Below are 72089 nucleotides of genomic sequence, written 5' to 3'. Positions count from 1 at the left end.
TTCCTTTTTTCTTTTCCCCCATATTTCCATACTTCATTTACCATACCCTCCTGCTGCTTTTCCCTCCTTCAGTTTACTTACCGCCCTTGCTATTTCTTCCCTACTGATATCATCTTCCTCCACTTCTTCTCTTTCCCTCACCTCCCCTCTCACCCTCCACTCTACTCCTCCCAACACTTTTCTAAAGTGTCCCTCCCATTCCCTCATTTCGATCCTTTCCGTGACTCTCTTTCTCTTTCTCCTCCTCCTGTTTACTACCCTCCATACATCGCTTTCCGTTCTTACACCTTCCAATTCTTTCTCCCATCTTTTTCTTTCCCTACTTTTCCTTTCCTTACAATATTCTCTGTGTCCCTTCCTCATCTCCTTATATTTCTCCCTATTCCCTCCTCTTTTCTTCCACTTTTTAAACTCTTCCCTTACTTCTCTTTTCATACTCCTACATTCTATATCCCACCATCCTCTTCGCACCTTTTTCTCTTCTCTCTCTACTCTTTTCAATGCTCCTTCCACTCTCTTTTTCAATTTCTTCCAAACCTCCTCAACCACCTCCGAAACACTATCCCTCTTGCCCATGTATTCCTCAAATTTCTTCTTTCCCTCTTTCGTCCACACCCATCTTCTTTCTCTTCCTTTTCTTTTCCCAATCTTTTCTTCCCCACTTCCTCCCCCTTTCACGTACACAGTTAATGGCTAATAATCCGAATCCACCCAGTCCTCCACCTTCATCTTTACCACTTTCCCTCTCGTATCCTCATTTCCGATTACATAGTCAATTACAGTCCCCCCTTCCCTCCAGTATACGTCCATTCTCCCTCCTCATCACCTTGTATGCATCCGTTCAGAATTGACCATCCTAATTCTTTTAAAAAACTCACACACAATTTCTTTCCCTCTCCATTCATCTTTCCATCTTTTGAATTTCTCTCTCTTTCCCCTACCCCTCCCTCTTCCTCCTCTCCTATATCTTCTCCCTCTCTACCCGTTCTCGCATTAAAATCCCCCCCCCCCCTATTAATATACTTAGTCCCTCCTCTCTCTCCTCCATCCACTCTCTTAATTGTCTCGTTCTTTCCTCTAGATCCCCATTCACATATACACCCACTAGTTTCCACCATTCTCCCCCTAAGTTGAGGGGGGAATACTCACCTGTAATCCCACCTCTCTCCTTTCCCTATTCTCTTTTCCCCTTTCTATCCCATCCCTAATCCCCACAAACATCCCCCACATTGCCCTCCCTTTTTTGCTCTTTCTTCCCGCTTCTTGCACCTCCCAAATGTATCCCTTCGGTAACCATCTTTTCACCCTCTCCCATCCTTTCTTCTGTAACCATGTCTCACTCAAAAACATCACATCCCATTCCTTCAATTTCTCCCTAAAGTCCTCTTTATTTTCCATGCCTGCCACATTCCAAAAACCTATTTTGTATTCTTTGCTGTCCTTCCTTTTTCTATTCCTCCTTCTATCATATTTTCCATTTTCCTTATTCCCATCCTTCTCCCTCTCTCCTACCTCCCCCCTACTAAAAAACCTCTTTCCTTTTCTCCTCCTTTCCCCCCTCTCCTCCTCTCTTACATCTCTTCCCCTCCATTCCCTTAATTGATCTTTGATCTCATCCTATATCCACAATATATCCTCGATCCACATTTTCATATATCCTACTCTTACCTTCTTTCCTTTTCTTCTATTCCTTTCTGCTTCCCTCTTTATCCACCACGCTACCTTTCTCTCTTTTTCCGTCAAGTCATACACGATCCACTCCTTCCTATCCCTCAGCTTCATCTTTCCCTTTATTACATCAATTTTCTCCCTCACACTCGCTAATCTCACCAATACCTTGACCCCTCTCCCCTTATCTTTATCTTTATTCCCTATCCTCCTCACCCCTTCCACTCTCGCTACCGCCCCCGTTGCCTCCACTATCTTTTCAATCTCTCTTTTTAATTCCTCTTTTCTCTCCTCCTTTACTCTTACTCTCTTTATAAATATATTCCTTTTCCTCTCCTCCCTTTCCCTATTTTCCCTTTCTAATTCTAGTTTCCTTATCCTTTCTTCTAGTTCCTTTATTTCACTCTTTCCTCTTATCTGCATCTGCTCTATCTCTTCCCCTTTATCCTTCTCCCTTCCTCCCGTCACCTTTTCCGCCCTTCCCCTACTTTTCTCTATATCCTCCACTCTTCTCTCCAAATTGTCTACTTTTTTCCTCATTTCTTCCATCCATTCTCTCATCTTTTCTCTACCGTCCCTCAATTTTCTCAATTCACTTTTCATTTCTTTAAAACCTCACCTCCCTTAATATCTCCCGTAGCCCTCCTTCTTCTTGTTTTACCGGCGATCTCTTTACCTTATTGCTCCTCTTAAAGATTTCTCCCTCCTCTACTCTAGTCTCCTCCCCCTGTTCACCCTTCCATTTCTCTCCTCTCTTCAACAATTCTAGCAGCGGCGCACTGTTTGATCTTTCCCTCATTAGACTTTCTGCCTTGCTCGACCTTCCTACTCTTCTCTTTTCCTCTCCATTCCCCTCTACTTCCTTTTCCCTCTCTTTCCCTCCCTCCTTTCCTTCCTCCATCTCGTCTTTCTTCTAACCTGCCAACTTTTCCTATTTAAAAATTTTATTCACTTGCAGTCAGGTTAATTTTTTTTTTTTTTTTTTTTTTTTGAAATATTTGTATTAATAAAATGTAAATAAGAAATTTTTTTTTTTAAATAAAGTAATGTATTTTTTGCAGTTCTAAAAGGTATTTACTAGAAAAAATGACTTTTTCATATTTAAGATGATCAGACTTTTAATCTAAGAAAACAATTCAATTAGGTTTAGAAAATGTAAAAATACAAAATTATATACTAAAATATTATATTGGTTACTCAGGAGTTACTCCAATTCAAAATTTCCCGCGACTGCACTTACTCTCTCCTGCTATGCTTCTCACTTCTACCGCCCGATGTCGCTACCCTCCCTCTTTTCTGCTTCCTCTCTATACCTGCTCTCCCGTCTAACCTCCAAATCCCGTCCCAACCCTACTATCACTTCTGTCTCACTATTCCCTTACCCCTGCCCTATCCCTTATTCTCCCAACTCCAACTGCTACTTCTCCGTCCCCTCACACCCTCACACTCCAATCCTGCCCTTCTTCTTCTCAAAAACAATCTCACTAAACACACCTTACAAGCACACGACTATCACTCTCGCTACCGGAAACGGAAGTCAACTAATATTTTCTAATTTTTAAGCTTAGAATTAATTAAATAACACATTGATGAATGTTATTGTTAAGTTTTTAATAGAAAATATTAATTAATAACATAGTTGTACAAAATGTAAACGGAAGCTTTAATATTGCTTTTTTTCCAATACTTGTTATAATTAAATTTGTAGACAAATGTTACGCACAGACTGAATTGAATAGCAAGTTGAATATATTGCATAGTTTTGACTAATACAATTAGATTAAGGTTAGGTTGGGTTAGGAATTCGTAGGGAGGGGGGGGAGGCAAAGCCCCTCCTCCTTCCGAGCATTTACTTTTTCAAGTCGCTACATTACGTGAATTACGTCGATATGACAGGTATCCTAACCTCAATAGTCGTCAACTTTAGTGCTTAATATTTCGGCGGGGCAGTCTGACACTTTTTTCTGCCAGATTTGTTCGTTTTGTGCGAAAACGCGAATGAATCTAATTTCATCAAAATCGGAAGCATTTAACTTGCTGTGTCCGATTTATTCTGTGCGCAACTGGGACTCCTTTATTCAGTATCCTTATAATCATTTATCATTCTGATACTTTAATAAACCTTATACACACATTTTATAACTTACAGATTATTTTACTGGCTTATTTATAAATATTATTTGTCAATTTTTTAGACGGCGTGTATTCCGCCCATGAAAAGTTATACAGGGTGATTCAGAATAACCCGTTGTCTTTCAAGGGACGTAATCCTGATCGAATTCTAAGACGATTTTTCCTTTGCCACAAATTTGTCAGACGCTTAGATTTTGAAATATCACCCGATTAAGTTAGCGTATCACGGGTCGAATACAGATGATACGCAGGGGCGGCGCATTCACCGTTACGCGCGGGTGTGGTGCCTGCTGCGCTCAGCTAATACAACACACAAGTCTTTCTCCTCTCTCACTCTCTCTTTCTCTCTCTCTCTCTCTCTCTCTCTCTCTCTCTTTCTCTCTCTGTCACATCACAATGCTAGCTTTAACTTAAAAATGTAATTAATATTCTACTTAATTTTAATGATTTTAATAAGAGAAGTACCAGGAAATTCTTTATACAGTCAAAGAATCGAACAAAGAATTGCACGAAATCTAGATATTTAATTACATTTAACAAATTATGTCATTGCAAGTATTCAAACAAATATTTATTAAAATTTAATAACTTTTTTTCTCAGTGTAGAATCTCTTGATATAAAAAAATAATTTTAATAAAATAAATAGAAAAATATTTTTCAATAAATTTTATTATTAAAAACAATATTAATCACTACTTTACTTTTAAATTGCTGCGTTTTAACTTCTGTTCGACCAATCACGCATTCATATTCGATCATAACGTATCCCATAAAATCAGTCGGCTCTTTCCTGTTGTTGAGTAAACACGTGTTGTCTGTTCGTCGCGCGTAAACACGGGTTTTATCGAGCTACATATTTTCGCACGCCGAATGACTAATAATTATTTACAGTGATCGTTACTCGAAGTGATCGTTAATTAGTTACTCAAGTTTTATTGATCAAGTGAATAAATTATGTATTATGATATTAAAGTGATAATTTACGAGAGGATCAAGGAAACATTGGTCTGTCTTATTGTGGAGACAACTAATTGATCGCTGTACAGAATAATACGTAAGTAAATGCATGTCCAAACTTGTTCACGCAAGCACGCGCGCACGTGCGCGCGTGCGTTTGCTTTCTCTCTCTCTCTCCCTCCCCCCCCTTTCTCTCTCTGTAACAAAAAAAGTACTACTGTTTCTAAAAACTCGAGATGTAAATACTTTTGTAGATTTCGTGCAATTCTTTGTTCAATTCTTTGACTGTACAAAGAATTTCCTGGCACTTCTCTTATTAAAATCATTAAAATTAAGATAAAAATTAATTACATTTTTAAGTTAAAGCTAGCATTGTGATGTGATAGAGAGAGAGAGAGAGAGAGGGAGAGAAAGAGAGAAAGTGAGAAAGAAGAAATACTTGTGTTGTATCAGTTGAGTGCAGCAGGCACCTCACGACACACTCGCACGTAACGGTGAATGTGCCGCCCCTGCGTACCATCTGTATTCGACCCTTGATACGCTAACTTAATCGGCTGATATTTTAAAATCTAAGCGTCTGACAAATTTTTGGCAAAGGAAAAATCGTTTTAGAATTCGACCAGGAATACGTCCCTTAAAAGACAACGGGTTATTCTGAATCACCCTGTATAACCCACCCCATTGGGATATAAGGCAAAAATGCAAGGGTATATAAAAGTTTCTTTTTCAAATATAAGAAAAGAAATATTTTGTATTTCAAATTTTTTTTATAGTAGTAGACAATATGAAGTATTTATTGCTATAATTTATTTTTCTTAAATATAATAAATAATACTTAAAAAATTAAATTTTCCTTAGCTGCGGCGTATATACCGCAGTTACCCTATACAAAGTGTAATAATTACATAATAATAGAAAAATAATATTAAACACATTAATATATTTTTTTTCTTTGTTTTTTATACAATAAATGATGTATTCGATTTTGTCAAAATTTAGCTGGGTATTTAGATAGGTAGTATTATAAATACAAAACCCTAATAAAATATCTAAGCATGTAAAAATGACGGCTTTTTGTAATTTTGATATTATTAAAATTGTTATTTTATGTTTTTATTTTTAATAAAAAATAATAATGAGATATAGGATATTTTCTTGAAATTAACTATACTATTTTATGATAAATTCACTCCTGATAAAATATTAAAACATGTCTTTTCATTTTATTGTTCTTATATTAAGAAAAGAGTTGCTTGTGTCCATTTAAAAATAGTGCAACAGGGCCTTTCTGTTGCTCACTACGTCTCGTCGCAAGCGTTCGACTTGCGACGAGCGGCACACGAAAATGTAAGTGAAAATCGCGAGTAGCGACTCGCTCCTCGCGATTTTTATTTGCCTTTTTGCTTTAGTCTTTGACAAATATTCGAAGTGTCAACGTCTCGAGCGTAACAAAAGACGAATAATGACCCCAAAAAGAAAAAAGGATAATATGAGATGTGATGATGAAAGTGACTCGTCAGAAAATTGTATTGATAATTGTATTGACCGTATGGATAATGAATAAGAAAAATTCCCTCGTAAAAAAATTAAAGATTTTTATGAAATAACAGCAACAGATAAAAAACAAGACAAAATAGAATCATGCAAATTATGTGGAGAGAAAGGGAAAAATACAGTAATAAAAATGAGCAACGGTGGTACTTTTGGCCTTATATGGCATTTATCAACTAAGCATAAGAAACAATTTAAAAGTTATTTTCTCGAGAAAAAATCAAGAAAAAATGATGCACAAAGAAATCAAACAATAATTTATTTATTCAACAAAGGAAACAAAGATAATGTAAGTATGTATGCCCGTATAAGTAGAAAATCGTAAATACGATGCCTAATAAAGCTAATGGACGAACTTTGACGTAAAATTGTAAGAATAGAATTTAGAATAATAATAACAATTATTATCATATTGTTCGATACACGCATCGTCGCGATCGCTCCATTTTCATCGCCTACTCTGTTTTCGCGAATCTTCTCTTGTTAACAGACTTCCGCTCGCATATATTCCCATATAGCGTTGCGCGTTGGACAAGTGAATACGCGCGTTTCCGATCGTCGATTGACCGTCGATTTCCATCGTGCTCCCGCGCTCCGTAGCCGTAATTAATTGTTAGGGCGCAGATATACGTGCACGATCCCGTGTCGCGCGCGAAGAACCGCTGCGTGCGAGTGAATCGAGTGCTCGCTGCATTTCACGAGAAGACCCGATGCCTTGAAACATAATATCGATAATTATTATTATTATTATTATCAATTATTAATTAATATCAAATATAATAATAATTATTAATTTTTTCAGTGTTAATTCGAGATTAAGTAAGAATACATTTCTCCAAAATGCCAAAATTATTGCACGAAAAATTGGCTTCAATGTCAATTAAAATAGATAAAAAAGTTTACGATGTGTTCATAGAAATAAAATGAAATGCTATCTCAGCGAGCACTCACTCGCACGCAGCGATTCTTCGCGCGCGACACAGAATTATGCACGAACATCCGCGCCCTATTAAGAGGATGCTAAAGTAACAAGAGAACTTGTTTCGCGTCGGTACTGCAGATTTATAGTAAAAATCTGCGAAATCTGCGAAAGCCGAACTCCGATCGCCGTAACAGCGCCAACTATACGCAAAAAATGTTACTCAATGGTAAATTACCGACATTTTTAATTTTGTCTTATATTACCATTGATTCAGGACATAAAGGCAGGAATGGTGTCCTTCAACGCGCGGCGCATATTTGCTACACATATACGCGAGCACGTACATACATACATGTATTGAAAACATATGTATACGATGTAGTAATTTTTTGCTACATCTATATTAGAATGTAAATATCTGTATCCTTACGAGGATATTATCACCATGTGGCCAAATGTCTGATTTTCGGCCGGAAAATGATAACGCTTTTGATATAAATTTCCGATCGCTTTTGTTCTCTCCAAAATCGCCATTCAAAAACCAAACAGATAATCGTGATTATGTACATAAAAATATAAGCATGTTTTCGGTTTTATTTTCATAAAACATTGATTTTTGCAGAGAGCTTTCAGAAAGGTTTCAACCTTTTACATTTCATGTGCAATACTTCTGAAAAGATTCTGCAACATATCATGAAATGTATTATAAGAACCAACATTTTTGTCATTTCCGATTATAGTTTACAAATGATACTATCAGAATGAATTCTTTTGATTAAAATAAGTATCATCCGCTACATAGATGGTTCTGACCGTTTCTTATTTTGCCAGTACCATCGAAACGGATACTTTTGTTATCAATACCATTCAAAAGAAAGCTTTCGATTTTTTTTAAATGCACCTATATTATGTTATACTGTTTATATCTTTGTCATTTCAATCGACAAATTTATTTTCAGTATATTTTCTGTTTCCAGAGTGCTAAAAGTACATAATAAAAAAATGTTTTATTATATTGACAATATAGAATGGGACCCTTCAACGCCCATTCCCGTGGGAACGCAACCAATATTTTTCTCGTCTCTCCGATTATAATTTACATATAATTATTTTTGTAATACTGTCAAAATTAATTTTTCTTATTTTTATTAAAATCAATATCGTCCGGTATAGATGCTTCTGCCATTTATTTTGCCAGTACCGTCGGATAGGACATTTTCATTGTTATCAATACCATACGAAAAGATGCTTTTGATTCTTATTAAAATATACTTATATTATGTACTAGCTAATATCTTTGTCATTTCAATGGACAAATTAATTTTTAGTACATTTTTTATTTCAAGAGTAATAAAATTACATAATAAAAAATACGTTTAATATTGACAATATAGAATGGGCCCCTCCAACGCCCATTCTCGTGAGAACGCAATCAATATTTTTCTCGTCTCTCCGATTATAATTTACAAATAATTATTTTTGTAATAGAAATTCTGCTGATTTTTGTTACAATCGGAATCGTCCGTTATAGATGCTTCTGGTATTTACTTTGCCAGTACCATCAAAACGGACGCTTCGATTTTTATTACAATCAATACTTTCAGAACACACGCTATGTTATATCCGAATAAAAGCTTTTATCTGCTTGGAAAAGATAGAAAATTACTATCTTTCATAATTTTTATAAAATGTTTTCTTATGATAAGGCTGCTGAGACAAATTTCCGAACCGTTTTTGTTCTTTGCAGAATCGCCATTCTAAAATCAAACAGATAACCGTGATTATGTATGTACATATTTTACAAATAAGACTATCAGAATGTATTCTTCCGATTAAAATAAGTATCGTCCGCCATTGATGCTTCTGACATTTATTTTGTCAGTACCATCGAAGCGGATATTTTTGTTATCAATACCATTCGAAAGAACGCTTTTGATTCTTTATACCTATATTATGTTCTACTGTTTATATCTTTGTCATTTCAATCGACATATTTATTTTCAGTACATTTTCTGTGTCAAGAGTACTAATACTACAGAATAAAAAATTATATATTACTGACAATATAGAGTAGGCCCCTCTAATGCCCATTTCCGTGAGACCGCAATCAATATTTGTCTCGTTACTCCGATAATAATTTAAAAATAATTACTTTGTAATCTTGTCAGAATGGATTCTTCTGATTTTTATTAAAATCAGTATCGTTCGGTATAGATGCTTCTGGTATTTACTTTGTCAGTACCATCGGAACGGACGCTTCGATTTTTACTACAATCAGTACCTTCGCAGAACACACGCTATGCTATATCCCAATAAAAATTTTTATCTGCTTGGAAAAGGTAGCAGCTTATTGTCTTCTATAATTTTTATAAAGTGTTTTCTCATGCACCTTAAGTTTATGGAATATCTTTCATTGCAAGCATTACCTTCTAAAGCTACAGTTGTGGCAAATGCTGCGGCATAAATTCCACAACTGTAGGCATCAGGTTGTGCGTCCACTTGTTCATAAATTATATCACTTTGACTTATTGTCAGATATCGATGCTCTATGTAATATTTTTCATTGGCTACTAACTTATCATACGTACAATCAGATAAACTATCATATACGTGAAGTTTACTGCCATCAAAAAATAAACATCGCCAGTGACCACTACAATTCCCTTCTATTATTCGGAGGTTTTTGTCGCTACGACTAGCTTCAATCATAGCAGGAAACGCTATATATAGCACATTTTGGGTTCCAAAAGGAGAAGTTTCTCTCACGATGCGTAAAAATCGATCTAAACTATTCGTCGTTTAATTCGCTGTTTGTAGGCAAGACATTGTCTTTTACTTGTGAGATATCAGGAATATTTTTGTCTAAAAAGACTTTCCATCGTGCCGTATTATCTCTATTTATGCGCTACTGCTTGTGTAGCTCATAATGACACAATCATGGTCTTCATCAGTATCTACAGCAGTCACCATGGCAGAAATAATTGTGTCTCTTGGCGAAAAGTCTAATTTTATTCTTTTTTTCTCTTCACTTTCATTTTCGCTCTCTTTTGCTTTTTGCCGACTATTTTTTGAGACACTTATTTTTTTAACTGCCTCTTCCTTTGCTTCTATAATATATTTTGGATTCCTGATTGGCATATGTCTGTTATAACGACTATCTACAATTTCAGGAAGCATGCATTCGTATTAGAAGCGTATGAGGAAAGGCAGCATTTTAATTTTCCAAAAAGCATTGTCTACAACTATATGAACTATTTTCATGCTTTTTGGTGTCCATATGGCAAATTTGCAATATTGCCGTTGTGTTATATTTAATTAGTCTTGAATTTGATAAAAGAATTTATGGTTTTGATTTATATTATTTGGATTGTGTTTATTAAAGATGCTCTTGAGGCCGGGCAATTTCTCTATGGAATCTTCTGCTGTTAAATGTTCAGCTGATAGAGGACATTTTATCTTCACTAGACTTCGTCTATAAGTCCATCTGGAGAAGTACCGAGGTACGAGTTTTCTTTATCAATAAATAATCCGCAAGATTTTATATTTTTATTCAATTTTGCAGCTAACTTTTTCCTTGCTACTTCCTCTTGATCGCGACCATATTTCATAGCTGCGGTATCAATTATCGGAGGATACAAAATACTTTTTATTATTGTTGCAGAGAGACAAGACGTTGTCGGTCTCATACGACATACGTCTCCAAAATGGGACGATGTCAGCATTTCTTGTCTATGTGCCAACCATAGTCTGTATTCACTTTGCCTTCTCGTATCAATTTGCTTCCAGTTTTTTCCATTATCCAACAATTTGTCTAGCTGATTTTTACGAAGTTGTTCGAACACATGATCTGGAAGATTTGGCTTTTGTGATTGAGGACCGTAATGACGATCTGTTCCTGATTCACGATTGAATTTCTTTTGTCTACCGTTTATTCTACGAGATTCTCTGGTTCTCTCGACTTTTATTTGCCCTCGCTTTTCTAATTTATCGACAACAGGAGGAACAGTTTTATTCATGCCTTTATACATTTCTGTAAGCACTTGTTGCGTATTAGTTGCAAAACTGCTCCTGCAACTCTAGCATTGTAAGAGCCACGTTTGCTAAAATCTATTTGCTTTCCGGACACTTCTTTGCAGACTATTGAATTAAACGCTTCTGCAGCATCATTTGATACATCGAGCAGCAAGCTTTCAAAGTAAGCGGCTAAGTACGTAACAGCAACTATTTTTTGATAGAAACCATGTACTTTTAGAAAAGGTACGTGATTTTTTTCAGTCTCATCATTTTCGCATTTACGACCGCGTTCCTCACATTGTTTGTGCTGACCAAAAACATGGCTGGGAATGTTTAATATGTCTTTTCGTAGCTCCGCAGCCTTATAATGTTGAGGATGCATTTCTTCTCTTAGTACAGAAGCTACGATTTTTATCTCTTTCAAAATTTTCAAAACTTTTTTTTTACAACATTTTGTGTTTCAATAAATCCACGCTTTCTCTGCCCTTTATGCTGAGTCGTTTGAGCCACAATTGTTAGCTTACAACGCAGATGATTACTGCATTTTATTTTTTCTACCGGTACCTTCTGTTCGCGATATGGATTATTGTTTTTGATCGCTTGATACACATTGCTATCACCATCTGCGATAAGTGTTTTATATATTAATCCATGCATTTCGACGCTACAATTAAAACCTTCTGCAATGGCATCGCTTTCCATTCTTGTGGAGCTTACTTTGCGATCAAAATTTTTATAGCACTTATGAGCTTTTGGTTCACAACTTTTTCGTTCCGCTAATTTACATATAGCGCAATATTTGTTACGGACACCAATATAGATAACTTTTTTTGTGCGGTAACCTATAATGGCACCAACACCGGAAAGTGAATTGTAACCTGTGCCGTACGATCTTTTTATCCAGCTGCCATGCGCTACAACAGTTATGTACGGGATACCGTTAATCATTTCATTATTTTCTATAGCGAGTTGTCTTTCTAACTCGCCTGTCTCTTTCATATTTTCCATAGCAATTTTCGCAAACTCTTTAACTAATTTTCGCGTCTTTCAATATAGGTCACCTCGGACATGCATTGTACATTCATGCCCGCGCACACCTCTTCCAGTTGAATAACCAATTCCAACTGTAATTGATGAAGTTGCAGCAGCTGTGTTTATTTTTAATTTATCAGATTCTGGGGGTTCTGACCAAATGATTGTTTCATACTTACACATACGACACTTGAAATGCAATTGCGTCCGTAATCCATGGAAACGGTAATGTACGAGTACCCAATCATTAAATTGGCAATCTATACCTCGCTTATGATTTATATATGTCCTGTATAACTCGCGTATAATAAGACAGATTGACAATAAATCTACCTTTCGGTAAATTTTCTTGAATATAATTCATATCCAATTCATCTGTTTTTTCTATCAAAACCGTATCTTCGACAGTATTGTCAGTTTCACTTTTGTCTACATTTTTGCAAGTACTTTCTTTTATTATACTTACGCACTGTGTTGTTACCAAATCAGTGACATCGGTCACTGATTCTGACGACGTTGGACAATCGACATATTCGTCATTTATAATTTGTTTACTGGCTTCTTGCGCCTGCAACAACCGTTGCCTGTAAAAAAGAAAAAAATTTATCAATGTACAAAATACTATTATTGTGTCATTAGTACCGTCTAAATAGACGCTTCTAATATTATTTTACTATTCCTGTCAATAAAGACGCTACAAATTATTTATCTATTTCCATTTAGGTAGACGTTTACTAGTTCCGTCTGCATAGATGCTACGTTTTTCGTTTTTAGTTTCAATTTTTTTTACTATTTCCGTCAATAAAGACGCTACAAATTATTTTTCTATTTCCATCTAAGTAGACGCTTATTTGTTCCATCTAAATAGATGCTACGTTTTTCGTTTTTAGTTTCAATCTTTTTTTATAATTTCCGTCAAAAAAGATGCTGCAAATTATTTTTCTATTTCCATCTAAGTAGACGCTTACTTGTTCCATCTAAATAGATGCTACGTTTTTAGTTTTTACACTAATTATGATAAAATTGTGCAATTACTAATGATACAATCTAACTGTCGGTCTGTCTGTCAGCCTGTCTGCCTATGTTTGTGTTTGTTTGGCTGTTATGACCGTCCCAATAATGTTTCCGTGAAAAATCATGATTAAATGGAAAGTAATGTAGTGATATACCGGGTGTCCCAGACCACCCGTCCCACCCGATTTTTTCGTAAACGCGACATTTTAAAGAAAAATGTTTCAGACAAAAGTTGTAGGGTTTTAAAAGATCTATTTACTGATTTTATCAGTTTGACCTTGGATGGCGTCGCCAAGGTCAGATCAAAATAACATTAACTTTTTTAAATAGGACACCTCATTTTTGGTTCCAGAATCTAATAGCTGGTGTCAAGACCTTTCCAAAACACTATAAGAAAGTTTATTTTTGTTGAGTACTTTCCGAGTTGTGAGGCTTGAAAGTTACGGTGTACTGTTACCTTCAAGCGTCATAACTCGGAAAGTCCTTAACCAAAATAAACTTATTTATAGTGTTTTGGAAAGCTGTCGAAATCGACTACAAGAAAATGCAATGAAAAATATAAGCAGAGGACACCGACTTCGCCCATGGTATCACGTCGAATAATGCTTTCTCTCTCGACCCAGCGTCGAGCGAGGAGGATGCACTATCGTAAAGCCCCCCACCACTTTCCGCCCGCACCCCGATCGTCGCCGCGCAGCCTAGACACACGTACGAGCGCGGCTCCGCGTGTGTGCGGCAGCCGAGCGCTAGCGTCGAGAGACACCATTTCTGCCGGTGCGTGTACCTATAGTCCTACGCGTAGAGTTTTGAAGATACCTAATTACCGAGATCTCTAACATTCGGTACAGCTCTATGATGCCGTTTATTCTTGATTTATTAATATTAATCTTCATTTAATGTTGATTATTGTAGCAATAAAGTAATTTTCACGAAAAAGCACCCTTACATACCACTCCTAAAAGTCATTGCTTAGAATTCATAATATTACGCAACTCGTCACCAATTCACGTTTTCTAATAAGCAACCCGGTCGTAAGCGTAATTTGTAGTTATGCCTTACCCGAACGAAGAAGCTGCGTTAATGATGTCAGTTTTGGGTAGAGCTGGAAGTTTTCGAGCAGCTGAAATAATGTGGCGAAATGAATATCCCGATCATACACCACATTCGCGCAAAGTTTTCAGTCGCTTACAACGTCGAATAATTGTAAAAGGTATTGTTCAGCCGGATCATAATAAGGGAAGGCAAATTCATCGATCAGTTCGTTCAGTAAGAGCACCTGATGTAATTGCATCTGCCTTTGTAACCCCGAATGATTCTTTAAAGCGACGAGCAAGAGATAGTGGAATAAGTCGAAGCACGATCAGTCGAATTTTTCGTGAAAATTCATTCCATCCATATCGAATGTCACTTCACCAGGCCATGACATTGAACGATCATAGACAAAGACTGATATTCTGTAATTGGATTACTCAACAATTACCTAATTTCCATAGAAGTATTTTATTTTCTGATGAGTGCACCTTTAAAAGTGACGGCGAAATAAACAAACATAATTTTCGTTATTGGGCACAAGAGAATCCACATTGGTATCGAGAAATGGATCATCAACGTATCTGGAAAGTCAATGTTTGGTGCGGAATTGTTGATACGCATATCGTGGGACCATTTTTCTTTCAAGAGAATTTAAACCGTTTTTTATACGCCGATTTACTCGAAAACGAACTTCCACGTTTACTTGAAGATATTCCACTCCAATTACGTCTAAATATGTGGTTTCAACAGGATGGATGTCCCGCCCACACGTCTGTCATTGCTCGTCATCAACTGAACCGCATATTTCGCGGCCGATGGATAGGTAAACATGGTCCACATAATTGGCCACCACGATCACCGGACCTTACAATTTTAGATTATTATTTGTGGGGACGAATAAAAGACCTTGTATACCGCGAACGACCTACGACTGCAGAAGATATGAAAAATAGAATTCGACAAGTCATTCAGTCTCTAGATACTGACGAAATTCGTCGGGCGACGGATGATTTCCAAAGTAGGGTAACAGCCTGTATAAATGCACGTGGTGGACATTTTGAACATCGAGACTGAACAACATGCGTATGCACAAAGGTGACGGCAAGGGGAACCACCTTATGAAAGCACCCCGACAAAGGTGACGGCGAGGGGAACCACCTTAAAAAAGCACCCCGACAAAGGTGACGGCAAGGGGAACCACCTTATGAAAGCACCCCGACAAAGGTGACGGCAAGGGGAACCACCTTATGAAAGCACCCCGACAAAGGTGACGGCGAGGGGAACCACCTTAAAAAAGCATCCCGACAAAGGTGACGGCAAGGGGAACCACGTTATGAAAGCACCCCGACAAAGGTGACGGCAAGGGGAACCACCTTATGAAAGCACCCCGACAAAGGTGACGGCGAGGGGAACCACCTTATGAAAGCACCCCGACAAAGGTGACGGCGAGGGGAACCACCTTAAAAAAGCACCCCGATAAGGTGTAAGTACGATCTTGTTACCTACACGTGGTACACCTTAGGTAACGCTAATACCTACAGGCGGCACCGATTATTTCGTTTTTACATTTTAAAAATGTTACTTTGACTTATACCTTTATGCCCAAGATCGATCTCAAGGTCGAATTCAAGATCATCATCAGGTTGATCCCTCGAAATCATGCAAATTTTGTCTGAGCCATTTTTTTGTACAAGCACATCCCTACGTTTTAAAAGGGTGGGACGGGTGGTCTGAAACAGGTATATTTTTCATTGCATTTTCTTGTAGTCGATTTCGAGAGCTTTCCAAACACTATAAATAAGTTTATTTTGGTTAAGGACTTTCCGAGTTATGACGCTTGAAGGTAACAGTACACCGTAACTTTCAAGCCTCACAACTCGGAAAGTACTCAACAAAAATAAACTTTCTTATAGTGTTTTGGAAAGGTCTTGACACCAGCTATTAGATTCTGGAACCAAAAATGAGGTGTCCTATTTAAAAAAGTTAATGTTATTTTGATCTGACCTTGGCGACGCCATCCAAGGTCAAACTGATAAAATCAGTAAATAGATCTTTTAAAACCCTACAACTTTTGTCTGAAACATTTTTCTTTAAAATGTCGCGTTTACGAAAAAATCGGGTGGGACGGGTGGTCTGGGACACCCGGTATACATACCTTTTCAACCAACATTTCTTCTTCGAAAGTCTTGCCGTATATGAAAGTAATTTCTTTGAAACTATATTTCACTACCATATTTGACACATTATTTAACAGATACACACACAAATCGAACAATTAGGCAGTGTGTTTATATCACGGCCACGTCTTGCCCAAGACTTGCAATGTTTTGGCACGAGGCGCGATGACTCGATAGCCTATCCTTCTCGCTCTATTCGTCGTCCGTTCGAAGTCTCTCCGTCGCGCTGCCCGTTACGAGCGCGTTTCAGCTTGTCGCCGGGACAGTGCTGTATCACTACCAAGGAGAGTCCGCGACAATAATCTCACCGATTTTAATAAAATTGTAGAAGAACGAGTGTCAAGTTGGCGACGTTGCGTGGGCCGTAACGACGTTGACTAGTACGCATGAGATCCCAAGTTCTATCCTCGCGGATGAGATTTTTCTTCATATAAAATATTATAATTTTTAATTGTTATATATAATTTTTAAACTGTTATAAATTATTTAATATAAAATATTATATTTAAAAAATCAAGGAATTTAAAAATGCTCTTCTATTAATAACAAATTAAAATTTCTCATAAATATAACAAATATATTTGCAATAAAAATTTATAATGACTGTTAGAACTGTAAGCAAGGAGTTTCGTATACAAGCCAACAAGATATAAGCAAAAAAAAATAATAACATAACCATTTTATTCGGAGACCGTTGTAGGTATGGCGATTTATAGAAACATTTATTTTGACGTTCTTGGAACAGTCATTATAACTTTTTATTGCAAATATATTTTTTATATTTATGAGATAATTTAAATTTATTTAATAATAGAAGAGCATTTTTAAATTCCTTGATATAATTTTTTTATATCGTCACATAAATATATTTCCATGGGCATGCATTTCGTTCTATTATAAATTGCTAGCATAATAAGCGTAAGTCTCTTAAAAAAATGTATATTTAATTACATAATTATTTCTGTTTCCATAATAGTTTTTTTACAATACTTTTTAAAATAATATATTTTTTTCGGTATTAATGTTATGATTTCAGTTTATTTAAATATTTTCTATACAAATATATGAAATGTTTATTTAAAAAATGCCGTTCTCCAACGGATTACATAAAATCGAAGTAAAAATATACACCGCTTTGTGAGTCAGTTTTGTGAAACGTTACCCGTGTGTTATCAAATATATTTCTATTTATTTTTATTATACTTTAATTTCTTTTTTTGTCAAATATAAATAGATAGACAACTTTACGTGTTTTCGGGAACGTTTCGGACAAAATAGTAATCATTCTAGAAAATAATTTTTTGCGCATGGTACAGTGCGTTGCATTGATGCCTGGGGTACCGATTTTAAAGACCACGTTTCTTTTTTAGTTATTTTTACGTTCATGACCAAATGCTGCCGTCAACGATCACCGCCCCATGCGCGGAAAAGTCAGGTCGTTACACATTTACAATGGATGAGTGGACAGCAATATCGGACAAATCATTTTACGGAATTACTGCTCATTACATTGATTGCAATTGGAAAATCCAGTCCTTCGTATTAGATTTTATTCCCGCAAAAGGTCGACAGTCTAGTAATGCGTTTTCGAATTTTACATTTATGGATCATCTGAACATTTTATTAAAAGATTTTAATAGCAAAAATAAACACTTCGTGTGTTTTGCTCATGTTTTGAACTTATCAGTACAAGACTTTCTGAAATTACTCAAAGTAAAAGATGATTCTTCTGAAATTGAAAGCGAACTGGAAGAGAAAGAATATATTGATAGTGATGAAATGGAGACTAATGACTCACCAGTTACAAAAATAAGAATGATAGCAAAAAAAAATAAAAAGGTCAGAGCAACTACAGGAAAAATTTCGTAATTGCTGTGAAACAGCAAATGTTAAAATGTTAATACCAGTTATAGACGTTTTCACAAGATGGAACTCAACCTTCCAAATGATTATCTGGTCTTTAAAAATGAAAACTCCGCTGAATACACTGTGTGATAACAATGAAAGTTTGAATAAGTACAGACTTACAAATGAAGAATGAGCCCTAAACATCTCGGTAATAAACTACTTGCGTCCATTTCAATGTTTATCGACCTTACTTTCAGGAGAAAAATATTGCACGCTCTCAATGGTTGTCTATTATTAGACAAACTGGAATCATGGGTTTAGGAACTGGATAATAAAAACAATAGATGTGCAGTAGATGAACAGTTGATTTTTGCCTTACAATCGGCAAGAGATAAAATTTTAAAGCACTAAAAGAAATCCAACTGGATGTACTGTGTTTCACTGATACTAGATTCTCGGCATAAAATTGAAGCTTTCGACAAAACAGCATGGGGAAGAGAATTAAAAGATCTATCTGTGACAAAATTTGAGGAAATATTTAAAGAACAATATTATGTTGACCCTAATAGCACCAATGATATTAATAATGAATGTACCGAATCAAACTGTACGAACAGATGAATTTGATTTGGACGTCAATTTTTTATTTTCAAAAGAAACGGACAATGACCGAAGTAATTATTGGAAAAAAGAGCTTATGCAGTATTATGTACTTCCTCGAATTGACGAAAACGTTGACATTTTGAATTGGTGGTCAATTGATAAAAAATCTTTTCCGAATCTCTCAAGGATGGCTAAAGATTTTTTAGCCACAATGGCAACATCGATTCCAGCGGAAAGACTGAATTCGAAGGCTTCTCTGATAATAAGAAAACATAGGAACAAACCCACATAGAACTAAAACCTCCAATGGACGTCTAATGGACGTCTGCCGTGGAAATTCGGACCTTCCAGTGGACGTCCCATGGACATCCAATGGACGGCCACTAGGCATCCATAGTTCCGCATTGCGCACGTCCATTGCACGTTCATTAGACGTTAACAACGGATGTCCATTAGACGTTACGTGGATCATTAATAAAGGGTTCATAGAGCCTTAGTGGATGACAAACCGACGTCACGTGGATTATTAGTAGAGGCTTTATGGAGTCTCAGCAGATGTTACTTAGATTATTAATGGACGTGTACCGTGGAGGTTCGGACCTTCAGTGGACATCTAATGGACGGTAAAATAAATTTTTTTTAAAACAAATTTTATTATTTTTATAACTTAATCTGTATTCACTGTTTCACATATAACATTTTAATTTACTAATTACAATTACGTATTATTTTATAAATTTTTGAATCGCATCGGCGCTGGCGGGATTCGAACCTAAGATCTTCGGAACGATAACCTAGTTAACCTAGTATCTTAACACTGAGCTAAACGTACACTTGTGAGATTGTTAATAAAAAGTTATATTTGAAGTAAAGCTGATTTGAACAAGAAAAAACTGGCGTCTTGGGTATCGCGCGAACCTAACACTCTTATTAACCTTTTGTTTATTTAGCCTTAGATATTTTTAATATAAATTATATAAATAATTAAAACTTGTTTCTGCCCATGGCCAAATCAGTCAAAAAACAACAATTAGAAATAGTATCAAAGCATGAAAAAACATTAATGACGTAAAAAGCCCGTTGCCAAAGTTAATTTTGCAATTAGTTGTTATAAACAAATTGTCAAAACTGACTGTAGAGGAGAACTGATTGCGCCAATCGATTCACCGAAAAAAATTACTAAAAAAACATATATGACGCTTTTTTAATTTTCATAGTTGTTATAATTGTTATAAGCAAATTAGTTGCATAATTGTTTTGATAAAGAGATAATGATCAAATTCCGTAAAGAGAGCGCATGATATACGTAATATAACATTTTATCCTTGTTTAACTTCTAGTGATCAACAAGGATAACGTCATGCGCATTATACGCTTTACGGAATCTATCTGACTTCTATGATAAAAGTAAAATTTCATGAAGCTATAAAAATTTTATGGACTTCTAATGGACGTCCATCTGACTTCCATGATGGAAGTAAAATCCTATGAAGCTATAGAGTTTTAATGGACTTCTAATGGACGTCCATCTGACTTCTATGATGGAAATAAAATCCCATGGAGCTATGGAGGTTGGATGGAAGTCTAATGGAGATCTATCTGACTTCCATGATAGAAGTAAAATCCCATGGAGCTATGAAGATTGGATGGATGTCTAATGGAGATCTATCTGACTTCCATGATGGAAGTAAAATCCCATGGAGCTATGGAGGTTTTATAGACTTCTAATGGACGTCTATCTAACTTCCATGATGGAAGTAAAATCCCATGGAGCTATGGAGGTTTTATAGACTTTTAATGGATGTCCATCTGACTGCTATGATGAAAATAAAATCCCATGGAGCTATGGAGGTTGGATGGATGTCTAATGGAGATCTATTTGACTTCCATGATGGAAGTAAAATTCTATGGAGGTTTCATGGATTTCTAATGGACGTCCTTCTAACTTCCATGATGGAAGTAAAATCCCATGGAGCTATGGAGGTTTCATGGACTTCTAATAGACGTCCATCTGACTTCCACCATGGAGATAGACGTCCCATGGAGGTATGGAAGGGCGATGGACATCCACTGGAGGTCAATTTCTATGTGGGAATTAAACGCTGAGTCTTTTCGTAGTTTACTATGTTTAAATTCGTGGTTTAGCAAATCTATAATGTCTATTATGCACAAAATTAATGTTCAATAAAGATTAAAAATATTTCTTAAATCATTTATCATATTTTATTTCATGAGATTACTGCCGAATATAGCTACTTTAGATTATTAAATTCCTGACATAAATCATTTCTTGTGACATTTAATGATAATTAATATAATAATTATAATAATTATAATATTATTATAATAAATATAACTGGAAATGTTGAAACCCATTCAAAATTTTTTCAAGTATTAAAAAATGAACAATCGTCAAAAATTCAAGAAATTCAAGAAATTTCTTGATTTCTTGTAAAGAAAATCTTGGTCTTGATAACAATTTCTTGTCTTGTCTTGAAATCAATTTCCAATTTCTTGATCTTGATGAAACACTAATAACAACAGAATACAAAAGGTTTGAATATTTAAAAAAAATGAAATTTGTTATCCCCCCGCAATCATTCATTATAGGTGATTTGTATGATGATAAAAAAAAGAGACAAAAGACAATTCAAACTATCAAAAAATGCGAACGACAGATTAGAGACCCTCTAATAAGAGTCACGACACGAGGGGACCACTTTTGATTAGCCCACCGTATTTGATCGAATACTTATGGTATATTCGTGTTCTTTTTAAGTGTTGGCTGCTTTTATTTTAAAGAACACAGTTGACACTTTTAACACAAAGCGACACACTTCTTTTTTTTTTTTGACTATACTACTACCTTTCCTACAAAAGTCGGCTCGTGTCGCGACTTTTATTAGAGGGTTTCTAGGACAAATTGTTTCAATGCGCGAAATATTAAAATGTCAATTAGAAATTTCTGGATTTTATGAAAAAGTAATAAATTGTATTAATATTGACATTTTATCTTTATATAGTAATAAAATGTATACTAGTCTTTGCGATGGGATTATTTGAAAATCAATACAAAAATTCACAATGGAGATAGAGAGAGAAGAAAAAATCAGTTTTCTTGATGTGTTATTGATAAAAAGGTGGGTTTGTGATTATTTTTAATCAGTATCGTAAACCCACCTTTTCGGGAAGATATCGTAATTTCCTTTCGCATTACCCATTGTGTCATAAAAAAGGTGTTGTTTTTTGGTATGGTGGACAGAATAATTTCATTATCACATCCAGTTTCATCAAAAAAATTTCACTTTTATGATTAATATCTTACTTGACAATAACTATCCTTTAAATTTTATTTTTGCTATGATTCATTTTAGATTAAAACACCTCTTTTATAAAAATGACACCGACATGGCGGACGGAAGTGCAAAAAGGAATTTCACGATCCCTTATATCAAGTCGGTATCAGATAAATTTTTGTCTTTCCCTAATAAGTATGACTGCAATGTAGCGTTTACAATCCCCTTCAAACTTAATAAATTTATAACCGCGGAAAAAGACCACATTAACCGATTATCATACAATGATGTTGTTTACAAAATTAATTGTAGAAATTATGAGTCGTTTTATGTGGGGCAGACAAAACGTCAGCTTAAAACAAAAGTCAGTGAACATAAATCGGTTATCAGAAAATCTAGTTCTCCTTCCGTTATTACGAAACATCGCATCGAGAACAATCATGATTTTGATTGAGATAATGTAGAAATTTTAGATAAAGAACCATCCTTTAAAAAAAGATCGATATCTAAAATGTTACACATAAAGAGACAACAAAAAGGACTCAACAAACAAAGTGATACCGAACTGCTTTTTGACGCGTATCTTCCTATTCTCGATCGTATTTCTCCTCCTTAGGCTGTGTTCGCGTAGCATGCTATTAGCGCTATCGTATCGTTTTATCCTTATTCTACGTCTAATGATCGATAAAGGTAGAATGACGGAATAGCGCCGATAGCACGCTTCCCGAACGCAGCCTTAACGTCCGATTTTCCCCCCTTCCCTTCCCTTTTCCTACTCATACTGTTCTGTTTCGACAATTCTCTCACCTTTATTATTGGACTTGTACAGCTCTTTATTTATTATTTTTTTTTATATTTTGACTTTACGATAGTTTTTTCCTTCTCACAATTTTATTATTTTGACTTGTACAGCTCTTTATCTATTATATTTATTATTATTTTTATCGTTATTTATTTATTTATTTTACATTCTGACATTGAATATTGTTGTCTTTTTTTCTCCTTTTTTTTGTACGGGCTTACTTAGACTCATGTTCCGAAAACGATGTCCCTTCGCTCGTTCCTCGAGACTACATCTCGATATTAAGACGCTTTTCGACACTTTTGTTAAGCACGTTTCAATGTGGTACATACGTTTGCGTAAGCTGATATCACAGATATATCCGGTAAGATCTTAATTTATTGATTTATGTTGCGTTAAGTGTGTGATCTGCTATTTAATTGTTTCGATTTTATAGATTCAAACATTGTATTGAAAATGACTAGTTATTAAACAGTCGAAACGTTTACTTTATTTACATTGGTATTTATTTTGTATTGACGCACAACACCCTGCACGGCTCTGAAGCTCTTCGTGTTTTATTTGAATTGTTATTCCTTAGGAGTCTTTAACCTTGTATTTATTTTCTAATTTTTCAATACAAAAATGTTATGTCGATCGAATAGTAATTCCATTATTCTTATATTACAACAATTTTGAGGTTGGAAATCTTTTAGGAATTCATAAAGTGCGTTGTACGGCTCTATAGCGGTTTTATCTCATGAATGTGCCGCTTTAGAAAACATTTTTTTAATATAATTTTTATTTATTAATTTGATAGAACGCGTTTTGGAATTAGTAAATATTTTGATAAGATTATTGAAGAAATAAGATTTCTAAGTAACACAGGAATCGTTATCTGCGATACAAAGAGTTATGAAACTAAAGTATATTTGTTGTAGTACCTTTATTAGGAGATAATTAAGTCTAAATAATCTTTTAGGTTTTAATGAAAGCTTTGCTAGTGAATATTTTTGTCGTATTTGTAGAACTCCAAAGTCTACAACCTGTTGTGCAATTTTCGAAGATGAAAATCTTTTGCGTACGCCCGAGAATTATGCTAAAGATATCACAAATTTTTCACATGGCATAAAAAAAGATTGTATTTTTAATAAAATACCTCATTTCGATTGCACGATAAATTATACATGTGATATTATGTATGATCTATTTGAAGGCGTATGTAGATACAATCTCGCGAGGATCATACGTCATTGCGTGAGCGAAAATTATATGACATTGGAACATTTCAATCAATGAATTAAATGTTTTAATCATCAACCGGATTTTAATCGAGGAAATAAAATTCCTTTTATTAGAAGCAAACACATTAATAAGTTATTTAATAATGACCGCGGCAGAAATGTCAACATTGGTGTGCTATCTTTCTGTGATCATCGTAGATTTTTTACCCGATTATGACGAAGTTTGGGATTTCTATTCCACATTGTGCGAAATTATCAAAATATCCATAGAAAGTATAATATCTGAAGATCAAGTTAATTATTTGAAATATTTAATTCGTTCACATTATGAAATGTTCATAAGACTATTTAAGAAAAAATTAAAATTTTATTTCATGGTTCACTAGCCTGGATTTATTCGAAAAATGGGACCATTAAGAAATTTGTCTTCAATAAAGCATTCCACAAATTATCAAAAACTAATGTATCTATTGTAACTTCTCGTAGAAATATTATTTTATTTGTAACGATAACATCGTTACGCAGGTAAATTATATCTCTTTCTCGTTCGCACGCCGGATTATAACATATCGTTCCGTCTCTTTTACTCGCACGCCCGATCATGTGACGTCAGTACTCTTCGTCTCGCTCACTCGCACACGCGGCCACGTGACGTCGGTTCCGTTCTCCATCTCGCTCGCTCTTGCGCCCTGTCGCGTGATGTCACGCGTAGCACCGCGCGGGCACGTGCACGTAGGTGCACGCCGAAAAGTGGGGTAAACACGTGGTTCCGACTGCGTGGGCGGCCAGAAGGTATAAATACGGAGCCACACCAGGAAGGAGCAACCAGTCAGTTCCAAATCACCGGTACCGACACTCCGGGAGTACTCGGAGCTCCTTGGCTGGGTGTTCTCGGCTTCCTTATACCGGGTGTACTCGGTTTCCTGAAAGCCCCTGACACCGGGCGTTCTCGGTTATCCGCACTCCTGTGCCGGGCGTTCTCGGCTTCCTGATACCGGACGTACTCGGTTACCCGTTTCTTTACCTGTTACCTATCCTGTAATTTCGATTCTTAATTTTTGTTTTATTTTCAGAGCAAATTTAAAATAATTTCACTCGGTCGGCGACGACGCGTTTACCCGGAGTTCCAACTTCCTCGCTGGACTTTCCTCGGATATTCTCCGTCCCGAGCGTTCCGTCCGAACAAGCGCCCTCCTACACTGAGAGAAAATAATAGTTGAAATAACTATAAACTCACTATATTTTATAGTTAATTTTGGCATCAACTATATATTTATAGTTTAGTTAAACATACAAAATATAGTAAAATGGACACAGATTTATAGTCAGCCTTACTATGACATGAATTAGTCTAACCATATGAAATGGTTATTATGAACTAAAATTAGATTTTCGTGTAGTTAACCATACTATAAAATATAGTTACATGAAACACAGTTGATAGTACAATGAAACATCCTATATAGTAATAAACTGTATTAATAGTTATAGTAAGATCTTATTTTTGTATATATGATTTCGTTCACTATATATATATATATATATATATATATATATATATATATATATATATATGACTACGTTTACACATAGTCGGCTTAAAATCTGGTTTAGTAACTGTATATATTATCCAATCTAAAAATTTTTCCTTTCATTATAATGATTATTTCATTATGAGCCTATTTTGATATTTTTAACATTTGAATTAGTCTCTTTTAATAGATGTATATATATGTACTAGAAACTGTAGTTTAAATATCAAAAAGGCTTATATTTAAATGATCATTATAATCAAAAGGAAACAAATTTTGAATTAGATAGTATACAGTAGTTATTAAACCGGATGATTATAAACGCTGTGTAAACGTACTTTATATATGATTCCGTCAGTTTCTGTAAAACGGTTAATTATAAGATAAGAAAAAGGTCGGATGTACATATTTATACAATAAATAATCAACATTGCACTTTTTTAATAGTTTATTTAAAAATCTGTGTGTGTGTTCCAGCATGTATGTGTACGCATGTGTGTGTATATATATTATTACGTATATATATATATATATATATATATATATATATATATATATATACGTAATATATATATACATATGTATATATATATATATATATATATATATATATATAAACATAAGTTAAAGTTACACTACAAGTGATTCTGTGCCAATTAATGGAAACAAGAAAATACAATTTAAGAATTCCATGCCGAGGAAATACAAAAGCCTTATAACTAAAGCCTTAATAACTAAAATACAATCGCTTGAAAATAAAAATAGTTATAACTTTGTATGCATATTACACAAACAGCAGTGATATAAACGGCAACGAATTATATATATATTTATATATTTATAATTAAAATATAATTCGTTGCTTACATATGTGTGTGTGTGTGTGTGTGTGTGTGTGTGTGTGCGCACGCGCGCGCATACACATATGCACACACATGCTATGATATAGTATAGTGGAATAGAAGCAGTATGTAATTTTGTTATTTTCGTTAAAATTCTTATTTCAAGTCTCCATAACGTAACGTAAATGTACATTCCAAAGATGAGATAAAAAGTTCACTCTTTAACAACTTATGTAAAAATTGCCATCTGTTTTCTGAATTAACGTAAATATTTTATAGTATACCAAAGAACTGAAATTTACGACATTGTATTTATTTGAAATATTTATAGCATAAGCTTGGTAATGAACATCAAAGTAGTTTGTAAATAAATATTGCACATGAGCAACAAAATCAGATACAGATAATGTGTTAGATACAGTACTGTTACTTTTAAAAATGTCAATAATTTTTGCAAATGTCGGATAGTTGTCGTTATTAATACTTAATATGACAATTGATCCTTTCTTAAATGATATATTTCCAAAAGAAAGACTCTTCAATGTGATATAATTTGTATAGTCATTTAATAAATTTTTGTTTTCAAAAATTATTGAAGTACTTTTTTTATATGTAATAAATGATAAAAAACCAGACTGCATTTTTGCAAATAAGTCACACAACATTAATTGTTCTTTCACTGCAATGCTGTAACATAGGTTTACTCTACTAGTAATTGTACGTGCATATTGTTTTAAAGGGCGATGTTTTGCTTCGAACCTTATTGCCCACAGAGAACGGAGCGGCCCAACAATTTTTATAATCCGAGGATAATGCAACATTAGATGATGTTTCGGTTTCAAAGTTTCGCCGAACAAGTCGATATATAGCATATGATGTTCATAAATTAAGTTTTCTAACAGATCTGCTGTTGATTCTGTAACACTGTCTTGGAGTGTTATAAGAAGGATTTTTCGCAACAATATGAAAAGTTCCCAATATCTATCATTGAGATCAGTAATGAGATCACCAAAAATTAAGCCAGTGTGTAACACAAAACTTAGCATTTCAGAAGCTGACATTTTAATAAGTAAACGCTTTTTTTAAGTAAACGCGATTGTGATATTGTAGGAGGTCGGTTCGCCACGGAACCAAAATCAAAAAATTTTAAACGCCAGTTTAAAGTTTCTAAAGTGAAATATTGCTTTTCCACAATACAGTAATGCAAAATGTTATTCATTTCGTATACACACACGCCTTCTAGATCATGCATTATGTCAACACTGTAATTTTCAATAGCATGAAAACTGTCTAAGACATTAAATGTGCACTGTTGTTTAATACCTGTGGAACTGAAATTATTTGTTGCTATATCTTCTGCGTAATTTTCTTTATTGCGTAATATACTAACGTCTTCACAACACAATTTACGAGACATGTCCTTTGATACTTTACAAAATCGACAGCACATATTGGTAGAGAAACTTTTTACAAATCCCAAAATACCATGTAATCCCAAATTGTCACCGATGATTAATGTGAGTTTAAAATATACTTTAATAACTGCAGATCCTACATTCAATGTAATGCCTTCTTTTTCTAGAAACATTAATTCGTGAATTAAATAAGAATAAATTTGTTCTTTTGAAAATATTTTGGAATCATCTGCATGATACAATTGTGCAAGAAAAATACTATCTAACTTAGAATACAATTCCGGTGGCAAACATGGTATTGAAATATACATTCCGGATAACTTGTATATACCAGCATGTGATCCAAGTGGATTTATTGTTTCGAAAGCATCTTCGTATAGAAACAAAGGAAAAATATAAGATTTTTCCTTTGAGACATTTAAGATTTTTGATTTCCAAAAATCGGTTTGTATAATATTGGAAATATCATTATTTTCACCTAATGTTGCAATATACTCGCAAGTTTTTTGAAATATGTCATTTATGTCGAAAAATGCTTTTAAAATATTTCTTAATGGCATTAATTGCCCATACACGTTTTGAATTTTTAATCCAGTTTTATTTCTAATTTCCATTGTCCCAAATAATATTTTTACAGGTTTAATATTATATCCATTATTTACTAAAATTTTATTTCTTTTATATTCACTGTCAATATCGTTGAAAACATTTTGTAATATTTCAAACTGTTCAACTATATAATCCGATTCTGATGATTTAACGAGTGATATCTTCTTTTTATATTGTCCATGTACTTAGAATTAAGAAAAGTATGAAATATACGCGTAATACGAGTAATGTGTAATCGAGATAATGTTGCATCAGAATGTAGAGAAGATATTAGTTGTAATGCAAATGTACGAAGTTCATGATGTATTTCTTCAGTGTTCCAATTTTTATTAACATTAATATCATTAATATCACAATCAGACTCGATTTTTTTATTACAAAAATTTTGTTTTAAAGTCATATCATCGATATTTACATTTGTGGAAATGTCAGATTCAAATATTGCTGTTTCAAAATGTTTGCAACGCTTTTTATGTAGATGAAGAGTTTTATAATTAGAATAACAACGATTACAATCTTTGAAATTACAAGTATATTTTACACTAGCAATACTTTTACGGTGTTCAAAACGTGTATGTAGCTTGAGATACCTTTTCGGAAAGGTTTTTCGACAATATTCACATTTCATCATCTTTGGAATGTACATATGTGCTTATATTTCCATAAACGAGTTAGCGATGCTATAATTATTATTGAAGTGATTTACTTACGAGTAAGCATAAGTTGTTCTACATCATGCCAAGTGGTCTCAACAGAAATAAAATTACGGTGATATTTTTTGTTAGTAATGCCATAAATATATTGTTGTAAAAAATACCACACAATTTCAGAATCTGCTGGATATGTTGCATCTAGCGCAAAGAATATTTTAAAGCATAAATCGATTGCATTCATTAAACTTGTTGATGTATATTTAATATCGTTAATAATAACGTAAAAAGATGTCAAGTTTAAAATGGAACCCACTGCTACCACCATTGGCTGAAGTGTCAATCCATAAGCTTCAAGTTTTTCTTTTCGTTTATGGAGTTTAGGTTCCAAATCTGCTATATTCTGAAAAAAGATATGATATATATATACAATAAAATAAACCAATTATAATTATATTTTGCGAATAATTTTTTAAAGATATGTAAAAAATTGCTTACAGAAACTCGAAAAATAAAACTTTCAGCAGTTTCTATTTTGGATGGTTTCCACCTCTTCTTATTGCCTGTTTTCACATTACTCGGTTTTAATAAATAAGGTAACATGAGAAGGCTTAATGTTTCAACAGGTACATCTGCAAGTAATATACAAATCATATATGCCAATCTTCTACTTTCTGCAGTACCCCTTATATTTAGACATGACTTTGGAAATATTGTATTAAAATAGAATGTTTTGTGCAAAAATTAATTATAGCATTCAAAATTTATTTATGTATAATATTTACCATTTGTCACCTCACATAATGTTGGGCATACTTCTGTTTTCTCAGCGAGAAGTCTTATATACGGAGCGATGTCAGGCCATTTCTGTTGGAAAGTGAGCGTATCTGTTTTTGTTTCCAGTTGAAAATCAATCTGCAACTATGACCATTGACATTACATTACAACGCATTTCTAACTTGAGTTATCGAACGTTAAAATTTCAATGTATATTCTTACAAGTGTAGCACCAATCGCAGTTTTTAAAATAGGATATTCTTCAAAATAATTTCTAATCGAAGTTCCTCTGTTTCTTCTTGTAAATGTTTCTTTCCACAATTTTTCAATATTTATATCTTCCGGTTGAATTGCACGTAATGCAATTAGTGCCTCTTCACAGTCATTATTATTCTCAGGAGTTATTTCAACATTGTCTTCTTTACACGCTTTTTTGTGTTTTATAATTAACTTTTTAACATTATTATACTTGTCCCAAAGTTTTCCATGAGCAAAACGTTTCAATTTAGCGTTACTTGGAACGAAATATGTAGAAATCTTTTCGTATTTAAAAAGGTTAACAATTTCTGTAGCCCAATCTTGAAATTCTTCAGTCTTTATTCTACAATAAGAAAATAAAGTAAAATAAATAAGTTCAACAAAAACTCTATAGATTCTGAAGCTTAAATACATTTATACGTACTTTATAGATTTACTAAGAAGCTTCTCAATAATTATCTTACATAAATTATTGCGATCCGATGGAGTTAATCGTGTTTGTGTCAATAATTGTTTACCGGTGCCTGATTCTGAGAGTAAATTTCTGAGATTCTAAAAAATATTAAATAAAACTGTAAACTGTGCTTAGTACTTTCATATTTAATGGTACAGGTTCGTATTATGTAATCAAATGATTACAATTTCAATAAAAGAAGTACATTGATTTATTCCTTACTTTTCTACGAAAGAGGAAAGATTCTAATAAATCCAACAGATTATGAAAAAGAAATAGTTCTGAGACTAACATTAACTTAATCAAGGAAGCAAACATAAAAAGATATATATATACAATGCCTTTATACAATAAAAATAATATAAGATAATGCATACCTTTTTACGATAAAAACATGTGTCCATCGACGAGCTACTAGCTATACTAATATCGTCAAGTTCACTTGTACGTGATAACACTGTGCTAACATTGTCCTCGGATTCACTTTGTTGTGTTAGCACATTATTAATTATCTCATTTTCTGATTCTTCTATATTCGTATCCTAAAACAATAATATTCATATAAAATAATCTTCACAATAACTGAAATAGAAAAAAAAGTTAAGAATAATATTTTTATATTGTATGTGCTATTACGTAAACAAAAAAAGGTGTTATTGTGTGAAAGTTATAGTTATATATATTACTTTACTTTTAATTATTAAATATACTTAAATTTGTTAAAATAAAATATTGTAATAATTTTATTATAGACTTAAAACATACACTTCTATAATTTCTTAATTTTGATTACACACAAAACACATAATAATTAAAACAAATAAATTTATAAATCACATCACACCTTACCACTATTGAGTTGTTAGCAACCGATGATGTCTCATTAATACTTTCAAGGAATATTTTTCGATTTGTAAGAAAAGAAAAACGATGTCCAACAGAAGGTATCAATTCTTTTATCATCGAATCAGGCATGTGTAGAATTGCTCGTCAACTTGCTCATCTAAATAAATAAGACTAAAATGTAATTATACATTTATTTTACATTAATATTTCACAATAATAATAATAATTACCTTTAAATTTTTCAATATATTGGGAAAAGCCCCACTTTCTTAACAAGTCTTCGATCAAATCAGACATTGTGACTTCTAATTGTAAGTATAAACTTAAGACTCGTTCGACCTGCAAAAGTATGGTAGACAGAAAAATTAAAATATAAATTCTTATTAAAGAAATACATAAAAGTTAAAAAAATAAATAAATCATACAAAACAAAGTTACATTCTAATGAAAAAAGTTATTCAGTTAAAATACTTTAATTGTCAATGAATATTTTAGAGTTATTTTGAATCTGTTTGCGCCATGTGTTTTAGAATCTTTTGTAATTGTTTGCAGTAAAATTATTTTTATTCATATTATTATTTATTTAAAAAACAGTTCTAAAAAATTACTTGCCCGGACGTCCGGGCCCCAGTAATTATACAGAATATTTTATAATATACAAATATTATTATAATACAAATAACTTACTTCTTCGTAAACAGCAACTGTTTTCGACGATACTTTTTGTCACACACTGCTTCTACGTCGGTAGCTGCAGCCCAAAACAGAATCGTTGTCCAAACGCACAAACGTATCGAGACACATGCGACGATACTTTTTGTCACACACTGCTTCTACGTCGGTAGCTGCAGCCCAAAACAGAATCGTTGTCCAAACGCACAAACGTATCGAGACACATGCGACGATACTTTTTTTCACACACTGCTTCTTATACTTCGGTAGCTGCCGCCCGAAAGACACGTTGTTTACGTCCAAACTGCGCGTGCACGCACGAACTTGCACGTATCGAGAGACACTTGACAATCGTCATCTGCAGACCAGCGCGATTTCTTCGCGCGCGATGCGCAATGTCCAATGAGCATGTCACCATTCCGCTCTGTACGCTCATTGGATATCGCGCACTACACGATAATAATAAAATAATAATAAAAATATAGTTATCTGAACCAATATTTGTAAAATATTCTAATTGTATTGACTATTAAAAATGGTTACTTTCTCTTATCATTTTATATTTGCAATCCTACTATATTTTTACTTAAAATGATTATAATTTATGGTAAAAATTTTACATGGGTCAGTTATACTATGTCTATATTGTTATTATAACCAACATTATGGTAACATTTACTATAAATATGATAATTCTAACTATAATTATTTTACTATGTCATTATGGTTCTAAATACCATATATTTTTCTCTCAGTGTAGCGAAGCGAGCGTATCTTGACCCTTTCCTCAGGCGAGCGTTAGTTATTAAGTTGCGTTAGCATTAAGTCCGCGTTTCTTGTAATATTTTCCGAGCGTTAGTTTGTAAGATCTGCGTTTCGTATTTAGACTTAAGATTTCAATCGACACCGCGAGCGCTATAATTTAGTTTAAGTTTTCTACGTGTTTTCTATGCGTGTACGTTATAAGTAGTTTTAAGTTCTTTCCGCGTGTGAACAAACGTTCCGGGGAACACGAGTTCCGAAGGTGTCAACTTCCTTCCTTCATAATAAATTTTCATTTTTTGTATCACGGAGTGTGAGGAGATACTGATTTAAAATAAATACTTTTGTTAATTTCTTTTTCAAATCAGAGTTCCTTTTCTCGACCCTGGCACCGGTGAGCTAATCCGCGACCGCGAGAAAAGTCGTACTGTTACATATTACTTGCGACAAAATTACAATTACATTTTTGTTATAGATTGTTAATTTAAAAATGTCTTGATGATTCATTAAAAATAGAAAAAGAGATAGAAAAGCCGTCCATTGAATTTATTTCTCAAATAAATAGTAAATGCTTGATCGAAATTATCTGGGTACGATTCAATAATATTTTATTTAAATCAAATTTTCTAATCATCACAGAGCCAAATGAAACCAATTGCCATTTGGAATAATGACTCCTATTTTATTAGATGAAAACCAACATATACACTACTCAAAAGAAAATAGGGAACACTTTCCAGACACCAAAAATTAGGCTATTTTCAAATGACTGTAACTCGGTGAAAAATCAGCGTAGATAAAAAATAAAAAAAGCATTTTGAAGCTTGAAGATCCAACTTTAACGCTCTATCAGCAGATTTTCAAAATTCTTTTAACTTCCTTGTCTTATGCAGTAAAAAAGCCACCCTGTTTTGTTCCTTAAAATTTCGTATCTTTGACACTTTGCAGCTCGACCAACAAATTTTTTTCGAACAATTCAAGTAAAGCTTCATAAACTACAACATTTTGCCTACAAAATGCTTTTTTTAAAATTTCTCTACGATTTTTTTTGACCGAGTTACGCTACTTTGAAGCTAAACCTGCATTTTTTACAAATGATATCCGTACTCCGTGAAAAATCATCGTAGACAAAAAATCAAAAAACCATTTTAAAGCTCGAAGTTCCAGCTTTAACATGCTGTTAATGGTTTTCAAAAATTTTCTCAATTTCTTAGTACTATGCCCCAAAAAAGATACACTGTTTTTTCCTTAAAATAACGTATTTTTAACAGCCTGTAGCTCAATAAAAAAATTTTTCTCGACAAATCCAATGCAAGTGCCATAAAGTATGACATTTTCTCTACAAAATGCTTTTTTTAAAGTTTTCTCTACGATTTTTTTTGACCGAGTTACAAGACTTTGAAGATATACATTTTTTACAGTACATTTTTCCGAAAAATGACGTCTACCGCCGACATTAGCATTACCCAATGTGCACCACGTGGAGGTTGTCGGTCGGATTTTTGCACATCGTGTGTGTGTGTGTGTGAGTGTGTGTGTGTGTGTGTGTGTGTGTGTGTGTGTGTGTGTGTGTGTGTGTGTGTGTGTGTGTGTGTGTGTGTGTGTGTGTGTGTGTGTGTGTGTGTGTGTGTGTGTGTGTGTGTGTGTGTGTGAATATCAGTAACCATTTTTCTTGTTACATTCACTAAACATTTCATTGGTACTATGTCACTTTACCACTTAGTAACCATCATTTAGCTTGGATAATTATAACTAGGCTTTTTTCTCAGTGTGCGTGTTCACCGAATGTTAAACAAAGATATAATAAAATGATACACGGTGCCACTCGGGTGATGTAAAAAATTAAAATTTAAAAAATTTTAAATTTAAAATTAAATTTTTTTTAAATTAATAATAATTTATAATAATTGATAACTTAATAATTGAAAAATTGTTTTAAATTATTGTTATAAAGTACTCTTCGAGCCATTCAACTTTCATTCTGAATATTTTTTTCTATTATAGTTTTAGATATTCGCTTGGAAAGAAAAAAACTGATTTTTTTCAAAAGAATATTTTACTCCCTAAATAAAACGGGTACTAACAAAAAATATTTTTCTTCATACCTCGGTCGAAAGTACGCACTTTCGTCCCTAATAGCAGGGACAAAAGTTTAACATTTACTCCCTGTGAGAAGTACACGCGCGCCCTCTATAACGCCGGGAGAAAAAGAATTTCTCATGCGCATTTATACTCGTAACTAGGAACTATTTCTTCTGTCCCTACAACAAATTGTTAACCGCTGTCATTACTGTTGCTACCTCTAACCTTAAAAATCATTATCAATATTGTGCTGTCGTCAGTTAATTTAATATTCAAGTATTATTAAAGTCAATTCAACAACCCAGCAAAAATGAACAATACGTCATCTGATGAATCCGTAGACGAGGAAGATGTTATACGAAATTTCGATGCAGAAGCGCGATTGATAATAAATACAGATACGTTACCAAAGAAATCTGTCGATCGATACAATCTTGTTTACGACACGTATAAAAAGTGGCAGATAGAACACAAAACTTTACTGTCAAACTCTGCAGAAAATAATTTGATTGTGTATTTTAAGGAACTATCTAAAAAATTAAAGCCGTCAACTATATGGAGTGTTTGGTCAATTTTAAAAAGTACATTAAATACAAGAGACAATGTTAACATAAATAATTTTCTTAACTTGAAAGCTTTAGTCAAAAATAACTCTAAAGGATACAAACCGAAAAAGTCCTCGGTCTTGAAATGGGATGAAATTTTAAAATTTATTAATAATGCACCAGACTATGTTCACTTAGCTTCAAAGGTTAGTATTTATATTAATTTTTATTTATTGCTTAATGTTTCATTTTTTTAATGCATACTTTAATTAATAATAATTAATTAATTCATCATGACATGTAAATCGATTTACTATAATAATTACAGGTTATTTTAATCTTTGGCATATGTGGAGCTCTTAGATGTGATGAACTTACGAAACTTAAAATTCAAGATGTAGAAAACAACGGTAATAAGTATCTTGTTTCTATTCATGAATCAAAAAATGACATGCCTCGACAATTTATTATTGGAGACCTTTTTTATAAGAAAGTTACTCAGTACATGTCACTGAGGCCTAAAGATCAATTTACTGATAGATTTTTTATCCAGTATCATAAAGAGAAGTGTCAACGTCAGGTTATTGGCAAGAATAAAATTGGGGAGACACCTCAAATTATAGCTGCATACCTTAATTTAGAAAATCCAAAACAGTACACCGGTCATTGCTTTCGTAGAACGGGTGCTACGCTTTTATCCAACTCAGGAGCAAGCACTACCATGCTTAAACAACTAGGTGGATGGAAGTCACTTACAATAGCACAAGGTTACTTTTTTATTTATTTAATTAAATTATAGATATTTCCTATCATTTACTAGTTGTATAAATACATAAAAATTTAATACTCTGTTAACTATTCAGATACTACACATTTTTATCTTAAATATCTTACCTATAAATAATTTAATTATTTACAGGTTACGTCGAAAATTCGTTAAAAAATAGAGAAAAAATTTATGAACGTATTACTAATGCTACTGTATCTAATGATCATCTGAATCCACAACCATCGACTAGTAAAAATTATTCTAGTGGCACAATAACTGCAAATAAAAATTTGAAATCTACTGAACAAAATGATAATTCCGATGATTTTTCTGATGATTTTATAATAAGTGAAGATGATCTAGTAGCAATTGATAAATTAAATCAGTTAACAACAACAAAACCTCCAATAACCTCGGTTACAACACAGACAAAAAGAAAAGTACTAACAGAATCTAATAAACCATTACCTTCAACTCATTTTATGTCATTACCACCAATTCCATCACTCTTTGTTAAAAAACAAGAAAATGAACCACCGTTAAAAATGAAAAAACATTATGAAACTAATACTCATACTGGTGAACTATCATCAGAATGCTTATCTACACATTTAAATTTTAATAATCAAATTATGAATTTTCAAAATTGTATATTTACCGAAGATATTATTTCTAACTGCTCTAATATTAAGTTTGAAAACTGTGTTTTTTATGGAAATTTCATTAATAATTGTGATAATTCAAATGAAAATGAAAACGATAAAAAAAAACGCAATAAGAGTTTTTAGGTTATAATATGTTTTGTTTTATAAATTTTATTATAATTAATATAATTTGTTAAACTAAAGAAAATAAAGACATCTTTGATAAAATGGAATTAATTTATTTTTAAAAGATATGACAGGACTTGACTCTTCGAATGTATTTTATGCCTGCCCCCCCGACCAGCAGCACTCGCTTCGCTCGTGCCGCAAATGTCGGGGGCAGGCATCAAAAACATGCTCATCAACATTTAAAGTGAAAAAAAATAAAATTAATAACGTACTTTCGACCGGCTATGAAGAAAAATCGTATACACTACGCGGGCCAAAAGTTGAAATCTCGGTCCTGCGCGTCATGATGCCCTCGGCTTCGCCTCGGCGCATCATGACGCGCAGGGCCGAAAATTCAACTTTCGGCTCTTGTAGTGTAATGTACTATTTATGTTATGGAAAAACTCCTCTATTTGTACACAAAGTTTTAGAATTTTTTGAATATGCGGGTTGCTAATGTCTACAAAGCACCAACATGGGCGCAATCATATAAAACGTACAGAAAATTTAGTGCTCTTTATGTGCTAATTTATTGCTCGAATCGCGATTTTTGTGTTCCAGCCGTTTAGTCAGAAATTATTTTTCTGCTAACTTTTAAGAAAGTTAGAATGCCCATTAAGAAAAAAAATAAATAAATAAAATGAGTACGTTAAAATTTAGTGCTAATTATGTGCTTTCAGTGTATACACGAAATTTTTTTCCTCAATCCCTTTGACCAAAAAACCGTCCTCGACGTGAAAACGCACAAGAACAAAGTGCCAGTTAAAGTACTTATGTATAGCGAGTTGATTGTAGACTTAAAATATACTTCTATTTATGTGCTTTCGGAATATGCATAACAAGATTTTTGTGCTCAACTCCTTTGACAGAAAAACCGCCCCCGACGTGGACATCCAAGATAGTCAGAATGCTCATTAATTCTTTCAAGACGGTTATATTAAATAGATGGTACATATGTGTATCTGGAGTCTCAAAAAGGTTAAAAGAAAAAGAAAATCATTTTGGTGTAATAATGAGAATAAATTTTTTATTATTTTGTAACGACCTGTCTTTTTCCGCGCACGGGGCAGTGTGAGTTCGGCGGACGAGGACGCGGATTGAGGTCGCCAAGAGAACTAGACTGTTTTGGTTGATAAGAAATCAGCGAATCTTTATTTCGCGTAGTGCTTTGTACAAAATAATAGCGTGGCGTTTTTAGCCACGACGCGCGGACGGACGGATGGCGGTGACGCTCGGACGGACGTAACAAAACTTAGAAATTACGCGCGGACGGACAGACGGAAACCAGAACGCGCGGACGGACGAACGGTATTTACACGCGATATTCGGAACGGTCGGATTTTACACGCGGTATCGTACACGGTGTCTATTTACAAGTTCGCGGAATTCCGAGCCGAGATTCTCGGAACTCGGAATCCTTGTTGACGCGCGGGTACCGTGGCCTTGCCGAAGGCCGCGGCCACGGCCGTAGACGACGCGCGCGTGGTACAGCTGTACTCTATCCCGATCACGGCGCGCTGCGGTTAATACTGCGATGTTCGGCAGTGGTGATCGACTCACGGCAAGATCTCTTGGTAGAGGCGCGGAACTCCACAACCCAAGTCGTGAGTCGATACCGAGATGGGACGGTGGATCGGGAAGTGCCGACTACTAGGATCTCCTGGTGGAGCCCAAGGTGGACTTGAGCCCGTGAACCGGCGGTCTAGGAAGGCGGATGGCTCGTGTCAAGATCGCTTGACGGAAGCTAAGGCGCTTAACTCCGTGTGAGCACTCGGGATAGGTTTTCTTCTGCGGACGGGAATCGGACGGAGAAGAAGAGAGCCTCGACTCTCGGAGCGGCGGTGCTTATATACCCGAATCTAGAGGGCAGGGACGGTGCGGAGGTACGAAACGGTACGGAATCGGTGGGGGACTCCCCGCCGCTCGAGATCGGTCCAGCGGTCGCCACTCTGGTCGAGCGCGTGCGCGCGGGGATCTGTCGCGGAGATCTAACGCGCGGATGCGTCAACACGCGCTACGCCGGTGTTCGTATTTCTTATTGGCGCTACGCGCCGTGTTTTCGCTGTCCGGTGGTTGTTCGGCCGGACAGCCCGGAACGGTGGACGGTCCGAGGGGGGAGCGGAAAAGCGGTTTGTTACAATTTATTGTACGTATTTTGTATATAATACTAAATGGGATTGTACTTCATATGTTTCTTACATTAGTGTAGTTTTCGGTGTCATGTCGTTGTACCGAATCCATTGACCAAAACAAAATACAAATACTGTGAAGTGACCAATGCTTCTATTAACTAATCCTGTTTGGATATTAGGTCCTGTATAATTAATTAGTCCTATTAATTTATATGTTTCATTATCAGGACTTATAAATTTTTTAGGTATGTCTTGTAATTTTATTAACGTATCATAAACATCAAATAATATAGTAATTCCTGAAAAAAATCAAAGTTATACATCAAGAGGCGCGGTCGCGCCTCGTGCCAATTTAAAAAAAAGATAAAAACCGCAAAGCGAGAAAGACCCGCGCCTCTTTTACGCGAGGCAGCGATTTCAAGCATTAACGAGTTATCAGATCTCAGTAACGGCTGAACCGATCAAGGTCTGAGTAGTCTCAATCGATAGCTTGGTGACGAATTGCATAATAAAAGTGTTTTTATTTTTTCTCTCCGTGTCCTACGAGCGGAGATATCGCGACGCAAAGTCTAATATACATGTTTTACATGTAAGATACGTCATTATCGTCGCCAAGCGAATCTTGTCCAGTACATCTTTTCGACACGAGTAACGAGTGGCGCTCATTTATAGCCGTTCTATCACGTGATGTAACATGGCCGTACCCATAAGCATCATGGCCGTCTACTACTATATATATGTGTACATAAATGTAGTGGGTAAGTTGACAGTTTCCCTAACCTGTTATTTTTGGATTCGCGAATCAGACAGGTCGCGTCGCGAAAAGAGCAGTGAATTTGGTATATACGGTAGTTAGTGCCGGGTGATGGTACGTCCTCGACGACGACGGCGACGATGACGATGGCGACGACGGCGGCGGCTGCGGCAGCGACGGCGGCAGCGACGACTGCGGCGGCGACGGCGGCGACGGCGGCGACGGCGGAAGGACCCAGGAAGCTGCATGACGACGAAGACGACGACGACGACGACGACGACGACGACGACGACGACGGCGACTGCGGCAGCGACGGCGGTGACGACGGCGGCGGCGACGGCGGTGACGACGGCGACGGCGATGACGGCAGTGACGACGGCGACGGCGGTGACGGCGGTGACGGCGGTGACGACGGCGACGGCGACGACGGCGGCGGCGACGACGACAACAACAACAACAACAACAACGGCGGCGACGGCGACAGCGACGGTGACGGCGACGGTGACGACGACGACGGTGAACACATAGCGTATTTGTTTATATTTAATATAACGTAATTATCTTGATCTACATTATATATGTTATTATTATACATACATTATATCTTACCATTATATTTGGTGCTTATTGGAAATGTTAAATTTTGTCATAATACTTTACAATTCTTATTGTTTTTATTATTATTTTGATTCTTTTGATGTTTCGTATAAATAAAACAGAAGATTAAAATTAAAAGTTATAAAAATTGGATGTTTACTGTGGTTATTTAAAGGTAGGAATAGAGGATTATAGATTAAATTGTGGGATCGATTCTTTTAAAATTTGGTGATCCTAAAAATGTGCTACTTAATGATAATGTTGAATTTTTAATATTAAGAATTATTTTAATGGTTTTCGTTATAAATAATAATATCAGCATGTATATATATATATATATATATATATATATATATATATATATATATGCATATAGTAGTATATAACGATGGAATCATTTTATGTATTTGCCTCACTAATCAAAACAGGAGTATGAATCGTAAACTGGTAATGGTCTCAGTTGTCGATTAAAATTGACATACTACATGAGCCACTACTCATATCGATTGTGCAGCAAGAAAAAGTTGAGGATGGAGATGATCAGTGCAACTCAAGAATGGCTCAATGTACAGTGGGACAAGATAAAACTGAGGAGAGAATAGACTACGGCACATAAAGTAAAGGAGGAAGAGGATGTAGAAAGGGTAAGGTCTGGAAAGATTTGGAAATTTTTTTTGAGATAATTTAAAGACTCTAATAAGTAATATATTCAAAATTCAATAAAATCTGTTATGTAATTATCACAGTTGCATTTTTCTGTATTTCTAAAAAAAAGAAATCTTTTCAATTACTTTTTCAGAAAATTAGGAGCACTCACAAGTTGTCAGCACCCTATTATCACAGTCATTCGATTTTATTTGTGGCTAGAATATTGAAAACACTGGTATATATTCACACAGACGACAATTGTAATAATTCTATAGAGACAATTTGGAGCAACTCTCGTAACTGTGGATCTTTTCTAAACTGGAAAGAGAACTTTGCTGAAGATATATGTATATGGGCTACACGAAACAAAAAGAATTAGCGGATCACAAGGGCAAAAAGTAAGAGGCAGGGAATTATTTATTTATGACCGACAAGACGTTGGATCAGTTGGATCTTAAATTCTTTGACAATGGTAAATTATTATGTTTGGTCTTCTAATTATTTTAAGAAGTTCTCCAATTTTTTTTACACAAGATATTGTTTCTTTTATTTTAAATAACTTTAAAATAGTTTATGGGAAGAAGTGTTTGAAGTAATTTTATTAAAAAGTAAATTTTTTCATTTTATTTAAACGAAATATATATGAGGATATATAAAGTAAAAGTTACAAGACTTCTTTTTATTTTTTGAAAGCTAGAGAACTTTTTAAAATCGGACTTTGATTCTATAAGATATTTTAAATTGATATTGCGTATCAACTTTGATCACACAGGTGATGCTGTAAAGGTAGATGACAGAGTTTGTTCCAAAACTTAGACGATGATGAGGACAACCCAGACTATGATTCATGATATCCCGGATGATAGTGCTTAAACAGTTGGATCTTACATTCTTAGACGATGGCAAATTATTACGTTTCGTCTTCTAATTATTATTTTAAGGAGTTGTCCAATTATTTTTTTGGAACATTATTAAAAGAAATATATATCGTTCAAGTTCTCGAAAATTAAAAGTAGATATTTTATTATATTATATATTTTATATATTTTAACGACTTGTGCGACTTTTATTGCGATATCTAGAGGCGCGGTCGCGTCTTGCCTAGTCCACGCTTTAGCGAGACCGACCCTCTTCTACGCTACTTACTTTACTTTAAATAAAATCAAGCGATTTAGAGCTAATTAAAAATAGCTCGTTCAAGTTTTCGAAAAATAAATGTAGATATTTTATTAATTATAATATTTTATTATTATAATTTGAACGACTTGTGCGACTTTTCTTGCGGTATATTTATTTTCAATAAAATTAAGCACTTCATTCTCGAAAAGTAATGCAGATATTTTTTTTTATCATATACTCAAATTTCCCTTGCGAGCTATGAATGCTGTGTCAAGTAAAACATGTCAGTGAAAAATTAATAAATGAATCGTCAATGATAGAAACAGAAAACATATTTCTTCAACCAACTTTATTAAAAGATATATTTAATTAGAAGATAAATCACAGAATATATAAGCTGAGGAATGGTTTACAAGATATAACTAAAAATAAAATTTACTAAAATAAATCTTACTGGCAATAATAATTTCATAATACTGCATACAAACGCGAGCATGTGATTTGATGTCATTTGTGTATCGAAATGGTGTAGACAAATTTTTAATGCATCGCGTCAGCATAAGCATACAACAGAAATGTTCCATCAAACGAACTGTGTGCGACCGTAAGTATTTCTTATTCAGATTTTTATTTAAAGTATCAAATTATATGAAATCTGCGACAATTGACAGACTATTTTTGTCAAGTAACCGATGCTTTTCTTGAATTTCTGATTGCTGATTGTTGTTATCTTTGTTAATTCCATAATCAAATTTATCCTAACACAATGATTGTTGCAGACTTATCGGTAGGCACAGAAACGTTATTACATACATCAATAGTTGTTTGAGTGCTGATCTTTTTTGTTTGTTTACGTGGTATCATTTTTTTTCAAAAGTTTTAATTATCCTCTGTTGCTCAGCTATCTCTTGCTTTAATGCCGCAGTGATTGCTACATATTTATCAGAACGAACAGAAGCATTATTGCATATATCAATAGTTGTTTGAGTGCTGACATTTTCTGTTAATCTAGATTGTATTATTACTCCTAACACAAAGCTATTATCATTGCAAAAAAGTATTTTATTTCTTAACTTTTATTAATCGCTGTGTTTAATAAATAATATCTAAGAAATAAATAAACTCAATATACAGGTTACAAAAAATATAGTTTATTATATATTTATTATATAGACATATTATACATATATATATATATATATATATATATATATATATATATATATATATATCACTTATATTTATTTTATTCCTTTAATAATAATTGAATGTAAATGTTTGGCAATTTCCACGCCCTCTTCCACCACGTCTTCCTCCACCTCGTTCTCCACCCCGACCTCTTCCTCGCCTTCCACCCTGACCTCTTCCTCGCCCTCCACCCAACCACCACCTTGCTCTTCTACGGCGTTGGCCAGCTTTTTGCCATCGAGCTGTAGTAATAAAACAATATATTAAAAATTGTATAGTTATGTATAAATAAATAATTTAACATAACAACACTATATGACTTACGTTTTTTTTTTCCTCTGTGGTGAGCAATGTTTGATCCGCCGAGACAGACGAGGTCTGAGTGTCCGAGGCAGGCGGGGTCTGAGCCGACGAGGCAGGCGGGGTCTGAGCCAACGAGGCAGGCGGGGTCTGAGCCGTCGAGACAGGCGGGGTCTGAGCCGTCGAGACAGGCGGGGTCTGAGCCACCGAGACAGGCGGGGCCTGATTCGCCGGGGCAGGCGGTCCTTGATCCGCCGGGGCAAGCGGTCCTTGATCCGCCGGGGCAAGCGGTCTTTGATCCACCGGGGCAAGCGGTCTTTCATCCGCAAGCGGTGCCTGAGTTGGCAGTGCAGGTAGTGGTGATGGTGACAAAGGCAGATGATTTAATTGATCGGCAGCCTCCATCGCCACTTTCAACATTTTTCCGCAGTCGACCCTTTGAGATATCTGTAATTTGTAAAGTGATATTTGTAGCATGTAGTAATAAGCATATAATAAAAATAAAAACTTACATTTTACGCACGCCGATTCTATGGTGAAGAGGTTATTCTGTTAGCCAATGATAGGCACATACTCGTCTCTCGAACGGCTTACGGAGACTATACTTCGAAGGTTAGAGAAGAGTTATGGTTAATCGAGTTAGTTAAAATTCATAGACATAGGATCTGTAGACTGGGCATCGATCATGTAACTTTTTCCCTAGGGCGGAAAGGTGAAAAGTGAAAAATTTCGTCATTAATTACAATGGCAAAATTTTTCACTTTTCACCTTTCCGCCCTAGAAAAAAAGTTTCATGATCGTTTCCCCTGAGCGATTGACGGGTTTTTGAAGAGTGGAAGTAAGCTTGAGTAGAAAAAGACGGATTGTGTCTGTACCATGCGTTCTCTCTGCCTTCGCGCATGCGTACATTGCTGTGAGAGAATTGAAAGAGAACATTAAGCATTTTCATATTGAAATAGTACTTGATTTACTATTTCAATATTATATTCACTTTCAATTCTCTCTCACAGCAATGTACATACACCCAAGGACTTTGATTCTGTCCATGGGAAAATTTTCCAAACTGAGAAGTCACCATTTTCTATATACTCGCAGTTCATGATTAATGAAACAACTAGAGCTTATTGATCGGTACGTTAATCATGAACTGTAAGTATGTAGAAAGATAGCAATTTCTTAGTTTAGAAAATTTCCCCATGGACAGAATCAAATTCCATAGGTGTACAGTCGTGAGCTAAAAGGTTGCAACACATTTTTCGTCGATTGTTTTAAAATGTAGACTTGCTCATCAAACGGCGAACACAATTGGTTCTTACCTGTGGATCCAACCAATTACGTTCGCCGATCAATGAGCAAGTTTACATTCCAAAAACCTTTTAGCTCACGACTGTACAAAAATAGCGTCTTGTCAGTTTGGAAATTTTCCCATGGACAGAATTAAAGTCCTTGGGTGTATGTACATTGCTGTGAGAGAGAATTGAAAGTGAATATAATATTGAAATATAAATCCAGTACTATTTCAATATGAAAATGCTTAATGTTCTCTTTCAATTCTCTCACAGCAATGTACGCATGCGCGAAGGCAGAGAGAACGCATGGTACAGACACAATCCGTCTTTTTCTACTCAAGCTTACTTCCACTCTTCAAAAACCCGTCAATCGCTCAGGGGAAACGATCATGAAACTTTTTTTCTAGGGCGGAAAGGTGAAAAGTGAAAAATTTTGCCATTGTAATTAATGACGAAATTTTTCACTTTTCACCTTTCCACCCTAGGGAAAAAGTTACATGATCGATGCCCAGTCTACAGATCCTATGTCTATGAATTTTAACTAACTCGATTAACTATAACCCTTCTCTAACCTTCGAAGTATAGTCTCCGTAAGCCGTTCGAGAGACGAGTATGTGCCTATCATTGGCTAACAGAATAACCTCTTCACCATAGAATCGGCGTGCGTAAAATGTAAGTTTTTATTTTTATTATATGCTTATTACTACATGCTGCAAATATCACTTTACAAATTACAGATATCTCAAAGGGTCGACTGCGGAAAAATGTTGAAAGTGGCGATGGAGGCTGCCGATCAATTAAATCATCTGCCTTTGTCACCACCACCACTACCTGCACTGCCAACTCAGGCACCGCTTGCGGATGAAAGACCGCTTGCCCCGGTGGATCAAAGACCGCTTGCCCCGGCGGATCAAGGACCGTTTGCCCCGGCGGATCAAGGACCGCCTGCCCCGGCGAATCAGGCCCCGCCTGTCTCGGTGGCTCAGACCCCGCCTGTCTCGACGGCTCAGACCCCGCCTGTCTCGACGGCTCAGACCCCGCCTGCCTCGTTGGCTCAGACCCCGCCTGCCTCGTCGGCTCAGACCCCGCCTGCCTCGGACACTCAGACCTCGTCTGTCTCGGCGGATCAAACATTGCTCACCACAGAGGAAAAAAAAAACGTAAGTTATATAGTATTGTTATGTTAAATTATTTATTTATACATAACTATACAATTTTTAATATATTGTTTTATTACTACAGCTCGATGGCAAAAAGCTGGCCAACGCCGTGGAAGAGCAAGGTGGTGGTGGGTTGGAGGGCGAGGAAGAGGTCAGGGTGGAAGGCGAGGAAGAGGTCGGGGTGGAGAACGAGGTGACGTGGTGGAAGAGGGCGTGGAAATTGCCAAACATTTACATTCAATTATTATTAAAGGAATAAAATAAATATAAGTGATATATATATATGTATAATATGTCTATATAATAAATATATAATAAACTGTATTTTTTGTAACCTGTATATTGTGTTTATTTATTTCTTAGATATTATTTATTAAACACAGCGATTAATAAAAGTTAAGAAATAAAATATTTTTTTGCAATGATAATAGCTTTGTGTTAGGAGTAATAATACAATCTAGATTAACAGAAAATGTCAGCACTCAAACAACTATTGATATATGCAATAATGCTTCTGTTCGTTCTGATAAATATGTAGCAATCACACTGAGAAAAAGGTTTCCTTGGACCAAATAAAACTCGTTAACAGATAATAAATGGCATGGTTGGATACGGCGAATCGAATATTTTGTTGAATCAATGCAATCGTTGGTTTGTGATAATAGTGAATATTATGTTGCCCCAAATTAACGTACTTTAATAGTTAATGAATCTGATTTTGGCACGAACGAATATCTTTTTTGCATCAATTGAATATTTCTTAACAGTTAAGGAATATAATTTTGGCACGAACGAATATTTTTTTGCATCAATTGAATATTTCTTAACAGTTAAGGAATATAATTTTGGCACGAACGAATATCTTTTTGCATCATTGAATATTTCTTAATACTTAAAGAATATAATTTTGGCACAAAAGTATATTTTGTTACATTAACGGAAGATTTATTATTAGGTAAGAAATTCGAATTTGGCACAAAATAATATCTTTTTGCATCAATTAAATATTTTTAATAGTAAATAATTTCATTTTGCTGGAAATCCGCGTCTCGACGTTTGTAATTATATATATATATATATATATAATATATATATATATATATATATATATATAAGCATGCATTATAAAGTGTATATATGATGACCTAAAATGTTGAACATGTAATTGAATGTATACATTTTATTGAGAACACATGAACTATTTTGAAATGTTTTTTTATTTAAATATTGTTTTATATAATATACATGATACTAATGTCTGGCGGAAATCATGCAGCGACCGCCGGATGTCGTATGCGCTGCATATACGGGTGGTACATTGTTGTAGTTTTCGTCAATTTTGTACACTTGAATTTTCTTAATTTCGTGTCCTTGTAATCTAATTTCGTATGCTTTAGCATGACTATTTAAACCTAGTGTATCACAAATCTTATACGTGAAATAAACGCTATTATTATTATAAGATATTATTACGGATACAATTGTTGCAAATACCGGATTATCGTCATCGTTTATGCCTAAACGTATATTGTAATTTGATTTATACATTTTTCCATTAATTTGTATCCATGATACTTCGTAATCTTCTTCCGAACAAACTTTTGAGAGTATTTCAGGTTTTAAATAATAAGGCAATCTCCCAATAGTGCGACCTACATTTACCGATGTAGTGAAGCCTTTTTTAGTTAATAATCGATAGCTAAATTGTAATTGCAGTTTTGTGGATAATGTTAACAATAGGTTTCTGCGTGAAGCTACAATTCGGGCATATGTCTTACATATTTTGTGATACGCTTCAAAGCGGATTGAAGATAAATTTTTTAAAGAGCCCATGAGACGAATAATGTTTGGATAATGGATTAAGAAATGATATTTCGGTTTTAGTGTTTTATTAAATAACGTCATATATAACCTATTGTGCTCTTTAATCAATTGCTGTAAATGTGTGATTTCTTTTTCTGAAATAATTCTACTTGTAACTATATTGACAATATCGTATAATGTTTGGTATAAAATCCAGACCTCGTCGTCTTCAGGAATTACGTCACCGACGATCATTCCGAAGTAACAAATTAAATACGACATTTCTGCAGAAGTCGTAATAAGGCAACCATTCTTAATGTGCCTAGAATTTATCGAAGATATTTTATTCCCTTTATCAACATCGGTGTGAATAAAATACTGTAATCTATCATTTAATTGGTCTAATGAAATATATTTCATTTCAATAATGTGGCCAATAATTTCTGCCATGTCATATCTACACACCCCTTCAAAAAGGTCGTGCATAATATCGCACGTTAAATTTATCACATTATGAAAATTCGGTATTTGATTAAAAAGTTCTTTAACGCCACCAGTTAAATTAATCACATCAGCTTCGTAATTTTCTGTATTTCTTAAATAATCGGCACACTCTATATATTGTTGGGAAGTTTCAGTTTTCGATGCACGACATATTCGGCAAAAATATTGTGCTGAAAAACTCTCGGTAAAACCGAGAAGACCGTTTAATCCTAAATTATCACCAAGTAACCCAAACATTGTAAAGTATACGCGATTTTCCTGACCGTTTATGGAAACCAAAATGCCTGTCTCGCTAAGAAATTTTAATTCTTGTATAATTGGATAAAAGCATTTCTCATTTCCAAAATTTGATCGGTCAGAACTATAAATTAATTGACCGAGATGTATATTGTCTAAAGATGACGAAAATGCGGAAGATATTGCTGCAACAGAATAATACATTCCACCAACTTTGTGGATACCGGCTGAAGACGACAACGGATTTCCTGTTTCAAAATCATCATAATATACAAACAAGGGGATCAATATTTTATTCTGGAAATTACTTTTTATATTTTTCCAAAGAGAACCGTGAAATAAATTTGAATAATTTCCATCTGTGCAAGAAGATTCTTTCTCAATATAGGCTGTTATAGTTTCATAAACGTTTGGCAATTCTAAAAATGACTTCAAAACTTTCCGCATTGGTACGATTTGACCTTCACATTTTGTCATTTTTAAAACATTTTTTCCATTTTCTATTTTATTATTTGACATCTCTCCAATAATAAATGATTCCGGTGATATAAAATGTTTGCATTTTTTCAAATAGCATATTCGGTTATACTCTGTATTCAAATCCCTGAGAAACGATACGTCAAAACAATCCTTAACTTGTACATGAAATTCTATTGGTAACACCTTCTGTACTTTCTGCTTAACTTCCTGTAGGACATCATTTACAGTTTCCGACAATTAATCCGTAATTTTTTGAACCGTAGATTTTGCAATTGATGATTCACTATATAAATTCCCAATAAATTTTAATATCGATTCATGTATGCCAGTCTCGAGTGATTTTGGAGATTCAATAGCATTAGACTGTGCATCCGTACTGCAAGATTGCAAATAGCCAAAAGTTTCGGAAGGGCTATTTGAAACGATATCGTGGTGAGTATTATTTACATTGCTTGTACTGCCGAGATTAAATGTGCATATGCGGACATGTTTTTTTAATGAAGAAACAGTTACGAATTTGCGCATGCATTTTTTATGGATACACGTATATTCATTTTCCATCGGGTGCAAACATTTTATATGACCTAGTAACTGTTGGCTCTCCCCGCGAATAATTAGCCCACAAATTTTGCAATCCATAATTTTTTATTATAAGTAATGCTTTATTATTATTATAAGTAAGTATATTATAAGTATATTATAAGTATTATTATAAGTATTATAAGTATTATTATAAGTATATTATAAGTATTATTATAAGTGCTTTATTAACCGAAATATTTTCATGCTGCTGTTATTCACGTTCCTTATACTTGTTTTTTTAATTTGTTAACTAAATTGCAAATTGACGGTATTTTGTCGTCGAAAGCGGTTTCAATACCATAAACACCCCATTGTAGTAGGTACCACAAGTGGTCACTTTCTAGTGGATACCGTACGTTGTATGAAATAAACGTTTTGAACGCCACGTCCAGGGCTTTTAACACAGAAGGTATTTCTATAAGTCGTTCATCGATGCACAGATAGACTTTCTCGATGGAAGTTACTTCTGCCCCAACAACTACTACGAATGGCTGAACCGTCTGCCCGAATTGATATAATTTTTCAGTTCTTTGCCGTACAACCTCTTGAATATCTCCGGGAACCTACACATAATAATTTATATTTAAATATTACTATACTTTATGTCATAATATTAATTACAATTCTTTTATAATTAATAAAAATTAACTATATTATTATTAATTACATCATTACTAATGGCGCTATTATACTATTAATGTTACTCTTGAATTGCCAGTATATAATAATTGTTATTGTTTTATTATTGTTATTATAATCGTAATAATTATTATTTTTATTTTTATTACCGTGACAAGTAAAATAATTCCTTCCCTACTTTCAACGGTGGAAGGCTTCTAATAGGTTCTCCTTCCCTGTTTTTTAATGGAAATTTTGTTAGATTTCGGCGGTACTAATGCCGCGAGAAGGGAAATTTGAATAAAATTCTGAGAATCTGCAAATAAAATACAATGCATATAAATAAGTAAATATACATTGCACACAAATATGGGCCCGATCTTATTTAGGTACTCTGAGTTAGGTTTCCATTCTTCAGGACCTCCAAGAGTAATTCATCTGATTGACTAAGATATTTCCTATTTAAAGATAGTACGGCGTTAAAATAATCATTCCACTTGCGTATCAAGAGTTGATCTTGCTCTTTATATTTTTGGCAAAAATCCTGTTCAATCTACGGAATTAATCATTTATGTTTGTATTATATCTTTAAACGTTAAACAGTCCGGTTTTTTTGAATTATATTGCGACCAATGAAACAAAAATTATAAAAGTAACTGTTCTCCGTTAATAGAATTGGCCATTCTTCTAACAGGTCATGAAGAGTTTTCTTGTTCATGCAATTTACCAGTCGCAATGTATACGAAGTATTCCAATAGTTTATGACGTCAGCTCTATTGTGGATTAGCCATAATTTACTGTTTTCTGAAAATTGTTAAAGACACATAAAAGTAATATACATAAAAACCACTAACCACTAAAAACATTAATGTATCTGAACATGATGTATCTGTACCCTGATGCGCTTCCGACGACATGCAAGTAGCTGCCTCAGGTATTACGTCGCTTGTTACATTTATTTTCGCTTCTCGTAAAAATGAAATTTTATTCCGGTATTTATCCACCAACTTCCCTTTAGCAACTTTCGATTTTTGGTTCGAAGAATCTCTTTTAGACACAGGAGGAACATAATATGTTTCTTTACATTCTTCCGGAAATACGTGAACGATATTATCAGCAATAGCGTCAAAATCCTCGTTTCGAAGATTTCTGAAAAATTGATGCTCATAAAATAGTTTGAAAAACTTTTAACAAATACATTTTTAGGTTTTCACGTTTTTTAAAGCTAAATATTAGACATTATTATAAGTACAATTTAAAAATATATTTCTTAATTATAAACATTGATTTATACATTATAAGTTTTTGCTTACGTTATGCAGTTGTTCAAAGCATGTGTGACAATGATGTCACATACATAACTTTGACATTTTGTTGATAAGTCCCTCGTGTTGTTATAAATGTTTAGTACCGCTCGTCCCGTTGCATCTTTTTCCAATATTTCTTTTACGTCAAAGTCTACACCCCGGTTTAATTTTCTTTTTTTTGTGACCAGATCTGTGTCTTGTAAATTGAATGTCTCAACTGATTCCGCGCTTTCTTTATTACGACTCTCAGTAACAACTTTATCGTCCTGCAATAACTGTGGTGGTTCAACAATATTTGTATGTAGTGAATCGGTAATTTGGCTGTGTACATCGAGGTGCACTGCATCAGTATCCAATAAAACGGATCCGTCAGCGTTAACAATTCCGGCGATTACGGGTTCTTCTTGTTGATTTTTGACACTTGGAAATTTAACCTATGAATACATCATAAAAATAGTTACAAATATAATACTATTATTAGAGTAGAATCTAGGGTGTGTCATTTTGGAGCAACTTTTTTTTTTCATTTCACGAATAGCATATATACTTGCAGGAAGGTAAAATAAGATACCTGTTAAATTTTTAGCCCTTAATATTAATATTAACAGGTCGCTCATCGCGATTTTTTATTTTTCATTTAGTAAGATAGAAAAAGTATAACTATCTAACAAACAGTAATACAGCATTGCGCCATATAGATTTTCTGTTGTAAATTTACCGCTCTACAAAAAAGATCTCTTATCATTTTTTCATAAATTCAACTGTTCAAAAGATATTCAAAGTTAAAGTTTGATAAATTTTATAAAACTTGTTTTTGCTTCTTATGAATTTTGTATCATATCAACTATCAAAAATTATGAAATAATCAATACATATTTTTGTAGAAAATTTAACGATCTACAAAAATGGTCTCTTATATTTTTTTCATAAATATAACCATTTAGACGATATTAAGGTTTAAAGTAAAGTATAAATGCAAGTATGCTATTCGTGAAATAAAAAAAAATTTGCTCCAAAATGACACACACTAGTACGACCATATAAAGGCATTTTGTAAATATCAGAAGTACGAAATAGGTATTTGGAAGTGATTTTAGGTTAAATTAGGTCAACATTTCAATAATTGTTTTAAATTTATTTTTACTGTTATTATACGCTTTACGGACAAACGTAAAAAATTTTCTTATCGAAATATTCACATTACTTTTAAAGTCAATAAATCTGCTACACTACGTACAATACTAAGAATATACTTAAACAATAAAAACAAGTTATACCGAGACAACACAGAAGTAAAAAAACAAGCTACAAAACTTGAAGAACTTTGAAATATTGAACAACGAGCAAATAGAAGGAAAGAATATGCTTTAATTATACGATAAGAACCATCACCATACATTTGTCATGCTCATATATTTTGATTTGATTTTAAGTCTTAACCCCATGCTGGGAATTAATTCTTTGAAGTCAACGTGGCTGGTAATTATTTCTCCCAGAGTCTTCATGTCGGTTATGTCATTATCTGTAGAATAAAATTAATAACAAAACGTATGTAAGTACAACAAATTTAAACAATGAGGCACTCAAGAAATGTCCCTACTGAAAATAATCAGGTCATGTAACAGGTGATTTAACAGGTGATTTATCAGCTGATAAATCGGTAATGAATCAGGTGAAAAATTCATCTCAGAAATCAGCTGCAAAATCGGATAAACAATTAAATTAAAGTTGATTGAAAAACGTTAATTGCGACATTTGGTACATACGATGATCGAATTCTACGATAATCAAGTCGGTAATTTTAAAAACATAAATGGACAAAGAAAAATTGACCATTTTTCTTATTTAATTATATGGAAACCAAATTATTAAAATGTATTATTCAAAATACATGATAGGTTAAGCATTGGGCAAATTCAAAATTAAATCGAATGAACTTAATAATTAGAAAAATGTGAAATTATTACAGTATGCGAACGTTATTTAGTCAGTTAATAATTGTCTTAAATCAAGAAAGTAATAATTAAATTAATTTCAAGTCGAATAAAAAGATTATTCAAGAAATCAATGAAGAGTAATAATACAAAATAAACAACAAATAAATTGACGGAACGAATAACGAACCATCAAAATTCAAAATAATATATAACGGCAAATCTATAGTTAACAACAAACACTATTTTCAGTAAGGTATCGAGCATTTGCTCTTTCATTTTTTTCCCGAACATTCCAGAGCTTTTCTTTTATTTGTCGCTCTTTCTCTCTCTCTCTCTCTCTCTGAATTGTTTAAAACAATCGGAGCTTTTCTGGTAAAAATAATATAGTGCTTGCACGCTTGCTACGCATTGTGCAAGCACGTGATCCATGTGAGCATGTGATCCAAGTATGCGAGAAGGACGGCTTTTTTCATTGAATCTGGCATAGCTTTCAAAAGTGGAAGGCGAGCGTGCCTAATTTCAATTGAGCCGAATAAAGGTTAATTCACACTATACGGCACGGACCGTCACGTTCCGACAACGACACATACGTTAGACAAGGATACCTATTGTCTCCATCCTTGTCTAACGTACGTGAACGTACGTGTCGTTGTCGGAGCGTGACGGTCCGTGCCGTATAGTGTGAATCAACCTTAAAGGTTGATTCAGACACAGCCATGCCGTACCCGTACCGTATCACGGACAGAAACATTAGACAAGGATTCCTATTGTCTCCATCCTTGTCTAATGTGTCTCCCCCCTTGTCTAATGTTAACGATACGGATATTATACGGTACGGGTACGGCACGATTGTGTCTGAATCGACCCTAAAGGTCCTTGCACAATGCGAGAAAATAGCAACAAGAATAACGATAGAAATGTTCAACCAATCAAAAACTGCGGAAAATATCTGCGAACCAATCAGGAGCTGTGAAATCAATATTTATATTTATTCTCTATCGCTATCGCTATACTCTCGCATTGTGCAAGGACCTTAAGGCATCTCGCACGTGTGCCCACAGATGAAAAAGAAAACGTGTGTCACACAAACTATCTAAAACAAATGCGCGATATATGCGAAAAGGTAACCTGTTTTTTTGTGCGAGAATTGCTAATGCGGCGAGGCACACGCTCAACTGTTCATGCATTGCGTTTTGTACTCACCCTGTAATCTCCTTAAAATGTCCTCTTTGGACGGTGACAATAGATCGCACAAAAAATCTTCCATCATTAGGCTCGAAGCGTCAGTTGCCTTTGCAGGTTAGGTTTTCGCCGGCTTGTATAGGCTCGAGGGAACGGTGCCGGCACGTGCCGGGCTTCCCGACGATCCGCGTCTTGTTCCCCGGAAGACGCGATCCTGACGACGGACGGCTTATCGATCGTCCTGGTGTGCGAATCCGCGCGACACACGTGCACACACATACACACCCGCTACGCGACTCCTCGACCTCGACGACGGAGGGTTACCTTCAACTTCACAAATATTCTCAATCACGATCTCACGGCACTCGCGAAATTCGATAGACTATGACGCCATGCGTACTCTGCGAAACCGGCGGGAAAAGCAGATCGAGGCGTGCACTGGCAGGATTACGCGCGAGACTCACGGAACCGAGCACGAAACAAAACAAGACTTCTTATCTATTAAGAAATATAGAGTTGACTCAACAAATCGCATTCGTTTCACTCAAAAGAACGAACTTTATTTGATCCAACATCTCACACATTTGTATGAAATAAATCATGTCAACTATATTGCCGAGTTGACACAAATATGAATGATAAAGTAAATTAGCAATACCAACAAAACGTTCATTTATATTAAATATAATTCGTTTGCTTGAAATAAATATTTTACAAAAGTGTCAACCAAATATATTTAATTGGCATAAAGAAACCTTTTTCTCAGTGCACTGCGGCATTAAAGCAAGAGATAGCTGAGCAACAGAGGATAATTAAAACTTTCGAAAAAAAATGATACCACGTAAACAAACAAAAAAGATCAGCACTCAAACAACTATTGATATATGTAATAACGTTTCTGTGCCTACCGATAAGTCTGCAACAATCATTGTGTTAGGATAAACTTGATTATGGAATTAACAAAGATAACAACAATCAGCAATCAGAAATTCAAGAAAAGCATCGGTTACTTGACAAAAATAGTCTGTCAATTGTCGCAGATTTCATATAATTTGATACTTTAAATAAAAATCTGAATAAGAAATACTTACGGTCGCACACAGTTCGTTTGATGGAACATTTCTGTTGTATGCTTATGCTGACGCGATGCATTAAAAATTTGTCTACACCATTTCGATACACAAATGACATCAAATCACATGCTCGCGTTTGTATGCAGTATTATGAAATTATTATTGCCAGTAAGATTTATTTTAGTAAATTTTATTTTTAGTTATATCTTGTAAACCATTCCTCAGCTTATATATTCTGTGATTTATCTTCTAATTAAATATATCTTTTAATAAAGTTGGTTGAAGAAATATGTTTTCTGTTTCTATCATTGACGATTCATTTATTAATTTTTCACTGACATGTTTTACTTGACACAGCATTCATAGCTCGCAAGGGAAATTTGAGTATATGATAAAAAAAAATATCTGCATTACTTTTCGAGAATGAAGTGCTTAATTTTATTGAAAATAAATATACCGCAAGAAAAGTCGCACAAGTCGTTCAAATTATAATAATAAAATATTATAATTAATAAAATATCTACATTTATTTTTCGAAAACTTGAACGAGCTATTTTTAATTAGCTCTAAATCGCTTGATTTTATTTAAAGTAAAGTAAGTAGCGTAGAAGAGGGTCGGTCTCGCTAAAGCGTGGACTAGGCAAGACGCGACCGCGCCTCTAGATATCGCAATAAAAGTCGCACAAGTCGTTAAAATATATAAAATATATAATATAATAAAATATCTACTTTTAATTTTCGAGAACTTGAACGATATATATTTCTTTTAATAATGTTCCAAAAAAATAATTGGACAACTCCTTAAAATAATAATTAGAAGACGAAACGTAATAATTTGCCATCGTCTAAGAATGTAAGATCCAACTGTTTAAGCACTATCATCCGGGATATCATGAATCATAGTCTGGGTTGTCCTCATCATCGTCTAAGTTTTGGAACAAACTCTGTCATCTACCTTTACAGCATCACCTGTGTGATCAAAGTTGATACGCAATATCAATTTAAAATATCTTATAGAATCAAAGTCCGATTTTAAAAAGTTCTCTAGCTTTCAAAAAATAAAAAGAAGTCTTGTAACTTTTACTTTATATATCCTCATATATATTTCGTTTAAATAAAATGAAAAAATTTACTTTTTAATAAAATTACTTCAAACACTTCTTCCCATAAACTATTTTAAAGTTATTTAAAATAAAAGAAACAATATCTTGTGTAAAAAAAATTGGAGAACTTCTTAAAATAATTAGAAGACCAAACATAATAATTTACCATTGTCAAAGAATTTAAGATCCAACTGATCCAACGTCTTGTCGGTCATAAATAAATAATTCCCTGCCTCTTACTTTTTGCCCTTGTGATCCACTAATTCTTTTCGTTTCGTGTAGCCCATATACATATATCTTCAGCAAAGTTCTCTTTCCAGTTTAGAAAAGATCCACAGTTACGAGAGTTGCTCCAAATTGTCTCTATAGAATTATTACAATTGTCGTCTGTGTGAATATATACCAGTGTTTTCAATATTCTAGCCACAAATAAAATCGAATGACTGTGATAATAAGGTGCTGACAACTTGTGAGTGCTCCTAATTTTCTGAAAAAGTAATTGCAAAGATTTCTTTTTTTTAGAAATACAGAAAAATACAACTGTGATAATTACATAACAGATTTTATTGAATTTTGAATAAATTACTTATTAGAGTCTTTAAATTATCTCAAAAAAAATTTCCAAATCTTTCCAGACCTTACCCTTTCTACATCCTCTTCCTCCTTTACTTTATGTGCCGTAATCTATTCTCTCCTCAGTTTTATCTTGTCCCATTGTACATTGAGCCATTCTTGAGTTGCACTGATCATCTCCATCCTCAACTTTTTCTTGCTGCACAATCGATATGAGTAGTGGCTCATGTAGTATGTCAATTTTAATCGACAACTGAGACCATTACTAGTTTACGATTCATACTCCTGTTTTGATTAGTGAGGCAAATACATAAAATGATTCCATCGTTATATACTACTATATACATATATATATATATATATATATATATATATATATACATGCTTATATTATTATTTATAACGAAAACCATTAAAATAATTCTTAATATTAAAAATTCAACATTATCATTAAGTAGCACATTTTTAGGATCACCAAATTTTAAAAGAATCGATCCCACAATTTAATCTATAATCCTCTATTCCTACCTTTAAATAACCACAGTAAACATCCAATTTTTATAACTTTTAATTTTAATCTTCTGTTTTATTTATACGAAACATCAAAAGAATCAAAATAATAATAAAAACAATAAAAATTGTAAAGTATTATGACAAAATTTAACATTTCCAATAAGCACCAAATATAATGGTAAGATATAATGTATGTATAATAATAACATATATAATGTAGATCAAGATAATTACGTTATATTAAATATAAACAAATACGCTATGTGTTCACCGTCGTCGTCGTCACCGTCGCCGTCACCGTCGTCGCCGTCGCCGCCGCAGTCGTCGTCGCCGCCGCCGCCGCCGTCGTCACCGCCGTCACCGCCGACACCGCTGTCGCCGTCGTTAGCGTGTGCAGTGTCGCGTCGCCGCCGCCGTCGTCGCCGTCGCCGTCGCTTTTGCCTCCTCCGTCTCTGTCTTCCTCGCCGCCGCCGCCGCTGCTCGGGCTACAGTCGCCGTCGTCGTGCCGTCGCTGCGTCACCGCCGTTCGACGTTCGCCGCTCGTCGCCGTTCCATCGCCGTCGTCACCGCCGTCGCTGCCGCAGTCGCCGCCGTCGTCGCCGTCACATCGTCATCGTTACCACACGTCGTTTCCGTTCATCGACCGTCACTATCACCATTTTCACTACTGACACTTTGTGCTGTTTTCAAAAGAGTCCTTGAAGTATGTTGTCCTTGTTGAGAGATCACGAAGACGTACCATCACACGGCACTAACGACCGTACTTATGCATGGTTGTCCACGCGATAGGTTAAGAAACCTGTCACGTATCCATTATATGTTATACGCATCGTACGGCTAAAATGCCCACGGCCATGATGCATCACATGGTTAGATGGATCAAGTGGTGGGATTGCGTTTCGCGCCAACTAGTATGTAGCTATGTAAGTGTGTTTGGTGTTTCTCGCTTTGTGCTACGTTTGATATTTCGTTTCGCGGGGCAGAGCAATTATTCTGCAAGATAATATAGGAGGTAAGAACAGTATTCTGTTTCTTCTTTTATTAAGTGAAACCACATTTCTGTACACATATGATAGCTTTTTAACCTGAATTTAAACATGAACCTTAACTTGAACTTAAATCTAAACACTCAATTAAAATTTTTGTGTGCAGGGCAGAGCGACACTTTTCTTCTGCCCAATTCATTAGTATCGGAGGTGAGTCATATATCAATAATTTAGAACATATTATGAAGAAAAAATTTTATTTCAATGGAACCGACGTTTAAGACTTACTTAAAGGCTGGTCTACAATGAGTTGAAACGCGTAGTTGCACAAAATCGCGAGTGACTAGTTGCCATTTATAAGTTGTGAATTATTTCAACACGTGATCCACATTTCAATGTCGAGATTGTCAAATGATGCAAATTGAAAGTTTGATTATGCGAGTTATGTGAGCACCAGACGTTCAAGTATCACTACCAAAAATTGTATCACTAATCACATTTCTCGTAATTCTCGCCGCGCTCTGCCACGCTCTTTCAATTCACTTTATGAGTTAAGGTGGTGCGATCGCCAGTTGATGTCACCAAAGTTAAAACTTGGCCAACTCTCGTTTGCGCCAATCACGACAACCTGTTGCCACCGGAAATAGCGCTAGTTGCCATTTTTTGCAACTGGCAACGGAGCGTTTGCAACTCATTGTAGAACAGCTTTAAAGGGTTATTTATTTTATATTTACAAGTTATTTTATGTACACATATGCTGTTTGTCAATGAGTTATAAGACATTCGTTATAAAGTTTTATGGTAGTCTACAAGGAAAAATAATATATGCATTCAGATGCATTGGTATATTGTTTGGAGGTATGTGTATCATTTATATTTTATTTTAAAATGTATTTTGTTATTATTATATTGCAACAAAGAAAATTTATTCCTTAAAGCCAGCGTAATGCATTCCTAAAATAAACAAATTTGAATCTCACATATTTTCTGAATACAAAACCATTGGCGAAACCTACATATATTATTATTTATTAGAAAAAGAAAATGAAATTATGAAGTAGTCTAAAAATCTCGTACAAAGATCTTTCGCAAAATTTTATTACATACTATAAAATGTCTCATGTAGTATATTATTACATTATATTATATTATTACATTAATAATAATTGCAAAATTGTTGCTTTGTAAAAAAAGATAAAAAAGGCGTTATTTGTGGGTGTATGTGCGCTTCTAATTTTTATGGTTTCTGCAAAACCTAAATGGTACTATGTTTCAACAAAAAAATTTTCCTGTGTCAATTTATGTTATATTTAACTTTTCCTTTGCTTTACAGTGTAGCCCTGATTGCTACATCTATCATCTAAGGTTATTTTATCAATAAATTAATTATTTCATGTATTCCTTTACCATATTTGATATTTCTGGATTGCTAAAGTTTTCTCTAACTAATAAAATAAGTTTTAGAAGAATATTTATAATAAATAATATGAAAAATAAAATATAAAACCGGAAAAACGCTGTTTTTAAAAAATAAAATTTGTTTGATTTTTACGTTTATCGATAAATTAACAAATTCAAAAATATTCTACTATTAATTCAATGGAAATTTCTTAAGAACACAAAACATATATTTGTTATACAAATGATTAATATTTTTTTTATACCGAATTTTTTTCTCGTCCTGAGGGATCGAATTGGGAACCTTTAGCATAGTAGTCACGCATCCATTTACACAAGCTATGTAATGAACTTGACAATTCTTTCATCATAAAGATACTTATATTGATGGTCAAAATATTTTATTGTTTTTTCAAGAATGCCCGAATTCTACTGTGGTAAATGTATGAATAAATGTATGAATGAATGAATATTTCAATTCTATAAATGTTTATAAATTTGATAGTCGAGTTTTTCTCATTAGCGCAATATTGCTACATTTTTGTTTTATGTACAACACGGTCCGACAAATTGATATTAGAATTTGTGTATTTAGTCGTATGTAATTACAGAAAAGGTGACAGATCGAGACGAAGGAAAAGGATACGTCGAAAGGGAAACAGAACGGTTAAAAATGACGACAGAAGTGCATCAGCGTCAGCCGAGAGAAATCGGCAAGCGTAAATTTTTATGTCTTCTTTTCTATCAAGCGTTTTCTTTCTTTCTCGATCTATCTTCTTCCTATATCTCGATCTGTCTCCTTTTCTTTAGTTACAGCTGAACACACGATTTCTGATGTCGATTCGTCGAACCATATCGTCCATGGTATGAAAATTTTGCAATATTGTGCTAACAAAAGGAATTCGGTCCCTGGTTATCGATTTTATAAAAATTTATAGGATTGTAATATTCATTCGTACATTTACCGCAATAGAATTCGGGCATTTTTGAAAAAACAAAATATTTTTACCACCTATATCCTTACGAAAGAAGGCTTGTCAAGTTAGTTGTACCTTGTGTTAAAAGATACGTGACTAGTATGCTGGAGGTTCCAAGTTCGATATCTCGGGACGAGAAATTTTTTTTCATAAATATTGTATTAAAAAAAAATATAAATTAATGAATGCTCTTTTGTTGTTAATATTAAAAACAAATAAATTGACGTTTTTAATTGTATTTTCTAGTAAATAATATTTCGTATACAAATTAAAAATGGTACAATTATATACAATATATAATAATTAAAAAAATGTTGACTCACTTTTATTTATTTATAATCACGGATAATTATATATATATATATATATATATATATATATATATATATATATATAGAGGGTGATTCAGAACGACCCATGTGTCTCTGTAAAGACGTATTCTCGGATAAATTCTGAGACGATTTTTCCTATACGAAAATTTTGTCCGACGCTTACTTTTTGAATTATAAGAGGATAAAATTAGCGAATTACGGGCTGAGTAGACATGGTAGACAAAGGCGGCGCAACTCACCATCTGACGCGGGCGCTTATCCACGTTAACGCCCGGCCGCCCAAACGGGGATGCCCCGGCCGCCCGAATCGGGATGCTTTGGGGGTGCGACGGGCCTCAGCCCTAGGTTCGCACCTCCGCATCTTAAGCCCCGGACGGGTCAGTCGGGCAACTACTCCGCCGCTGATTCCGCCCAAGGCGTACCTCCTCAACAGTGGAGAAGGTACGGCCTTCTGTCCGATCTAGTCAGCGCTATGACCCGACTAGAAATTTTGATAAGGTATTCCTGATTTGTATAAGGACCTAATAAGGTAAATGACGGGTAATCCTCATCAGGTTACACCTTACAATGTCCTGACAAGAACTAAATAAGGAAGACCTTTGTAAGGTTATACTGATTAGATCCACATTAGGACTTTTATGTACCTAACCTAGTGTATTATTCAGTAAGGTTATGTTGATCAGGTCCTTGTCAGGATTCTTACTTTCTTTTCCTAATAAGGTTATGTTGATCAGGTCCCTGTCGGGATTCTTACTTACTTTACCTATTGTGGTTTACCTTAATTAAGTTTTAACGAGGATCATTAATCTCATTTAACCTTACATTCACAGCACGCATGCACACACTCAAGAACGTACTTACGCGGGCACGCACGCGTACACACATCACAAATTGTGTGTGTGTGTGTGTGTGTGTGTGTGTGTCAACTATAAATTAATAATATAAAACTTATAAAAATAATATGCACAAATAAATATAAATAATCTATAGTAAAAGTTATAAAAGTTATAAAAGACATATTAAAATATAAAGAGATAAAAAGAATTTTTATATATCTTTTTTACACATGCATACACAAATTGATGTGTGTACGTGTGTGCACACGCGTGTGTGTAAAAAGAATATATAAAAATTCTTATTTTTTAATTATATTTTTATATTTCAATGTCTTGTATAATTTTTATTATACATTATTTGTACTTATTTATAGTATTTTTATTATATGTTTGTTTAAAATTAATCACACAATTAAAAATTTTTCATTTAATTTATTTTATTGCTATTTACTATTACTATTTACTTTATAATATAATTTGTTTCATATCCATTTTCAAGTTTCATATAATAATAGAAATGTTATTGAATAATGTTAGATCTTATATACATATATGTAGAATATTTTACACATAAATTTTGTATATTTTCTTAAATCTTATGTATAATATTTTATATAGGTCTGTTTGTTAAAAGTTTCTTATTAGAAAATATTGAAATTGTTGATACGAAAACAATGTTAATCGTCCTATTGTAACGCTCTAAACGATGATGTACACAAAAATGTTTGAAAGAATTTGACAGTCATCAAATATATTTAAATCATTTTGTAGTCAGCCGGTTCTTTTCGATTTTTAACTTTTTTAATAACGCATTTTAGAATGCTCTTCAGTGTTGCATTTGTGAGTTTTGGTGAACTACGAGATAATATAATGTTTCTACTTTTCATTTTTTTCGTAGCAATCTGCATGGATAAAAGAAAGGCAACTCGCGAGCTGACACGCTTAAGAGTAAAAAGATTCCGCGAAGCAAAAAGTGATGTGCCAAGTACTTCATTTTCCCATCAGCAACTGGAAGTACAAACTCATTCGCGCTGTAAGGATACTGAGGAAGAAGAAGTTTACTCAGAATGTGAGGAATTTGAGCAAATTGATGAAAAATCAAACAATGATGAAAAATTAAATAATAATGAAGAATCAAATAATGACGAGGAATCAAGTAATGACGAGGAATCAAGTAATGACGAAGAATTAAATAATGGTGAAGAATTAATGCATGAAGAACTGAACGAAGAAAACTTATTAGTAGAGAGTCATGATTCAGATAACGATGATGACATAGAAATACAGATAGATGAAGAAAATGATGATGAACATTTTGATACTACAGAAGCAATTCGTCAATGGGCTCTACTTCATCCACCAATATCTCATACACGTCTCGAATTATTATTAAACATTTTAAGACGGGACTATCCAATGTTGCCTAAAACTGCAAAAACATTTTTAAGCACTAGAAACAAAAATTATGACATACAGACATTTGATGAAAACAATGATGGTAAATTTGTTTATCTGGGAATTTATAATAATCTTTTAAAATATTTTAATCCTGATTTACACGAAGTTAATACTATTGAGCTGCTTGTAAATGTGGATGGATTACCCTTGTTTAAATCAAGCTCTAAACAACTGTGGCCTATTCTGTGTCAAATAATTCATGATCTACCGGTGTATAAACCGTTTCCAGTTGCATTTTATTGTGGAAATCAAAAACCTGGCGACGTGGAGAAATATTTAGAAAAATTTATCGAGGAAGTTAATATATTGCAAGAAAGAGGAGTTATTATAGATGGCCGATTATTTGAGTTCTCAATTAAAGCATTCATTTGTGACAGACCTGCACGTGCATTTTTAAAGTGCATTATAGGTCACGGAGGTTATTTTGCATGTGAACGGTGCACAGTACGGGGAAAACGGAAGTATGGTCGTGTTATTTATCCCATTAAAAATAATGAATTACGAACAGATACGTCTTTCCGTGCTCAAAGTAATAAGGAACATCACAAAGGAGTTTCTCCATTAATTTATATTAATAATCCTGCTCTTGATCTAATACGTCAGTTCTTATTGGATCCAATGCATTTAGTTTTTCTGGGTGTCATGAAGAAATTATTTGAGTATTGGTTGAGTGGTAATGTAAAGACCGTAAGAATAAGTAATAATACGAAAAACCAGTTATCTTTGTTATTAATTCAGCTTCAACGACAGATACCAACTGAATTTCAACGGACAACGAGATCATTAACAGAAATTAATAGATTTAAAGCTACAGAATTTCAATTTATATTATTATATGCCGGCCCAATCATTTTCAAAAAAATATTGTCTAAAAACATTTACAAACATTTTTTACTTCTTCATGTTGGCTGTAGATTATTATCATCCAGAACTCTTGCTATACAAAAAAATGAACACGCAAAGTTTTTACTTAAAAAATTTGTTGCAATTGCTCCTAAATTATATGGAAAACAATGTCTAACAGGGAATATGCACAATCTTATCCACCTTGCTGATGACGTAAAATATATGAACTGTCCTATGTCAAATATCACGGCTTATTTATTTGAAAATACATTAGGGAAAATAAAAAAACTTATACGCCATGGTAACAAACCTTTGGAGCAATTATGTCACCGATGGAACGAATTGTTTGTCAACATTAAACAACCTACAATACCACCTATAATACAAATATTAAGACAATTACGTCCTGATAATTTCGGTAACATACCTGTGGTAAAAATACAATTTAAAAACACAATTTTAACAACTAAACCTCCAAATAACACAGTATTATTAAATAATAATAAAATATTAGAAATTAATAACATATATATATCGGTAAATGAAAAAAACCTACAATCAATAAAAATAACAGGAATAATTTTAAAAAAGAATAAACCGCTTTATGTATATCCATGCAATGCTGAAATTATGAAAATGTGGCGTGTTTCTAAAAGACATAATGATATTGTAATTTACATGCTAAGTGACGTTCAACAAAAAATGGTACAATTTAATATTAGTAATGAAACGGAAGAAAAAATTTATGTAATGCCTTTACTTCACACATAAATAATTGTAACTATAAACTATTTAGATATTACATATATTATCATTAAACATAAAAATTAAAATTAAATTAAAATTAATTTAAAAAGTTAATATATATATATAACAATACTAGATGTAGTATAATAGAATATTTTATAACGCGACATATAATTAGAGACATTTGAATTTGTGTATCGCGGAACGATGATACGCGTGGCGCGGTGTTCAGCGACATCACAACATTCATTTGTCCTGCACAAGTCTGTACAGGAAAAGACACGTTGGAGAAACGGCTTAGTCGCCTACGTCTCTGTGTGTATGTGCGTGCAGCACTAGTGCCATATTTCCAGTATAATTTAAAACTGAATATTTGTAAGACAACTTGTAAATCAAGTTTGATTAACGTGATTTTGTGGATTTGTGGATAACCGTAAATCAAATGGAGACACACAAGTATAGGTTAGTTGTATTTCTAAATACGAAGAAGATGAAAGAAATAGATATAGTACCTGCAACGTGGCTTCATTGCAATGAAGCGAGTGATACTTTACTATGTAAATTTATGCCGCCACCTTATAATAAGGACAAAGCAAATAAATTAATAGAGATGGTTAAAAATTGCGATTTGCCTGAAGAAGGGTGGCCCAATTATCCTGTTGATCTTGTAGGAAGAGCACGTAAGTAATTGTTTTTTATGTATGTATTAGATATGTATAATATAAAAATTTTCCTTTTCGTTATGCAACGTGAAAGAATCGATGATGTAGAACTGTACAATAGTAGAAATTATATGTTTATTAGGTACACAAACAAACTCGCGCACATACGCACATATGTATGTGTGCGTAGACGCGCGCGTGTGTGTGTATGTGTATGTGCATTGATGTAACATTAATGTTTTAAGCGTTACACTTAGAGTTTCATATTACATTTTGCTTGACATTGCTTTGAACAAATTAGAATAATTTTTTCATATTTTTATTTTATTATTTTACGCGATATATCAGTACTGCATAATCCACTTATAAAAAATGATAACTTTCCACATAAACAAGTACAGTTCAAATATATATATTAGTCTCTTAAAGTTGTAATATTCCATTATTATATATTTTCTATTGCTTTTTGCAGACACCTACGAAGACGCAGAAGATAAAGTTATAGAATTAGAAAATAAACCTTATGCATATTCTACTGATAATGAATCTAAAGCAAAGAGTAAAGCACTTGAAGATAAAAAAAATTTTAAATTTAAATCAATCACAAAGACATCGGTATGTGACGAATTAGACCAAACTATTATTGATTTAAACGCAAGTATGGATTCTAATCAATGTAAGTAAACTGCAGAAATTAGTTAATAATTATACAAATTAAAAAATGGTTGCGTTCAGCAAATACAACAGTACAAACGTTGAATAAAAATTATCTGCAATTAGAAGCGTATACCTTTAGCTTTCAACCAATTATATCTATCTTCCACAAATCGATCAACCATAATATTCGCTGAACATTGCCAATTTTATATAAATAAAATTAATTAACTAAATTCGTTCCAATATACAATTTTCTGTCGAAACTTTTCATCTAGAGGTAATTTTTCATCCAATGCTTTAAATTGTTTATAATCTGGTCATAGAAGAAAGTGTTGATTGTCTTTCATTATCTTTTTCACAATTAAAAAAATTTTCAACATTATTTTGTTTTTGTAGCTCTTCCAAATTTTATTGTAACTATTTGACCAATAATGATATTTGAATCTTTCCTTGTAAATTAACAATTTTTTAAGATAAATTTTGGTAATATTTTTTTATTCTATTACATATGCGATTTACAAGTATATACGGATGTATATTATATATGTACATTCTGAATTTTGTTTAACTTGAATAAAAATATAAATTCAAAAAATAAAATAAGTATTGCTACACTAAAATAATTAATTACTTTCATAATTATTGTTATCCTCGCTAAAATACACTTTATCTTGGAGGGAAGACTTTTTGATATTTCAATATCTTTTATTACATGTTTACAACATTACAATGTTTTTTCAACCATTTTTATATTAACTTATTTTTTGAAAAACTATTATTATTGATTTTTTAGTTAAACAATTTTGGATTTTTTTAAATGTTGCAGGTCTAAATGAATCATTCTCACGTCAAAGTGCCGCAGAAAAGCCATCTGATTCCTCAGATGATGGTTGTAAGAAGAGTACAAAAAAAGAGTATAAGTATGCAAGAAATAAAACATCACCGAGGAAAAAAAATAAAAAGAAAGAAAAAAAAACTGTTACACAATTATATGAGGAATCTGACAGCAGCTATATTGAAATGAAGGATACGGAATCTAAAGTATCAAAAGTACATAAGAAACATGTGATAAAAGATATTGAAATATCAAAAAAAAAGTCTTCCGTCCAAGATAAAGTGTATTTTAGCGAGGGTAACAATAATTATGAAGGTAATTAATTATTTTAGTGTTGCAATACTTATTAATTTTTTAATTTATATTTTTATTCAAGTTAAACAAAATTCAGATTGTACATATGTAACATACATCCGTATACTTATTGTAGATCGCATATGCAATACAATAAAAGAATATCATCGAAGTTTATTTAAAAAAATTGCTAATTTACAAGGAGAGATAATTCAAATGTCATTATTGGTCAAAGAGGTACAACAAAATTTGGAAGAGCTACAAAAACGAAATAATGTTGAAAATTTTTTTAATTGTGAAAAAGATAATGACGAAGACAATCAATACTCTTTTCCATGTCAAGATTATGAACAATTTGAAGCATTGGATGAAAAATTATCTCTAGATGAAAATTTTCGACAGAAAATTGTATGTTGAAACAAATTTAGTTAATTAATTTCATTTATATAAAATTGGCAATGTTCAGCGAATATTATGGTTGATCGATTTGTGGAAGATAGATATAATTAGTTGAAAGCTAAAGATACGCTTCTAAGTACATATAATTTTTATTCAACGTTTGTACCATTGTATTCTCTGAACGCAATCATTTTTTAATTTGTATAATTATTAACTAATTTCTGCAATCAGTTTCTTTTATCATTACTTTTTTTTATAAATTCAGCTTTATTTCTTTCATGTTATAAATATTATTAATATTTTCCAGATACGAAAAATATTTAGTGCAATTAATAAAAAAAGTACAGTGACAAATGTTGGACAAATTTTACGCATGTTTCTAAGTCAAGACTTAGCAATAAAATTTACAACTATTAAACCTGTCCTTGGAAAACATGTTTTTCGTAGTACTAAACTGTATTGTTGTATACAAGGTATATTTTTTGAAATGTTTATTATTGAATGTTTGTATATTATTTCAAAATAAAAAAATGTATTATTTTTCAAAATAACATTATAAAATGTGTATTTACACACGCGCACACACACACACACACGCACGAACGCACACACATAATTTATAAAATACAATTTTTACGATGTTATAACATAAATTAAAATTTTATAATTATATATATTTATTATTTTTATACATATTTATCATTTTAATTATATTTTTTTTTCCAGACGTAATGATAAAATTATTTACCGAGAACGACGGCACTGCTTTAACATTGCCATCTTTTCAACAGTCAGTAAAAGCAGTATTAAATAATGCTAAAGACTGGTGTGGTCAAGGAAGTATTCGTAAAAAAAATACCAAAAAGTAGATTTTTACGTTATGTAAACGTGTCAATAGTAATATTGCCAGTGTCACAGGTAGACAAGGATTATGGACTTAAACTTAGTTTAAAATTGCTGAGAGGCGATCCGAAACAAGTACGTAAAGAAAATCCCCATTTGGTACTCAGTAATATTGCTATTGCGCGTAAAATGAGATTCCCAGAAGTTATTTTACCCGGTGACGTACGAAATGATTTGTACCTAACTTTGATTAGCGGTGAATTCATAAATATTAATATTGTTTGCATTAATACAAATCTTAAAGCTGAATTTCTTTACCTTTAGATAAGTTCTCGATAATCGTTAATCATCAGTTAATTCTGTTGTGTTTAGCATAGCTGTTAGCTAATATGATAAAATTGGCCAATGGCTATACTGCTTATAGCCGCTTATATAATCAGCGGTTATATCGAGAACTTATCTAGAGGTGAAGAAATTGGGCATAAGCGTTACAAATTTTCCAAAAAATTTATAATGTTCTTGTTTATACACATATAATGGAAATTTTATTATTAGTTTCTGTGATGCAACGAATACTAATATATATATATATATATATATATATATATATATATATATATAGTGATACTAATATGTTTAATGACTAATGATAAGAGTAATATGTTTAATATGAACAATACTAATATGTTTAATGACTAATATGTATGTTAATGTGTTCAAATTAATAAAACAAATTAAAAATAAATTTCTACAGAATTATTTTTATTTTATACAACCCTAATTTATCCCTTAATCTTAAAGAGGACGTAATAGGGTAACTTAATAAGGACCTTACTAAAAAATCCTTAATAAGGTCCTGATAAGGCTCTTAATAAGTACATGTATCAGGACCTTATCAGGAACCTTATCAGAACCTTGCTAGGAATCCTGATAAGGTCCTGATACATGTACTGCGTTACATGACTTATTAGGACCCGATAGTATTACCTCATCGGGACCTGATCAGCAAATGAGGTTAACCTGATCAGGACCATGGGTTAAATTTCTAGTCGGGGAGGGTCCTCCCTTCCCACTGTTAATTGATAGGAAACCTAACCTAACCCTTAACTTTTCTAATCGTTTACATTCAATTTATTAGTTGCTAAACAGATCAGCTGTTTTGTATGACTTGAACACTGCTTTATGTTATAATATAAAGTAACTAATAATTAGATTTCTAAGTTATCTGCATTTCGTTGTATACTCATTTTGTAGGAATAACTCTGGAGGAATAATTCTGCCATCTTGGGCAGTGATTAGATACAAAGATATTAATTAACGTTTTCAGCATAAAGTGGAGTTGTGAGACACATTAATTAATTAATGTCTATATTTTAATAAATTGAAGAGTAGGATTTTGAAATCTGTAAATATAATTAGATATCATGAAAAAATATGTTCAGCATTTCTTTAATTCACAATTTAAAATTTGTAATAAGTGACACATCTTTCCAAAACCTTTAATTGCGCCAATTACAATAAGCATATATTATTTTTTGAAATTAATGTTGTATTATTTTTGAATTAAATAATTAAAATTCAAGCGATGATGTTTTTGTACAAAAAAATTTGGGGAATACTGGTAGTTCTATTGAGATTTTGGAATTGCCTCAGTTGACGGCGGGTCCCGATAGCGCACATCCCGATAGCACACAAACCACTCACAATGGCAGATGCCTAGAGATTTTCCGTAGGTTGGGTTAGATAAGTCAAGATGATTGGTTGGTGGGCTATCGGGATGTGCGCTATCGGAACCCTCTCCTCAGCTGAGTTCTATCAAAAATCTTTTACGAAAAAATATAGAATTAAAAATGATAAAGTGATATTTATTACAAGATAGCAATCTTATTTTAATAGTTATTGCTTTATTTTAAATATAATATATGTATAAAGGTTAAATAAATAAATTTGTACATTATTAATAATGTAATTAAAAAAAATTGTTTTAGATTTTGTTTTCTGGTTTTCATTGATTGATAGGTAAGTATTTATATTTTTGTTTTTCTTTCTCTTTTTCTTTTTTCTTTTTCTTTTTTCTCTATTTTTTTCTCTTTATTTCTTTCTTTTTATAAAGGTGTCAAGTATATAGTTATTCTGCGTTTTTAAAAATCGGCGATTGTATCTCAATTGTACCTTAATCTACAACTGCCTTGTATCTTTAAAAATCATCGGCTGTGTGCTGTTAAAAGATCTTGATATTATTGTGTGTTTATAAAAATCGGCTGCTGTACGCCTCTACAAATCGGCTGCTGTGAGCCTCTAAAAATTGGCTGCTGTGCGCCTTTAAAAATTGGCTGCTGTGCGCCTTTAAAAATCGGCTGCTGTGCGCCTGTAATAATTGGCTGCTGTGCGCCTTTAAAAATTGGCTGCTGTTCGCCTTTAA

General features: G+C 33.6%; 3 protein-coding genes and 3 pseudogenes across 3 annotated transcripts; 2 read left to right on the top strand and 4 right to left on the bottom strand.

The window, feature by feature from the left end:
- Positions 1–29104: 29104 nt before the first annotated feature.
- Positions 29105–30770, bottom strand: LOC120357365. The gene is made up of 4 exons (XM_039447543.1): positions 30321–30770; positions 30107–30242; positions 29820–29953; positions 29105–29724 (listed from the first exon to the last, which is right to left on the bottom strand). The coding sequence occupies exons 1-4, from the start codon at positions 30768–30770 to the stop codon at positions 29374–29376; spliced, it is 1071 nt and encodes a 356-aa protein (XP_039303477.1). The 3' UTR covers positions 29105–29373.
- Positions 30771–35359: 4589 nt separating this feature from the next.
- Positions 35360–37611, top strand: LOC120357264. The gene is made up of 3 exons (XM_039447374.1): positions 35360–35923; positions 36046–36484; positions 36637–37611. The coding sequence occupies exons 1-3, from the start codon at positions 35483–35485 to the stop codon at positions 37272–37274; spliced, it is 1518 nt and encodes a 505-aa protein (XP_039303308.1). The 5' UTR covers positions 35360–35482; the 3' UTR covers positions 37275–37611.
- Positions 37612–41311: 3700 nt separating this feature from the next.
- LOC120357364 lies at positions 41312–43102 on the top strand (annotated as a pseudogene).
- Positions 43103–50241: 7139 nt separating this feature from the next.
- On the bottom strand, positions 50242–55530 carry LOC120357219. The gene is made up of 7 exons (XM_039447219.1): positions 55157–55530; positions 53414–53538; positions 52023–52450; positions 51605–51858; positions 51103–51513; positions 50880–51025; positions 50242–50654 (listed from the first exon to the last, which is right to left on the bottom strand). The coding sequence occupies exons 1-5, from the start codon at positions 55221–55223 to the stop codon at positions 51305–51307; spliced, it is 1083 nt and encodes a 360-aa protein (XP_039303153.1). The 5' UTR covers positions 55224–55530; the 3' UTR covers positions 50242–50654; positions 50880–51025; positions 51103–51304.
- An 842-nt stretch (positions 55531–56372) lies between these two features.
- Positions 56373–59056, bottom strand: LOC120357363 (annotated as a pseudogene).
- Positions 59057–71689: 12633 nt separating this feature from the next.
- Positions 71690–72089, bottom strand: part of LOC120357362 — a 2760-nt pseudogene continuing 2360 nt past the window's right edge.

This window comes from Solenopsis invicta, chromosome 3 (assembly GCF_016802725.1).
Source record: "Solenopsis invicta isolate M01_SB chromosome 3, UNIL_Sinv_3.0, whole genome shotgun sequence".
NCBI lineage: Eukaryota > Metazoa > Arthropoda > Insecta > Hymenoptera > Formicidae > Solenopsis > Solenopsis invicta.
Note: the sequence above shows the minus strand (reverse complement) of the source record. Positions and strands in the feature narration are given on the sequence as shown.

What these genes read in the sequence shown, in the direction of transcription:
- LOC120357365 (XM_039447543.1), bottom strand. Translation starts at nt 30,770, where the DNA reads ATGTATTTAAGCTTCAGAATCTATAGAGTTTTTGTTGAACTTATTTAT. An exon ending in ATTATGTGAGGTGACAAATG is followed by an intron (nt 29,954 to 30,106) that starts GTAAATATTATA and finishes TATTACTTGCAG; the next exon opens with ATGTACCTGTTGAAACATTA. An exon ending in GTTTTATTTTTCGAGTTTCT is followed by an intron (nt 29,725 to 29,819) that starts GTAAGCAATTTT and finishes ATCTTTTTTCAG; the next exon opens with AATATAGCAGATTTGGAACC.
- LOC120357264 (XM_039447374.1), top strand. Translation starts at nt 35,483, where the DNA reads ATGAACAATACGTCATCTGATGAATCCGTAGACGAGGAAGATGTTATA. An exon ending in ATGTTCACTTAGCTTCAAAG is followed by an intron (nt 35,924 to 36,045) that starts GTTAGTATTTAT and finishes TAATAATTACAG; the next exon opens with GTTATTTTAATCTTTGGCAT. An exon ending in GTCACTTACAATAGCACAAG is followed by an intron (nt 36,485 to 36,636) that starts GTTACTTTTTTA and finishes AATTATTTACAG; the next exon opens with GTTACGTCGAAAATTCGTTA.
- LOC120357219 (XM_039447219.1), bottom strand. Translation starts at nt 55,223, where the DNA reads ATGATGGAAGATTTTTTGTGCGATCTATTGTCACCGTCCAAAGAGGAC. An exon ending in GCTTTGAACAACTGCATAAC is followed by an intron (nt 51,859 to 52,022) that starts GTAAGCAAAAAC and finishes TCAATTTTTCAG; the next exon opens with AAATCTTCGAAACGAGGATT. An exon ending in GTCGTCGGAAGCGCATCAGG is followed by an intron (nt 51,514 to 51,604) that starts GTACAGATACAT and finishes AACAATTTTCAG; the next exon opens with AAAACAGTAAATTATGGCTA.